Source organism: Choloepus didactylus, chromosome 3, assembly GCF_015220235.1.
Source record: "Choloepus didactylus isolate mChoDid1 chromosome 3, mChoDid1.pri, whole genome shotgun sequence".
Classification (NCBI taxonomy): Eukaryota; Metazoa; Chordata; class Mammalia; order Pilosa; family Megalonychidae; genus Choloepus; species Choloepus didactylus.
The window spans coordinates 108,019,958-108,092,046 of record NC_051309.1 but is presented as its reverse complement, the minus strand read 5'-3'; the positions used below and the strand labels follow the sequence as shown (position 1 = coordinate 108,092,046).

The window sequence follows — 72,089 nt, the reverse complement described above, 5'->3', positions numbered from 1 at the left end:
TCTGAATTCTCAGAGTTTGCACATAATAGTTAGTCCATACTGGTGAGGTGTTATAATGTTTGTCTTCTTGATTCAGGCTTATTTCATTCAACATACAGTTCTCAAGGTCCATTCACCTAGGTGCATGCCTCACAACTTCATTTCTTCTTGCCTTTGCTCAGTATTCCATTGTATCTATACACCACAGTTTACCATTGTATTTATCAGTTGAAGTATCCTTAGATCACCTCCATCCATTGAGAAGCATGAGTACTGCCACCATAAACACCAGTGTGCAATGTCCATTCATGTCTCTGCTCTCAGTTCCTCCAAGAATATACCTGATAATGGGCTTGCAGAACCATATGGCAACCCCATAGTTAGCTTCCTGTGGAACCACCACACTGCCCTCCAGATGGGCTGACCCGTTCTACTTCCCTACTAACCATGAATAGGTACATCCCTCTCTCCACATTTTCTTCAGCGTTGTATCCTTCTGTTTATTTTTTAAAGAGTTTTATTCATACACCATACAATCCATTCTAAGTAAACAATCAATGATTCATGGTATAATTATATAATTATATATTCACCACCACAATCTCTATGAGGACATTTTCATTTCTTCTGCAAAGAAAGAGGAAAAGGAGAAAAAAAAATAAAGAATAAGATTATAAAAGATAGAATAAAAATAAAAGTAAAATAAAATAAAATACAATGAAAAGGTCAGACAAAAACGACACCACCAAGAATCCTGTATCACTCTCTTATATTCCCCATCCCCCTCTTATAGACATTTAGCTTTGGTATATTGCCTTTGTTTGGGGATGCAATCTTTACTCTTAAACTGTAAAAAGAAGACATCATTGATAGGTTCAAAGAGGGATAAGTAGAAGAATTGGAGGGGGGACTTTTCAAACAGAATGTAAATCAAAGTGTATAAATCGAGTGTTATTCCACAGGCTGCTCTTACTGGGGTTGATAAGCGATAGTGTGCTTTAATATTCTTTTGTAGCAATTGGACTTGTTTGCATTTTGGTTTACACTCAGTAAACTAGGGCCCTTCATTATCAGCTCTCTTATAGAGAAATTATAGTACAGATGATAATGCCCAAAATCATGGAGCCAATTTAGGAGTTGTCTAAATTTGGGAAATCAAGTGCAGACATGAACTGTTGTTATTGATTGCAAGAACCCTATTTGTTATATCAGTGCCTTATCCAGTCACCACCATCAAAAGAGGTTTTGCTATCGGTCCAAGCTAGTTTTCACACATCAGAAGGGATGTCTTGGGTGTTTCTGTCTGCACTAGTTTCATATCTAGTAGATATGGAGCCAAAAGATACATCAGGACTTTTAATTTATCTTTGACCACATTGCTTTTCCAAACCTGGCTTTGTCAATTGTAAAAAGGGGCAAATGCTGAGGTTAATAAAAATTTGGTCCCTAAGCTTAACACCACTAAAAATTGTTTCTTTCCGGGTGCGTCTGGTCAAAAGCAACATAAGGCTCACAGAGAGGTTTTTGGAATATGGAGGAACCCCTATAATGACAGTTTGCCAAATGCCTCATGAGAGCATACCAACACCTAAAGCTGGAATGAAATTAACATTTAGCCTTGTAAAAATGTGTTCTCTGATAGTTCCCACTCACAATACACAGTAAGAGATCATGTAACGTAAGATTAGATCGTGAGTATATAGAGTGTAGAGATTTTGTCTTAGGCTTCTTTCTTCACTTTTCTGCATACATTAGTGTTGTGGCATTAGGGGATGGGCTGAAAATATTTTTGGTTTAGGAATGGATGGATGTGTTTGTGTATATATAACTTTTTTTATATAAAGTATTAAAGAGGCAAACATCATTACAAACATAGATAAAGTTGGTTCCTCAAAACAGGGTAATGTTTCATCATCACATGAAATTTATGCAATCTTATGTTGGTGAATCATTTCTCTTTTATTTAGTAAGCATGTACCTGAACCTTGTACTTAAACCAGGTATTTTGATGGTGAAAAAGATATAATCTTTTTGATGGATCACTATGTTACTGTCAATCTCTTAACTGTATATGCCATAAATGTTATTTTCATCTCCCAAAACAGGATACTGATTTTAATTTAAATCACACCTATTATTTTGGATTCTCAAAAGACAGTCCAGAAGGTCTTTTCCACCTGTCAGGTTTTTGAATGCATTCCGTACTAAGAAAATTCTTTAACAGTCTACAGGAATATATAATTATTAATCCTTTGGGCTTGTTTGGTTTGAAAGATCATACATCCATTGAAACTGTGGTTATTAGACACCAGGAATCATCAGCATAAATAACAATCTAGATCATGTGAAAAAATGAAAGAAAAACACTATAAATGAACCTAAGGAGAAAACTGACATCTTGCCAAAAGTAGGTATTTCCTTAGAACTCAGTTGTCTGTGGGATATTGTGCCAGATCAAGGAGGCAAAGGTCATTAATCTTAGGTGCTGCTTTATAGAACTAAAAAAGCTTGGGCTTACTGGGGAAACTCAACAAAGGAATTAATTTATCTGGGGAATTTTTCAGTACTGTTATAGAGGATTCTGGCTAGCTGGAATATAGCTGGAGTGACATTAGTCATCACAAATGATGATACTTATATATTTGAAAGTAATATTATGGACATTCCAAAGATGATGTAAGCACTTCAAGACTGGAACTAGTGTTTTATTATACCATTAGCTAAAATTCAATGAGTGCTTATCACTAGCCAGGTGACATTATGCTAAGTATTTTATATGCATGTAACAACATGGAATGGTATTTTATGCTTGTAATGCTATGAGATACGTATGTTTTTTGATGCTATTTTATATGCATGTACTGTTATGAGATATATTGTCTGAAACCTGTTTGTAAGTAAAATTTGTCCATCCTTTATAGGTTTTTTTTTTTTTTTTTTTTTTACAAAATATAGATACTGGGTGCCTATTAATTGTTAGGTAAGGTATGTGGTATCTGTTCTGGGGATATCTAGTGATGCATTAGAACAGTATCTTTCTTTAGGGCATATTTTAAATAATAAAATGAATTTTTGACCTAATATTGATCATTACTCATTTAGTCAAAGTATGACAGGTGAAAAGAAATCTGAATCCATTAAACATATAAAAATTATTAAACACTTTGTTTGTTAAGAATGTTGGGAAAATAAAATTTTCAGTTTGAGAATCAAATTTGTACTATTTATATCAATGTTATTTTCAATTTTTAAACTAAAATTTAATAAAATAAATTTATAGTAGCTTAATATAAAACAACATCTAGAGGGGAACTATGATTTGAGAATGTTTGCTTAAATTATGGAATGAAAGATTCCTTATAATAATGAATAAAATAATCATAGGTAAAAACAGGACATAGACTATTGCAATTCATAATATAAAATATTATAATAGTTATATTCTGTGTTTACAAGCATATTCTCAAAGAAGCACTAATCTGAGCATGTTATGGTACATACCATGGTGTCCATTCCACCAACAGCTTCAAAGGAAAAGCCAACAAAACCCCTGCTCATTTCCTTCAGCACCTTCTGGATGGGTTTCTTGAAGTCCTGAGGGCTTATGCACCAATGACAGCAAACAAGCCATCTCCAAGGCCAATCAATCATGACACAGGTGGAGCCTGGGGTGACCTGTATTTCAGAAAGGACAAGAATGGGTTAAGAAATGTTTGTTAGCAAAAGTCTAGCTGCCTGTTGACCATTATCAGGAATAACTTCAACTCTTCTGTCCAAATTGCTTAAGTTGTTCACATGTGAAAAGCTGGTGAATCTCTTTAGAATATGCTCTCAGTTCCTTCTGGTGCCATATTCTACCCATAATCACACCCCAAGTTCTACAGTGTACATCAATGCTCTTATGGTAGCAGGGGGTAAGTATCAATTAATTTAAAGGAATGATCTATGATTCCTGGGAAAAACGTTTCTGACAGTGAATTATTGCCTGTGGTCATTCCTACTTTGGCAATGTTGAGTGTAGACCGATACCAGTAGAAAATCCACAGCCAATAAGGTAGATTTTCTCCGGGGTGTGGCTGCATCAGTCTTGACCACTCAGATCTTATCCACCACTGTGTTCAGAGAATGTGCTGGTGCTGATGAAGTTGTGGATGGGCTTCCCTCCGCAGGTGAACCTTTTAGTGTCATCCAGCATGGTCCCCCAAAGGGTGGTCAGACTGGTCAGTGTAACACAGAGACAGAAACAGAAGGGCATGAGACAGGAGCTTACCTGATGTGCAGACTTATTGGCTCTACAGGCAAAGTATCAGAAACCTACTCATTTTTCATGCAGAAGTTAGCATTTGGGTTTTTATAAACAACACATTTTCCACACTAGGAAAAACACAGTGGGATGACTGTATCACCTGCAAGAGGATAAAGCAAATTATTTTTTAAATTTCTACCCAAGGATTAATAGAGCAAGGACTTAAAGCTTAAGTGTTTATATTAGAGGCATGTGTCCTGAAACGTATTCCTAGAAATAGAGTGCAATCATCAGTATGCCATTGCTGATTGTCTGTCAACAGGTTTTTTGTTTTCTTGTTGTTGTTGTTTTTTTTTTTCATGGACCAGAGGATTCCCTAAGAAGAAATGCAAATTGGAAAACCACATGAATTTGTATTATTTCCACTTAGTAAAAATTTCCTTTTATTGCATCTAAATTTTTCTGGAGCTGGTTACTTTGACTCCATTAATCCTTAATTAATTAAATCTAAAGTACTCTCACTATAAGCATTAATATAAATTTTATTTGCAAGCAGACCATCATAATGGAAATCTGATATTTGGTAATAGTTTGGATAACAATAATATTGAGTATTTTGATAATCATGATTTACAAAATCTCTTGCTTATATTTATTATGTAGTGAATGCTTATTTTGTATGCGGTTTTTCTCGAGAACTAAATAGAATGATATAAAGATGAGAAATTCGAAAAATTTCCCTGAATACTTCAATCATTCTTAAGGCAATTACTTTCTTTGAGAATAAGAAATCCCCACTTAAGTAAATGTAGGGAGCTAGCTTAATTATGAGTTATCTATTTTTCTCCTACGGTGGAGGGAGCAGAATGTAAAGTAAGGGTGTCATTTTTTTTAAATTTTAAATTCAGTTTTACTGAGACATATTCACATACCCTGCAAACATCCACAGTGTACAATCAACTGTTCACAGTACCATCATATAGTTGTGCATTAATAAAAATAAAAGTAAAAAAGAACACCCGAAGTATTTCATCTCCTTCATCCCACTCCATTTTTCTACTCATCTGTCCATACACTGGATAAAGGGAGCATGAGCCACAAGGTTTTCACAATCATACTGTCGCACCATGTAAGCTATATAGTTATGCAATTGTCTTCAAGAATCAAGGCTACCGGGTCGCATTTCTACAGTTTCAGGTATTTTCTTCTAGCTATTCCAATACTCTAAAAACTAAAATGGGATATCTATATAGCGCAGACCTCCAGAGTGACCTCTTGACTCCATTTGAAATCTTTCAGCCACTGAAACTTTATTTTGTTTCATTTCACTTCCCCTTTTTGGTCAAGAAGATTTTCTCAATCCTATGATGCCAGGTCCAGGCTCATCCCTGGGAGTCATGTCCCACACTGCCAGGGTGAAAAAGATAAAAAAAAAGCTAAAAAAAAGAAAAAAGAAAAAGAAAGGCCCAGTATAGACTATTAAAAGAAAAACACTTTAATTCAATCTTTGCAGTTCTGATGGGCTATTGAAATGCAAAACAGAAAGACAAGGGGTTGGAGAGCAACTGAGGTGCAAAACAAACAAACAAACAACAAACAGTAAAACCATCTTTTCAGAGAAGGGCCCTGGCCCCCTGGGTTTGCATATATGCCTTTGAACCCAGCCCTTCTCTGTATTATGCTCACCCCCAACTTCAAAAGTCTCTAATTTTTTTTGCTGTTTTTGCTAGCACTATCTCCTCTCTGCTGGGCCCTAGTGGTGGTGGTTTTGAATGCATGACTACATGATTCTGCAGGGAACCATTGATTGTTTACTTAGGGTGGAGTATATGATACATGAATAAAACCATCTTTAAAAGAAACGGATTGATGAATGAACCTTGAGGACAAAAAGGACAAATATTGTATGATCTCACTGATATGAACTAATTATAATATGTAAACTCATAGACATGAAATATAAGTTACCAGGGTATAGAATGAGGCTAAAGAATGGGGAGCAATTGTTTAACATGAGCAGAATGTTTAACTAGGTTGAACTTAAGCATTTGGAAATGGATGGAGGTGATGGTAGCACATTATTTTGAGAATAACTAACAGTGCTGAATGGTGTGAATGTGGTGGAAAGGGGAAATTTTAGAGTCTTTTATGTCACCAGAAGGAAAGTTGCAGGTTAAAACATGGGAATATATAACAGTGAATCTTGTGGTGTACAATGTCTGTGATTAGCTGAACAAATATTAGAAATTTCTTTCATGAACTAGAACAAATGTATGACACTATTACTAGATGTTAATAATAGAAGGCTATATGGGGAAAAATGCACCTACTGCAAACTATGTACTACAGTTTTTAATATTTTAATATTCTTTCATCAACAGTAATAAATGTTCTATGACAATACTATGAGTCGATAATGGGGGGGTAGGGTTGTGGGAGGATTTGAGTTTTCTTTCTTATTTTTATTTCTTTTCTAGAATAATGAAAATGTTCTAAAATTGAAAAAAAATTAATTGTGGTGATGAATGCACAATATATAATGATACCATGAACAATTGATTGTACACTTTGGGTGATTTTATGGTATGTGAATAATTTCAATAAAATTGAATCAAAAGAAAGAAGATAAAAAGTTTCATATTCATGGTTTAAACAACAGTTCTGATCCACTCACTAAATCCCTTGAGAAATAGAGATTTTTATTCCTAAACTGTAATAAAAAATACAGAGGAACTCTGGATTACCTTTTACTACTTTACAAATCACATAAACTGCTCTGGGATTTGAAAGAAAATCAATTTTGGAAAATCAGTAAAAATTACTCAGAAATTGAAGTAGAATGAGGGCAAATCTATGTTTGATAATCACATACCAAAACACGTGGCATTTAGTTCATTAGCAAATGATTATTGCACAAATTACCTTTGTTCAGTATCCTCTGAAAGTATAAAGTGGGTTAAGTTCCATTTGTCTGGCAAATACCTCACATTATTTAGAAGTAAGCCATAGCATATAAAAGGAACAAAATTGGTGGAACAAAAATAAAACTGAAATAAATTGGTAGCTCTATAGCTAGGTCCAAACTCTCTTTTGATAAGAATAATGGTCATATATATGGAATTCGTTTACTCAGTTTATTCACTCAGGTCTCAGGATTCTGAAAACTAGCTGCACAGTGCTATTACAAACATCAGAGGATCAGAAGTTGCTTACTAAATTACATACAAAGATTAATAGAAAAGAGAAATATCTAATGTCCTATTCATGCTGGCCCTTCAAGGTATGCAGCTGGTCAACTAATAACTTAGCAGAATTTTTAGGAATGTACTCTGGTGATCAGAATATCACCATATAATCTTTATCAAATTATGATGATTGAAGACCACCAGTCACTCATAAAGGAGTAATTTATAATATTTTGGAAATAGCCAATTGTCTTAGAGGATACAATTACAAAGCAAATAATTTCAGTTTATTTCAAGTTAAAATAATAAACATCCCCTACATGACACCATATTGAAGAGTTGGGTGGAGAGTGAGGGGAGGAAAAGCCTTCAGAACCAAGTATTTCTGAATTCAAATTTCAGAATAGTGGGTATCAAGTGAAGGCTGGAAAGAAGTAAGTTCATTTGTTAAGAGTAGGAAATATTGTCATTTGTTTTTTTAAGCTTTCCCAAGTCTTCAAACAATAATGAGTTGAAGAAAGGGTTTACAGTATCCATTGACCATTTACTTTCAATTCACTCCCTTTTATTCCCTTGGGAACATTCAACCAGGAGACATTCAAAAGTTATTCATAAGGATTGATGGCATTGTAGGAAGATCTAGGAATCAGTCAATGTGCCAAAAGAACTATGTAACTAGCAAGAACTATCTGAATCACACATTTTGAAACTCAAGAGTCTAGGGGAACATAGTGCAGCACCAGTGGAGGAGCAGGTGGAAGAGGCTGGTAAATTGTGATAAAAACCTGTGATTTTTACCTTCCCTACAATGACATCCATCCCACTCCACCTTGTCATGTGGCAGGCAGCAGTGGTGACTGGAGCTCTGGTTCCTGGAACATCTTGCTGGTGCCATGTTGGGACATAAATAACAGGCCACTAAAATACCAGGATGTATGGCCTGATCCTAGATCTCTACCAGTGATCAATTCCTTGAGATGGCTGAATGCTGACTCTGAGGAAAGCCATTGTTCCAAACCCTCTGGGGTAAATGTCACAAAGGAAACTTAAAGACAGGAACTTTCCTCAAAACTACATAAAAGATTTAAAGGGCTGAATTAACAGGGAAAGTGCTGAGTTAAAAATTTCAGCTTCAAAAGCCATAGAACAGAGGAGGATTATGGGAAAATGGTGGAGAAGGGATTTCCAGAACTGAGTCACTCCACCAAAACAAAAATTAAATGAGCAGGAACTGCCTAAAACAACTCTTTGAAATTCTGGAGCCCAGAAGAAAAATGCAAACATCTAGGGAAGACTGGGAAGTAGAGGATGATCAAATACAGTAAAGAACAGTAAATTGCTTTCTCTGTGTAGTGGCACTGGTGCCCATCCAATGCTTTCATGGCAGCCTGCCATGGAGATGAGCCATGACTTGCCTGCCAATAACAGAAATGAACATAAAAATATCCTTCTGCAAGACCAGGGGTGGGTACAACTGATCAATGATCACAGCTTTTGATTAACAAATTCAGATTTCTAGAGGCATGACTCTGAAGGTGGACTTTAACTCTACTTGCCCCATACAAAGGCTGTAACAAAGCAGACTTAAAAATGCTTGGTTTCTCATGGCTGCAGGGGAGAGTTAATTGAAGGACTACATTTGTTCGACAGGCAAAGAAAGTTCAGCTTTGAGGAGCCATGGAAGAAACCCTTGGTGCCCCTACTGATTTCCTCGGCAGGGCACTTGGAGCCGGTCTATGTCCCTTTGTGTGTCCCTCACCCTGTTTTGACCGAGAAATACTGACTTGGGAAATTCCTCCCTGGCAATCTGCCTTTCCCAAAATTTGGCCTCCAGGCAAAAGAGCATGAGACAGCAAAAGGAGTGTAGGAATGATTGACATGGAAAATCTGGGTCATAGGATTGTTGGCTTCAAACAACTGGGAGAGGGATGTCTCTTTTCTCAGAAACAGAGGGAACAAACAAAAACCTATAAACAGGAGAAGTGTAAAACAACTAACAAGCAAACACCAAGAAAAGACACAGTCCCAGAAAGACAGGTAAACCCTGCACACTGCATTCACCATGGGCAGAGCTTCCTGATACATGTACTGAAGCTCAAGAAAATCTCTGATATATCACCAAGTCATTACAAAATCAAGAAAAAGACATATCAGGGATATATCTTAGCATTTACATTTAAAAATATTAAAATGTACAGTGTGCAACAAAAGTGTACAAGACAAACAAAGAAACAGGAACTCATGGTCCATCCAAAAGAATAGGACAAAAGTTCAAAGAACACCAATGAAACACACCAGAATGTGGACATACAAATGAAAGCCTTTAAAAGAAACAATCTTAACAAGGCTCAAGGTGATGAAGGAAAATACAGAGAAAGAAAAACTAAAGTTTAGGGAGTTTATCACCACTAGACTTGCAGTATGGGCAATGCAAAAAGGGAGTTCTTCAGACTGAAAGGAGAGGATACTAGATAGAGGTTAAAGTCAGCATAAAGAAATAAAAACCTGCTGTAAAGGTAACCATTTTGGTAACTATAAATATGCATATAATTTCAGTGCTTTGTTTCATATGTAACTCCACTTCTTACTCCCTACAGGTGCTAAAATGAAGATGCATAAAAAGTAATGATAAATCTATCATTTTGGATATACAATGCACAAAGATATAAGCAGTAACATATACCAAAAAAAAAAAAAAGCTGGATTATGGGGGAGCATTACAGGAAATGAATATTTTTATTCTATTGAAGTTAAGTTGTTATCATACCAAATATGATTCTATTATATTTAGGATGTTAAATTTTAACCCCATAGGAAAATAGATGAAAATTATCTGCAGGTAGAGAAGACACTCAATATGGTACAACAGATAAATATAAATATAGACATCAGCAGAAGAATTTAGGGAAAAAATGTATAAAACATACAGAGTCTAAAGTTCAAACTTGCAGAAGAATGTCCTGCATTATCAGTAGTGACCTTAAAGATAAATGGATAAAACTCTAAAGTCAAAAGGTAGAGACTGGCAAAAGGGATAAAAAAGCATGGTTCAACTATATGATGTCTACAAGAGACTCACCTTAAATTAAAGATGAATGTAGATGGAAAGAAAAAGACTAAAAAGAATACACCATGCAATTAGTAAGGCTGGAATAGCTGTATATTAATATAAAGATAAAATCCACTTCAAGTAAAAAAGAGTTTTGTGGGACAGCGTTGGTAATTATATACTGATAAGGTGACAACTCAACAAGAAGATGTAACAATTATAATATCTATGCACTTAACAGCATAGGCCCAAATATATGAAGAAATAAGACAGATCTGAAAGGAGAAATAGATGGTTCTTCATTAGCATTAGGAAAATTTAATACACCACCTTCTGTAATGGATAGAAGATCTATTCTGAAGATCAACAAGGAAATACAAGACTTTAATGATACTTTAAATCAACTAACCTACCAAACATATATCAGATATTTCACCCAACAAATTCAGAATGCACATTCCTCTCAAGTGCACATGGATCATTCTCTAGGATAGAACATGTTAGGTCACAAGACAAGTCTCATTATGTTCAAAAATATGGAAATCATGCAATGTGTATTCTCTGACCACAAGAAAATGAAGCTAGAAATCAATAACTAAAGGAGAAATGAAGAATTCACAATTATTTAGAAATCAGGCAACATACTGGTAAACAACCAAAGGGTTAAAGAAGAAATCAAAAGAGAAATTATGAAATAACTAGAGGTGAAAGAAAATAAATATACAATATACCAAAACTTGTGGCATGCAGTGAATGCAATGCTGAGAGGGAAATTTATGCTTACATTAAAAAGGAGAAAAAATTATTTCAGAGTCATAACCTCAAAACTGGAAGAAGTACAAAAAGAAGAGCAAGCTAAACCAGGGAAAGCAGAAGTTTGGAAATAACACAGATTAGAACAGAGAAAAGAAAATATAAAATGAAAGAACTAGAGAGAATCAACAAAACCAAAAGCTGGTTCATTGAAAAGATAAAAAAATGACAAAACTTTAACTAGACTGACAAAGTAAAAAGAGAGAGGATACAAATAACAAAAACTACTGACCCTGCTGAAATAAAGAGGACTATAAAGGATACTATGAACAATTGTTCACCAATAATTCAGATAACCTAGGTGAAATGGGCAAATTCTTAGAAACACGTAAACTGTCCACATTGATTTAAGAAGAAATAAAAGTTCCCCAAAATCCAATTACTAGTAAAGAGATTGAATCAGTAATAGAAAAGCTTGCAACAAAGAAAAATCCAAAATAAAATGACTTCACAGGAGGATTCTAAGACTTAAATTAGACTTAAACTCCAAATCCGCTCAGTCTTCCAAAAAATCGGAGAAGAAGGAACATTCCCTAATTCATTTTCTGAGGTCAATATCACATTATCCTCATAGCAAAGTCAGATAAAGATTACACAAGAAGAGTCGACTACCAACTAATATCTCTATGAATACAGATGCAAAAATCCTCAACAAAAGACCAGCAAACTGACTCCACCAGCACATTAAAATAATTATATACCATGACCATGTGGGATTTATCCCTGGTAGGCAAGGTTGGTTCAACACAAGAAAATCAATTAATGTAACACTCCACATTAACACAATGAGGGAACAAAAAACAAAAGTGATTATCTCCATTAATGCAGTAAAGACATTTGACCAAATCCAGTCAACCTCTTGATAAAAACACTTAGAAAACAAAGAAATGAAGGAAATGTCCTTGACATGATAAAGGGCATATATGAAAAGCCCATAGATAACATCCTACTTAATAGTGAAAGAATGTAAATTTCCTTCTAAGATCTGGAGCAAGACAAGGATGCATATTGTCACCATCATTATTCAACACTGTACTGAAAGTTTTTTTCAGAGCAATTAGGCAAGATAAAGAAATAAAAAGGCATACAAATTGTAAAAGAAGAAAGAAAGCCTTCATATTTGTAGATGGCATCATTCTATAATCAGAAAATCCTCAAAAAGTCAAGAGCTAATAAATGAAATCAGCAAACTGGCAAGAAGACAACAACAAACAAACATCATTAGTGTTTATATATATAAACAATGAACAATCAGAAGAAGAAATCAGGAAAAAAAATCAGTTTACAATTTTAACTATAAGAACTAAATATCTAGAAATAAATCTAATCAAGTATGCTGGTTTGAATCTATTATGTTCCCCACAAAACCATGATCTTTAAATCCAAGCCTGTGAGAGCAGACTTATGGGTGGGATCTTTTGATTAGGTTGTTTCCATGGAGATGTGACCCACTAAACTGTGGGTGAGAACTTTTGATTAGATTATTTCCATGGAGGTGTGCCCTCGCCCATACAAGGTACACTTTGATTAGTTTACTGGGGTCCTTAAGAGGAAAAGAAGACTAAACCTATTGATACATGCAGAGCATCAAAAGAAAATGGTTTTAGAGAAGAAAATAAGTGGGCCATGTCTCAGAAACATGGCTTTTTAACAGGATAGAGGCATTCAAAAGATGTCCAATAAGCATCCATGGGACTTCAGGTCTAAGATATCAGAGGAGATTGGTTGTCATTCTGGGAAGTGGTAACAGGAGAAAGTTGGAAAATGAAAAGTAAATCTCAGAGCAAAGGTCCAGAATATGTCCACATATTTGGGGTGAAAAAAAGAAAAGTTTTTTCAAGAATAGCCTTGAGTGCTTTTTAACTTAAACTCTCTCTAACATTTAGACTTCCTAATTCTCATGCCAAAATTTGAACTTGAGCACCATTACCTAGCCTAGTCCTCCCTGATATGAGCTGTCCAAACATAAAGTGCCACCCAGTTCCCCACCACAGCACACTGCCTGGGTGGGAAGGGGCATTCAGATTGAGTACAGCCATGTGGTCATTGATTCTATTAATCATACCTATGTAATGAGACCAAATAAAACCTGGGACACTAGGAGCCCATGAGAGCTTCCAAATATGATAAGGTACATCTCTGTGCCAGATGGTGATGAGTTCTGAATCCATGTGGGGAATACATGGAAGCTCACATTTGAGACCCTGCTTGTCCTTTCCCTATGCATGTTTTCTTTTGGCTTCTTATTTATATCCTTTTGCTACCATAAACTATAATTGCAAGTATAGTGCTTTCTGTGAGCTCTGTGAGTTATTCTAGAGAATTTTCAAGCATGACAGGATATTAGATACCCTGATTTGTATGCAGTTGGTCCCTGTGAGCAGCCTGAGCCCCAGTACTTATGCTTGGTACCTGAAGGGCATCTTGTAGAAAATTGCCCTTAACCTGTGGTATCTTTCCCTTGTCACTACGCATTTGCTTTAAACTTAACAATTCTTGACTTCCTGAGAAATCTACTAACCTCCACCCTTGGACACAATATAGACATAAGCACATGGGTCCCTTCTGTGCTGCATTTGTGTTCCCCACCTGCTGGTTGAGCCACCTGACTGATAAGGCACACTTCTCTCTCTGTAAGTAACAAACTAGTTTTCTAGTGCATTATGGCCTTGGTTTCCCATCATGTTGTATCTAACCTGCACCTGGGCCATAATTTAAAATCCAAATTAACTAATTCAGAACCAATGGTTTGAGAAAGAGGCAGGAGACTTAGGCAACCCGGAGATGTGGAAGACCTTGATGTGTGTGTTCCCCATGTACTCCTTCTGCCTCTTTTCCCCATCTCTTGAGTCTCCCATGTCCTGTGTCTTAGCCTCCCTAGGTAGGTGCCCATATACTCTGTTCTCCACACTGATACAATTTTAAGAATGAAAAACATCATTACTAATAATTATGTTGATAAAAATTCACAAGTTGTTTGTGTTCTGGAAATATTAGAACATATAGTTACCACATTTGCTCTATCATGCTATCCATCTGTCTATCTAGATAGGTAGGTAGAGAGAGAGCCAGTTCTCTAGCTATCATCTAGCTAGCTAGTTGCCAATTTTCTAAACAGAGTAGAAAATGCTCCTTGATCACATAATATTTCCTAAGAACAAGGATATTCACTTATGTGACCACCTTAAGAATAGTTATCAAGTTCAAGAACTTGAATATTGATATAAAGTCTGCAGTCTATATTCCATTTTTTTCACAGGTCCTAAAAATGTACTCTTGGGCCTTTTATCTAACACTATTCAATCCAGTCCAGGATCATCTATTGCATGCAAGTGCATATGCTACATAAACTTTGCCATCTTAACCACATTGCCAAGCATACCATCCACTAGGATTAATCACATTCTCCATGTTGGGGCTGCCTTCCTCACCATCCATTACCAGTGCTTCCCTATCACCTCAAACAGAGACCCTATACCCATTATGCACTAACACACCATACCCCCCCCCCACTGCCCTTGGGTAGCCTGTATGTTATGCTCTGTTTCTGTGTATTTGCATATTCTAGCTATGAGTGTAATCATACAATTTCTGTCCCTTTGTGCCTGACTTATTTCATTCAACATTTTGTCTTCAAGGTTCATTTATGTATTGGCATGTATTGTAAAGTTCCTTTTTAAAGATGAATAATATTCCATTGTATGAATATGCCATATATTGTCTATACATTTATCTCTAGATGGACATTTTGATTTCTTCAACCTTTTGACTGCTATTGTGAATAATGCTGCTATGACAGTTCATGTAAAAATATATGTTCAAGTCTCTGCCGTCAAATATTTTAGGGATATGCATAGAAGTGGGATTGCTAGATCATATGATAATTCTATGTTTTACTGTATGAGGAACTACAATGTCCTTACATTAACAAAAATTTTTAATTTTGATGAAGTCTATTTCATCTATTTTTTTATTATTTGTGTTTTCATGTAATTTTTAAGAATCTGTTGCCTAATACAAAGTGCTGCAGACATTTCCCTATGTTTTCCTCTAGGAATTTGTAGGTTTAGGTCTTATATTTCAGGATTTGATCCATTTTGAGTTATCTTTTGAATGTGGTGTGAGGTAGGGATCCACTTTCATTCTTTTGCATGTGGCTATCCAATTTCCCCAGCAGTGTTTGTTGAAGAGTCTATTCTTTCCCACCTGAATGGACCTGACAGTCTTGTCAAAAGTCAATTGTTCATAAATATGAGGGTTTGTTCTTCACTGTCAATTCAATTACCTTTTCTTATGTCTATCTTTGTGCCAATACCACACAGTTTTGAATATGGTAGATTTATAATAAGTTAAAATCAGGAAATGTTAATCCTACATCTTTGTTCTTTTCTATGATGGTTTTGGCTATTCAGGCTCTAGCACATTTTGTATTAGCTAGTATCACAATTGGCAGGCAGTGTGCAGTTCTTACTTGACTATAACACAGAGGACTAGACTTCCTCATGAACAGTTTCCAAACCCTTTCTAACTTTATCCATATTTTCAACACTTTTCCTTAAGTCACTAAGCACTCCAGATGTCACTTGCTTTTTTCAGACCCTTTTCATACATACTATGTATTACATTCTAAGAAAAGCCTGGATGAGGAAAGGGAGGCAATAATGTGGCAGGATCTGGTTAGAGAGAGTAGAATAATTCTAATGGACAAAGACAGCAGTTCATAAGCAGTTTAAGAATGGCCAAATTTCTCAAGGACCTTTAGAATTGGACCCTGAAAAAGAAAGAAATAAAATATTTCCATACCTCCTTGGCCTCATTATATCTCATTCTGGTTCAAAAGCTAAAGAATGTGGTATGACTGAAAGAACATGTCACTAGTACAGATGGAAAATTATTCAACTCTGTCCTTCTGAGTTTATATTGTAGATGCCAAATTTTTTGCAGTCATTGTAGGTTTTGTTGGGTCAGAGGTCAGCAGTCATGGCTCATCTTTTATCAGGTTAACTCAGTAATTTTTTGGACACAAATGTGTAATACTCTAGAGAACTAAGAAACCTGTGATTGGACACCCATAGTAGTGAGATATACTAAAAACTGCAGAGTTTCCATTCCAGATCTTTCACTATGTGTTCCCTGAAAAAAAAAATTTATAATCTTAGAGGACTTCTGTTTTGGCATATGTAAAATGAGGAATTTAGATTAAATCATTCCATCCAACTGTAGAATATTTGTAACAAATCCTTCAAATGCAATTAGATAGTTTTTATTTTTTTTCTGAATCTTAGAGTCAGAAAGAACTTAAAGAAGAGATTCTCGAAGTTCAGAAGGCAGAGCACTTAGAATTCATGATCTTTCTTGTGGATTATCATGCAGTATTGACATTAAATATAGTGTAACTATATAATTCTGAAATTATAGAATAGGCACGTGGAAGTATGTGAAATAGTTTAAGTTAAATATGCGATAGAAAGGAAATTATATTCTTTTGATTAATGCTATTCCTTAATATTACTTTCATGTTCGGTACAATAAGCCTATACACATTCTTTTCGATTATCTATTGGCTTTTGGTAGTGTTTTACAAATGGAACTTGTGACTAACTTTTAGTGAACATTTTCCATACTTTTGAGGAAATCATTTTATATGAAGTTCAGAAAAACAACCTGATTTTAAATTTTGATAACTGGTTAATCTAACAGTGTAAAAACATGAGTATGAAGAAACAAGTAAACTCTGACTCAATGAATTGGGCACTAGGCCTTGTCCTTAGGCTGTTTTCCTTCACTGCATAGTATTCCAATTAATTTTTAATCCCATGAAAGCCAAGATTATACATTTCTTTTCTGTCAGAGGCTTTGAAACAAAGTTGAATGTGCAGTATCATTCCACTTGGAATATGGCTACATGGAATGAATAATATTTTTTCTCTTCTTTGGGCAGTGGTGGAAACACGGTGAATATATAGGGCAAGCCAAAGATGTTGTGTGTTTTAATTATTCCATATGCATGTCTATGAGGGATTGTCTCTTAAGGACCAGGAGCTTTTCATTTATCTTTCATGTGAAACCCTGGAATTATGTGATCAATGAAAATCCTTCAGTGAGAACACGATGGTGTACAGATAGCATGATGTCTTCCAAAAGTGATAATGCATGCTCAGAAGAACAATAACCCAATGTTTCCATTCAACAACCACAGCCTTCAGCTTTGCCAAAAATGGGAGTTTTGAAAGACACTGGCATTTTCCACCCAGTTGCAATGCTGGTCTTCAGGATTAGAATTTTTTTATTTCTCTATGGCGCTGCCACCTTCCAAGACCTTCTTAATATACCTGAAGCTTCTGTATAACTGGTGGCCAGAGAAATATGAATTAAGATTTTTTTATTAGAGTGTGTATTCTGCAGTTGTTAATACAGTGTTATATATTTCTCCATTAGGTCAAATTGATTCATTCTGTGGTCCAAATTTTGTGTTTCAATTATTGATAAAGCTATGTTAAAATTTTCCAGTAGGGCTGTGGATTTTTTTTATTTCTCCTTGATCTGTCAATTTTGGCTTTATATATTTTGATTCTGTATTATTAGGAAAATATAAATTTTGTTATATTTTTCAGGGAATTGAAAAATGGCTCTTTATCTCTTCAAATTATTTTGCCTGAAAGTATTATAAAATACTAATATTGTTACATTAATATAGTTTTCTTTTGGTTAGTGTGTGATAGGTCTCTTTCCCATCTTTTCACTTCCCTAGAAACTTAAAAATCTTCCAGTATTTTAAAGCTTTGGATTTGTTACTTGCAAACAGAAGATAATTAGAGGTTTCTTTTCTTTTTTTCTTTTTCTTTTTTTTTACTTTTTTTATCTTTAAATTGGTGGTTAGTCCATTACATGTAATGTAACTAGTACAGTTAGTTTATATATACTCTTATTTTGTGCTTGTTGTTTGTTCCCATGTTCTAGATTATCTTTTCTCTCCTTTCTAGTCTTTTTTTGAATTGAAGTTTTTTTGAACATGATAATTTTATTATTCAAGAACCAAAATTTTTATTACTCAGGAAAAAAAGATTGTTTTTATTCAATTGCTGATACTTAAAGTAAGATATTAAAGTAAGACAATAAATTTAAATGCCATGATTTTTAGGGGAGAGAATTTTTAAAATTCCATTAGCTTCCATTTTTTTTCTTCAGTTCATAAAATTTATGTTCAAAACATTTCTCAGGAATACATGTAATTTTACACAAATCATTCATCCTAGCACCAAGCCTAATATTCCTTAATAGAAAACAGTCAAATTATGAATATTCCACTTAATTTCCCACCAGTATAAATTAAGTAAATATCTTCATTTACAATAATCAGTAATTAAGAGTGCACATTCATACAATATTTTGTTTACAAATATCCATTTTTACAAAGCTACAGCTATGTATATACTAAATAGACAAAATAATCTTTGTGCTACAAAATAACATTTCACCTTTTTCCTCAGTAGTTCTCTTAGAGCTTTCAGTAAAAACTTTCTGATATAAGTCAATTAAGTCCTGCCATTACATGAAAAGAAGTTGTAGCATAAAATCTGTTAAGTAAACTATAGACTTGGAAAAAATAAACACCTTTCATCATCCAATATAATATGCTTTGAAAATACTATTTCCAGGTTTAGTAATTTGTCCAAACCATATACCATAGGGTACAACCATGTCTTCTATTTTTATGATTTGTCTTTGGCCAAGATCCAAACAAACTGAAGCAGGCAGCGGTCTTATGACAAAAGTTCAAGGGCAAATGGCAGGTCTCCCCTTCCCTGCTCCCCCTACCCTCTATCTCCCCCAGGTACAAGGCCCAACCCAGAGACAGTCTACCAACCTGAACTTCCATTTTTTTTTAAACTTGGACAAGACTCAGATTTCTCACTCTATGATCAATCCCATAACCCTTCTGTTCATGACACAAAGGCTTTTGCTGCAAGATAATAGAAAATGGATGTGATGCAGAGGAAGACAGGATAGGCAGACCCTCTGGTACTAGGGAATTACGAGGAGGAAAAGGAAAGGAAGAAGTAGAAGCAGAAAATGGTCAGATCTAAGTGTCCTGAGTTCTCCTCCCTGGGTGCCTGCCCATGACGAAGTGTTAAGAAAGAGAGGACATACTGTAAGATGAAGGTTGATCTAGGGTCTTTTTCGGGTCTCTGCAAAAAGTACAACCAGAGGCTGCCCAATCAGGGTGTAATCCACATAAGAGTTGAATTTGGCAACAAAGAGTAACACAGAGCAGCCTTAAAGTTTTGTTTTTAGGGCAGCCCTTAGTCACTAAAAGGCGAGGATAAAGACTAGATGTCCCTTCATTTCCTTGTTGTGGTCAGAGATGGAAGGGGCTCAACAATGAGTTGATTTGAGAGCCAGATGAAAGGAATGCCCATAAGGTTTGTGAGCAGTGAAGGGATCCCCAGCCTTGGCTAGAGATGGGTCATCAGTGTAGGACAGGAGGATATGGTGTTTGCTGAATGAGAGAGGTAAGATGAGCTAAGTAGCCAGGAAAGTGACAGTGGGCTCTAACCAACCAATATCAAGCAGACCACAAGACTTACAAGGTGAGGACCTCAGCTGCAAGTGCAGGCAGTGAGCAGCACTCAGGCAGACAGGGACAGCATCTCAAATGGAGGAATGGAAAGCATCCTGAAGGGCTGAGGAACTCATGCTTCCTCCAGAAGCCCTTGGAGAGAATTGGGGAGACAGGAAGATTCAGGGGGAAACTGAGCATTTCTTTTCACCAAAAGATAAAAATATTTTTTTGCATTGATGTAGGACATTTGTTACAATTGATGATAGCACATTTTTATAGTTGTATGTTAATTAAATCCATGTTTCAACTTAGGGTTTACTGTTGTGTAGTGTCTTTCCATGGATATTTTTAAAAATTTTATTCTGTTACCACATATAATAACATTTTCCAATTTAACCATATTCAGATATATATTTCAGTGCTACCATCACATTTGTTACCATCCAGTACCAAAACATTTTCATCATTCCAAATAGGAAACTTGTACATTTTAAACCTTGACTTCCCATTCGCTATCCCAACCCCATCCCTTGGTAACCCATATCATAGATTCTGACACTATGAGTTTGCTTGTCTAATTTTTTTTCAAATCATTCGATATTATACAATATTTGTCCTTTTATGTCTGGCTTATTTCACTCAATAGGATGTCTTCAAGTTTCATCCATGTTTTTGCTTGTATCAGGACTTCATTGCTTTTATAGCTGAATAATATTCCATTGTGTGTTTATACCACATTTTATTTACCTATCAATCAGTTGATGGACAACAGGATTGTTTCCAACTTTTGGCAATTGTGAAAATGCCACAGTGTGCAAATATCTGTTCTAGCCCCTGCTTTCAGTTCTTTTGGGTATATACTTAGTATTGGGATTGGCAGCTCATTTGGTATTCTATACTTAGTTTTCTGAGGAGCTGCCAAACTGTCTTCCACAGCAGCTGTACCATTTTACATTGCCACAAGCAATCAATGAGTGTTCCTATATCTCTGAATCCTTGCCAACACTTGTTAGTCTCTTTTTTTCTTTTTTGCTAATAGCATCCATTCTAATGGGTATGAAAAGTTATCTCATTATAGTTTTGACTTGCATTTTCCTGATGTTTAATGATACTGAGCATCTTTTCATGTGCTTTCTGGTCATTTGTTTATCTTCTTTGGAGAGACATCTGTTCAAGTCTCTTGCCCATTTTTTAATTGGGTTATTTGTCTTTTGTTGTTAAGCTGAAGGACTTCTTTATATATACTGAATATTAATCCTTTATCAGATATATGGTTTCCAAGTATTTTCTCCCATTGTGTAGGTTGTCTCTTACTTTCATGATAAATTCATTTGAGGAATAAAAGGTTTTAATTTTGATGAGGTCCCATTTATCTATTTTTTCTTTTCGTGCTTGTGATTTGCATGTAAGTTCTAAGAAACCATTGCCCAACATGAGGTCCTGAAGATGCCTCTCTATGTTTTCTTGTAGGAGTTTGATAGTTCTAGCTTAAAAAGCACAATTTAAGGGGATTATTTAAGTGATTGCAGTAGTCCAAGTTTAACTCTAAATATGACTAAGAAAGTACTTTTTACCATTTACTTGATAGATAGGCAGTTATGTGATAGACTAAAGTTTTTTAAAAGTTCAAAAAATACATTTTAACTGTACATCTGAGATGTAGTATGCATAAATTTTCAACCTTGTTACAAATGTTTGTTGAATAGAGTGAATGAATGATCAAGCAAACAAAATAAGATTGAAAAAACAATATAAACAACATGTTTAAAATGAATTCTCTTCCAACAGTAGATCCCCAGCAAAGAATTCGAATTACTAAAACCTATGCCATTGCTTTAGTACTAACTTCATAGTTCTCCCGATGTGCTAGTTTTAGTAAGGATGAGCCTGAGAAAATTGTGAAGTAGATAAAATTTGTTTTCATTTATCCTGAGACTTAATATTCTACTAAGTTACCTGATTAATTATGTTCTTTAACCATAACAAATACGTTGCCCTCAGGAAAAAGTCTGATATTAATTATGATTATCAAGGTGAATTTACTAATGCTGTATACTTCTCTAAACATGTAATGAAAGGTTTGGTACGTTTAATGGTGTTGCAGATACAGCTAAATCTAGTTGCCATGACAATGTACTATTTTTATTGCAGAAAAAGCACAGGAATTAAAGTTAATGATGTACCACTCACATGCTGAGTGAACTTGAGCAAATCACTTAACCTCTTTAAGGCTTGTTTCTTCATTTGGGAAATAATAGAGAATTAATCATTACTCAGCCAACCCCACTAGTTCTTTGAAGATCAAGTGAGAGCACATTAGTGAAACTGGTCTGACTTCCTTGAAAGTATGGTTATAATTATTATGTCAGAGATACCACAAGAGAAGTTTAGGGGTCAAGGCAAGTCTTCAGGATTCCCCTGAGATAGCATTGTGGGCAAAGCTCCATGATTCTTTAATGCTATTGATGATGTGTGATCTAGAGATAGCGAGAGGTGTTCTAAGTGCCATGTAAAAGTGCTGGGGTCATAAAATACTCAATGACTTCATCCAGCTCCAAATCCCCTCTTTACATGAAGTTAGGTGGGAATCTGGGCACATGTGGAATAGTCAGGATTTCCGGAGCAAGACCCAGTTCTCCAAAGGATTGGGAAGTAGCTACAAGCCTAGCAATGGCACTTTTTTGTTTACAGTGGTGGGGAAGGATGTGGATTAAATCAAAGCCTACAGATGGGCTTGTAATAGTGTACAAAGTCAGTCTACCCTAATAGAGTCCAGATATAAAAATTTGACTCAAATAAAGATCTTCCATTTTTACTACCCTTTCCCAGATGTCATCCTGTGAATTTACACACCTTATATTCAAAGTAATATGGTACCTGAATTTTTGCTTAGCATGTTAGTTACTCCCATAACTACTTTTGAATAATATTTATGTGATGTTAAGTCAATCATCCACATAACTCCTGTACTACAGTTTCAATGGTTACAGTTGGGTGACATATTTGTTTGCCAAGGAGAATTACTGCTGTCTTGGAGTAATTATTAATAGCTCCCCTTTCAGTCTCAGTTCAGATGATTAGTTGTATAATCTCCCTAGTTATACCCAGATGTGAACCAGAACTGGGACACATCCTTGGAGTGAAGAATATCTCAAAGTTTCCAGAGTTAGAACTACATGTTAAATGTTTAACCAAAAACTCTGAGCATGATGGCCTTTTTTCAGCTAAAGGTAATTTTTAATTACTCAATTAACCTTTGCTACTTTATGAATCACAAAAGATAGTCCAGAATTAAAGCAAAGATAAGGGTAACTTACAAGATTTGATAGATCATAAGAAAATTAGTCTTATGGTCAGAGTGAATAAAAGTCTATATTTGATAACTACATAATATATAAATATTTAATTTTGCTAGGAAATTATTATAAAACATGTATTAAGTGTACCCTGAACAATGTTAAAGTCTGATCATTTAGAAGTGCTTCCAGTTTTCTTCATATAATTTTCCTTTCAATAATTCGTAAGTGGGCTATTATATAAGAACAGATAAATCATTGAGATGAGAATGAGTAAAAAGTATAATTTCAGTGCTATAGGTTTAATCAAATTAGTATTTGAAGAGATTAATGGCCATATATGTCAACTTGTTTTTTTGGATTCAGGATCCAGAAGATATGGAAGCTGCAACACAAACATCAAATAATACCAGAACTTATTTATTTTATCCCAAAATGCATGCCAGTAGAAATTACAAGTCCTGGTTTCCAGAGCTGTGTAAAAAGTCCGGGCAATCTCTTTGAGTTAATTACTATGACAACAAATATCTAAGAAGTTTTGTTATCAATGAAAGCAAATCCAAGAAAAGGTAAGTTCATACTTATGTAACCATTATGTTTATGGTCTACCTCACCTAGGTATCAGGAACTGAGATAACCTTGGCAGTATCCAAATATCCTGAAGTGAATCACTACTGTCTCAAATAAATAAATCAATAATGTCACAAATAAATACCACCCTGGATACCTTTTTGGGACCCGAGTTGCTAGTAGGGGAATTGGAGGGTTTTAGAAAATGTAATATTCATGGTTCTCCAGAAAGAACTAATAGGATATATATGTGTACATTTGTTATATGTGTGTGTGTGTGTATATATATATGAGTGTTTACACGCATGTACTTTTTTACACATATATATATAAATATTAAGAGATTTATTATAGGAATTGAGTCACACAACCATGGGGATTGCCAGTTCCAGATCCTTTAGGGTAGGCCACTAGTTGTAAACATGATGGAGGTGAAGTTGAATTCCCCAGGAGAAGCCACAAGTTGTAAACTCCAATGAATGATGTTGAATTCCCCAGGAGAAGCAGGCTGGCTGAAGTTGGGAAAGAAATTCCTTCTAACTGCTAAAATCCTCGGTTCTTGTTTTAAAGCCTCCAACTCTTTGGACAAGGAGACTATTCTCATTGCTGAAGTCAACCTACTTTGTTGATTGTAGAAGTAATTATCCATAGATACAATCAACCAACTAAGATTTAAATCCATGCAATATCTGAACAGTAACAATCAGGTCAGTCCCTACTTGGCCAAATAACTGGGCACCAGGGTGTATAATGGAAATTTTGTGTGTTATCTTATCAAGTTGTCTACATTTCTTGTCTTCCCTAAAAGAACATTGAATTTTTTTCTAGTAGTCTGTTATTTGTAGATCCGCGTGATCCCTCAGAGAACTGTATTTGTTTTTTGAAGACAGGTTGAAGAAACAGCTTTGTGGAACTGTGTGCACAGTACAAAATTCTGCAGAAGACTTGAGCAGATTCCTGTTTGAATTTCCAGAGCTGTCTTTCAGCATTTCTCCCTCCTTTCTAATTTCTCGGCCCAGCTTCTTCACTTCACCAAAATCTGTTCTCCTGAGGCAGTTAGCAAAATTCTCTAAACATTGTTTTTCTTATATGTAAAACAGGGAAAATAAAGGAATCTGCCTCTTACACTTCTTAAACCATAATCTATTCCTGTGGGAGTGGATCCACTGTAAGTATGGCATTTTGATGATGTTGCTTTAATTACATTTCTGCATATGACAAAATAATTCCCCAGAGGGTGCCTCCAGCAACAAGCTCCTATACATTTAGAATGTGACTGACAGCAATTCCAGTTTACAACTCTTTTCAAGAGTATCAAGAATTTACATGAAGTATTTTATTTCTAGGGGGAATATAGTCTCCATGTGTTTTCATGCCCTATATGTTTTGCAAATTTAATTCATTTATATAAAATGCATATTATAGCATATGACTCATTGGCTGGGTCTGCTCAAGGGCATTTTCCTCAGTGACAGGGCAGAGGTAGAGAGATGCTTGAGTGTTGCTGGTGTGAGAAGAGTAAGAGAGACAGCAATGGAGGGAGAGGAGTAGAATGTGTGTTATATATGATAAAATACTGTCTTGATTTTCTGACTTCTTATGAGACTCTGTGAGCTGGGAGAACAAAAACATTAGTAGGGTTCGCAGAACTAATGTATCAGAGATAGGGCCCCACAATATCAAGTCTTGGATCCCTGAGGAGAGGGTACAACCCAGTGGTTTCTCAGAAGGCAAAGCTGGTACTTGCACTGCTGAGAGTGCACAGCCTATTTGCTCCTGCTACCCCTAAGAAGGTGAGGCAAGGCTGTTCCCGGGAGAGTGTAGGGCAGCTCGAAGACAGAGGCAGTTGTGTGTGACACTGGAATAACACTGATAGGAACTGGAAAGTCCCCTTTTCTTTCCTCACTAGAAGACCTAATAGGAAGCCAGAGGACAAGGAGTCTGGGAAAGTGAGTTTGAAAAGTCACAGTTCCAGCATTTTACAGCAGACTATAAAGAGTAAACATGAAAATATGAGACAATAGGCAAAAATAGCACAGCATTGATTGCAACTAGGCTCTAGAGTTAATGGTAACATTGTAAGATGCTTCAATTAATTGTAACAAATGCAATATACCAAAGCTAAATATCTATAAGAGGGGGATATAAGGGAGTGATATGGGATTCTTGGTGTTGTTGTTGTTGTCTGACCTTTTCATTGTATATTATTTTATTTTTATTTTTCTTATATTTTAATATTTTTATTCTTCAATTTGTTTTCTCCTTTTCCTCTTTCTTTGCAGAAGAATGGAAATGCCCTCATGTAGATTGTGTTGCTGAATGCATAATTATGTGATTATATTGGAAATCACTGATTGTTTACTTAGGATGGATTGTATGGTGTGTGAATAAAACTGTTTAAAAAATAAACAGAGGTATACAAGTGCTGAAGAAAATGTGGAGAGAGGGATGTACCTATTCTCTGTTGGTAGGGAAGTAGAATGGTACAGCCATCTGGAGGGCAGTGTGGTGGTTCCACAGGAAGCTAACTATGGGCTTGTCATACGGTCCTGCAACCCTGTTATTGGGTATATACTTGGAAGAACTGAGAACAGGGACACGAACAGAAATTGCACACTGGTGTTTATGGCAGACATATTCACGATTTGCAATGGATGGAGGTGGCCTAATGGTGCATCAACTGATAAACAGAATGATGAACTGTGGTATGTATATACAGTGGAATACTGAGAGGTGGAAGGAAGAAATGAAGTTGTTAGGCATGCAGCTAGATGAATGGACCTTGAGGACAGTATGTTGAGTGAAATAAGCCAGAATCGAAAAGATAAACACTAAAATGCCTCACTATAATGGACTAATTATAATGTGCAAACTCTGAGAATTGGGTCTGAGAGCATAGGTTATCAGGGGAAGGCTTATGGTAAAGGTTCCTAAGTAGTAAGATCTTACAGAATCACATCTATTCATGAGTTGTAATGGTTATCTCTAAAATCTGGGATCCTGAGCTGTTTAGATACAACCTCATCTGTCCCTAGAACTTTGGGTATCTGTGTGACACCTGAGACTCAGGGTCAGAGTTCAGCAGCTATGAATGTCAGTATTACCCCATACAGCAAATGATAAAGAAGCTGAAAAAGAGATCAGATTTCAACTAGAGATATGAATGAAATGGACTTGATTAGAACTAAGGTAAACCAGACTAAAGGGAAAAGGATGATAAAATCTCAACTTCTGTTTGAGACCAAAGGAAGAGGTGTTTATTTGTGTGCAAAATCTATGTTTTCTGTAGCACACTATATAATTTAAATTGTATGGTCAGTTTATTCAAACACCATAATTACATGCAACTTTGAATAAGGGGTGAGATCTGGTTGGTTTGTACAGGTTAGTGTGAAACCAAGATACATTCCAGAGTAATTTGGGCAGAGAATTAAAAAGTATTTGCAAAGCCCCCTTGAGGGACTGGGGAAAAATGTGGAAATATTAAACTTCCTCATCTGGGGAATTCCTGATATTTTCACAAGCATTGGGAACTACCATTGTAGTAGGCCAAGTCTTAGATCCTGGGGCTTGTACTTATGAAACTTGTTACTGCAAAGGAGAGGCTAAGCCTATTCATAATTGTGCCTAAAAGTCTCCCCCAGAGAACCTCTTTTATTCCTCAGATGTGGCCTTCCTCTGTGTAAGCCCACACATCAGGTAAACTCACTGCCATTCCCCCTACATGGGACATGACTCCCAGGGGTGTAAATCTCCCTGACAACACAGGAAATGACTTCCAGGGATGAGTCTGGTCCTGGCATCATGGGATTGAGAAAGCCTTCCTGACCAAAAGATGGAAGAGAAATTAACAAAATAAAGTTTCAGTGACTGAGAGATTTCAAATGGTGTAAAGAGGTCATTCTGGAGGTTATTCTTATGCATTATACAGATATCCGTTTTTAGTTTTTAGGTATTAGAATAGATAGAAGGAAATACCTGAAACTGTTGAATGGCAACCCAGTATCCTTGATTCATGAAGATGATCATGTAACTATAGCTTATATGGTGTGATTGTGTGATTGTGAAAGCCTTGTGGCTCATACTCCCTTTATTGAGTGTACGGATAGATGATTAGAAAAAAGAGACAAAAACTAAATGAATAATAGGGAGGGGAAGGAGTATGAGATGTTTTGGGTGTTCCTTTTTAAGCTTTATTTTTATTATCCTTATTTTTATTTTTTTGAAGCAATGAAAATGCTCAAAATATTGATTGTGTTGATGAATGTGCAACTATATGATGATACTGTGAACAACTGATCATACACTTTGGATGACTGTATGGTATGTGAATATATCTCAATAAAATTGCACTAAAAAAGAAAGCTAGGGTAACTCTAGTAATAGCAGATAAATTAGATTATAAGTTGAAAACTGTTTTAAGGGACAAAGAAAAATATTATATACTGATAAAAGGGATTTAACAATTATAAATATATATGCATCTATCAGCAGAGCTTCAAAATCTATGAAGCAGTTAGTGACAGATTTGAAGGGAGAAATTGATGGTTCTACATTAATTGTAAATAATGTATTTAATGGAAACATTTCAATAATGGATAGAAGATCTACTCAGAGGATCAAGAAGGAAATTCAAGATTTAAAAGATACTCTAAACCAACTGTAGTTAACAGACATACACAGAATACTTTATCCAACAGCAACAGAATAAACATTCTATTTGAATGCACATGGATCATTCTCCAGGAAAGACCTTATATTAGGTCACAAAACTCATCTCAATAAACTCAAAAATATTGAAATTATATGGTTCTTCTCTGACCACAGCAGAATGGAACTAGAAATAAATAACAGAGGGACAAATGAAAAATTCACAAATGTGTGGAAGTTAAACAAGATACAAATGAGTTAAAGAGGAAATCATAAGCAAAATTAGAAAATATCTGGAGGCAAATGAAAATGAAAATACAACATACCAAAACTTATGTGAGGCAGCATGGCAGTGCTGAGAGGAATATCTCTAGCACTAAGCACTTACGTTAAAACAGAAGAAATATTTCAAATCAGAAACCTAACCTTCAAACTGGAAGAACCAGAAAACAAGAGTAAACAAAATCCAAAGTAACCACAAGGAAGAAAATAGCAGAGATTAGGATAGAGATAAATGAAATAGAGAAAAAAACAATGCAGAGAATCAACAAAACACAAAGTTATTTGAAAACATCAATGAAATTGGACAACCCTTTGGAACACTACAGACCAATATCTCTTATGAATACAGATGCAAAATTCCTTAACAAAATTCTAGAATACTAAATCCAATAGCATATTGAAAGAATTATATGCCATGATTAAGTGGGTTTTATCTCTGGTATGCAAGGGTGATTCAATATAAGAAAAGCAAATAATGTAATATCCCATATTAACAGAATGAAGAGAAAAAGCCCAAGTTCATCTCAATTGATGTAAACAAAGCATATGACAAAATCCAGCACCCCTTCGTGATGAAAGCACTTAGAATACTAGGAATAGGAGGAAATTTCCTCAACATGATAAAGGGCATATAGGAATAGCCCACAGCTATAACATACTAGTAAGTGGTAAAAGACAGAAAGCTTTCCCTGCAAGATCAGGAATAAGACAAGGATGATCACTGTAACCACTGTTATTCAACATTGTATTGAAAATTCCTGCCAGAGCATCTAGGCAAAATAAAAATAAAAATAAAAAAATAACAAATAGAAAAAAAGAAAGAAAAGAAATAAAATGCATCCAAACTGGAAAAGTAAAATTTTCTCTATTTTCAGATGACAGGATCCTATATACAGAAAATCCTGAAAAATACACAATGAATCTCCTGGAGCTAAAAATGAATTCAGCAAAGTGGCAGTGTACAAGATCAACATCCAAAAATCAATAGTGTTTTTATACATAAGCAATGAGCTATTGAAGGAAGAAATCAAGAAAATAATTTCATTCACAATAGCAACTAAAAGAAACAAATATATAGAAATAAATCTAACCAAGGAGGTAAAGGACTTTACCCAGAAAACATTAAAACATTGCTGAAAGAAATCAAAGAAGACCTAAATAAATGGAAGTACATGCCATGTTCATAGATTGGAAGACTAAATATTGTTAAGATGTCAATGCTACCAAAATGGATAAATAGTTTCAACAACTTTTTAATCAAAATTATAACACATAATTGGGAAAGAATGGACTCTTTTACAAATAGTACTAGGAAAACTAGATCTCCATTGCACAAAAAAGGGGGGCACCTACCACATACCTTATTCTAAACTCAAATCAAAATTGATTAAAAACCTAAATGTAAGAGCTAAAAATATCAAACTCCTGGCAGAAAACATAGGGAAGCATCTTCAGGAACTTGTCTTGGACAACAGTTTCTTAGATTTACCCCCAAAACACAAGCAACAAAATAAATAATAGATAAATGGGATCTAGTCAAGATTAAAACTTTTATGCCTTAAAGGACTTTATAATGAAAATAAAATGACAACCTACACAATCAGAAAAAATATGTGGAATCCACATATCCAGTAAAGGTTTTATATCCATAATAAAGAAATCCTTCAATTGAACAAGAAAAAGACAAGCAACCCAATTTTAAAAAGGACAAAAGACTTGAATAGACATCTCTCCAAAGAGATGAACAAATGGCCAGAAAGCACATGAAAAGAGGCTCAACTTCATTAAACATCAGGGAAATGAAAACCAAAACCGCAAGATATCATTTCACACCTGTTACAATGGCCACTATTTTTTAAATGGAAAATAACAAGTGTCAGAGAGGATGCAGATGGGAACACTCGTTCATTGCTGGAGGCAACATAAAGTGTTGCAGGTGCTGTGGAAGAGTTTGTTCTTCCAAAAGCTATCTGTTGAATTGCCACAAGACCCAGCAATCTCACTCCTATGTATATACACCAAATAATTGAAATAGCCACTTGAACAGATATTTGTGCAGCAATGTTCAAAACAGCATTGTTCACAATTTCCGCAAGATGGAAGCAGACCAAGTGTCCACCAACTGATGAATGGTTAAACAAATGTGGTATATACATATAATGGAATACTATTCAGCTGTAAAAAGGAATGAAGTCCTGATACGTGTGACAACATGGATGAAGCTTCAAGACATTATGTTGAGTGGAATAAGCAAGACACAAAGTATAAATATGATATGATCTCACTGATTTGAAACAATTAGAATGAGCAAACTCATAGAGTCACAATCTAGAATATAGATTACCAGGGGACACAGCATGAATACGGAATGGGAAATTAAGGCCTAAAACATGTAGGGTTACTATTTGAAATGATGGAAATGCTTTGGTAATGCATGGAGTGATCAAAACATGACATTGTGAACATAATTAACAGCACTGAAATATGTATCTAAATGTAATTGAAAGCAGAATTGTTTGTTTATACATATGGTAACAGAATAAAAGTTTTTAAAAATCCATGGAATGACACTACACAAATAATGAAGCCTAAATTAAACCATGGACTAGAATTAACTGCACAATGGTACAAAATGTGCTACCACCAACTGCAACAAATGTTACACATCAATGCAAATGTTAATAATAAGGTGGTATATGGGAATCCTGTATTTGATGCTTGATGGTTTTGTAAACCCACAATGTCTCTAATAAAGAAACAAAATAAAAATATCTCTCTCCAATAAAAATTATCTCTTGAGTATTATAAATTATCACACAAGAGTGAAACCAAATAGAACCCAAAAATATCTCAAGAAATTTAACTCCCAATGAATCTTTTCTTCAGAAGCCACCTGCTGAAATGCTTCCCCCTCAATCTAATTTGTTCAGTACAAATAAAAACATGGGACAGAGAAGCTGTTGCTGTCACCCTGGAAAGAGTGAAGTGATTCCTCCAGACAAGTGTGGGAAGGAGAACACACACAGCAGATACTGGAGAAGTCGAATAATCTAGGATGCTATTTGACTGAGTATACCACGTCCAGTGATTGCACCAACTTTTAATAGAATTTGAGTTGTGTCTCAAGCAACATAGATGAAAAGAATGTTTATTTTTTCTGCAAAACTGTGCTGGAATACCCAAAAAGTAGCTTTAACAATGATCAAGAAGACACTGATGAGAAACATTTACCAGTAAAGTAGGGATATAGTAATAACTGCCTCATAAAATCATATTGAGGAGTGAGTTGATATGTGCTAAGCAATCAGAATTGTACCTGGTGATTCTAGTGAAGAAAATATTAGCTATTATGATACTGTTGCTGATGATCATTGGAAGGTGCATAGACTCTGGAGATAGGTTTCCCAGAATTCTGACTCCACCACTGGGTTTGTTATTTTGAGAATTTTAGGGAAATTCACTAGGCATTAGCATTTTCATCTACAAAATGGTTGCAGTGATGTTATCTATCTCATAAGTTAATTCTATGAAATGAATTAGAGGAGAAACTGTTGGATGCCATTTCCTATCTTCCTGCCAAACTACTGAAAGTGTGTGGTAATTGGTCACAGCAACAATAGAAAGCAGATGAAGCAAACATGGCTCACAAAGTCTCATCTGCCTCTTTAAACACAGCCTGGAATGGTTCTCCAAGTTTAAGACCCAAATAATTAGACTGGGTTCATTATGATAATTCAGGATACTCCCCATATTTTGAAATCCTTAATGTAATCACAAATACAAAATCCCTTTTGCCATGTGAGGTCATAAATGCAGTTTTCAGGGATCAGGATGCAGACACATTTGGGGATCATTTTTCTGCCTACACATGAGAATTCCTGGGCCAGACTGAACCAATCATATATTCTCTCCTGAGAACCTGCATTTAGGAGGTGATAGATGCTTGAATTCAAAAGTTATACAAAACTGGGACTGGGTTACAGACACAAAGAGGGAAAAGAATAGGGGAGTAATACCCTGTGACCCTTGAGAATTGAAGAGGATTAACTTTGGACAGTCTACCTCATGTTCCAGGCCTTTCTTCCCTCCTGATATTGGAAAGCTAATAGCCTATTCTAGGCCTGCCTCTCCCCCCACCTGCCCATCTAAGCCTCTAGAAGGGACACCCAGGAGTGAGAACAGAACAACTACAAGATGACATCAAAGAAGGGCCCTGAACTCCAGGGAGATTGTCCCACTGTGGCTGAGGAACTTCATGAAACCATATGCTCCAGGAGTGACAGAATCTCATGAATGATATCAGGGTTCCAATTTCATAATGCCTGGAAAATAAGGTGATAATGGTTATAGTTACCTCAAACCATAATTTTCCAGATATAGGAGAGGAGTAAAAAAATATGTAAATGAGAAGATTAAAAGCAAACGGTTTGTTCAATTTTCTTTGTCCATGCTATTGAATCCATCTGTATCTCCCATTACCAACTCATGATTTGAGACAATTCTTATTAAATATCCTACTTTCTTTCAAGGTTTCCTGAAAAAGTAGAAGTCACTACTTCAATTTATACAACCAGCAACTGAGCACACACAGTGTGCCAGGCATTGAGTAAGATGCTAAGAAAGCTCAAATGAACAGAAAGGCTGGTGTGTTCCTCCTCTGAACTCCAATTTAGAACCTTCTTCTGGCATTGACCACTTTGTCCATCACAGGAGAGTTCTCTGTCTTGTCTACCTGACCTCAGCTGACCCACTGCTAATCTTCAAGCACTAATAAGAAGGTCCTGGATCCTATTCATTATGAGATTCCTAGGTATTCCTGCCTGAAGGTATGTGAGAACAATTCAACACTTATTAAACACCTGTTGCATACATGCATTGTACTAAGTAGAATTGATATTATCAAATAAATAAAAAGGCCTCTGACTAGAAATTTCCAGTAAAGCTTGAGAGACTGATCTCCACCCTAACACAGGGAGCAACAGAAGGGATGGGTCCCAATGCCAGAGGAGGGATGCTAGCGCTAAAGGGATGCGGGGAGGGAAGAGTGACTGTCAGATGGAGCAACCATATCTCCACCATGGGGGCCTTGGCCTGGGTCTCAGTTTGAGTGGGAGTTGATGGAGACAAGAGGTAGGAGAGTGGAGAATGAACTTGGTGAGAGAGGGCTTGATTGAGGAAGGGGTTTAGATTGGGGGACAATGGAGATGCAAATTTTGAAAGAGCATAGACACTAGGGATGAGCAAGGAAGAGGAGAAGTTCACAGTAAGATGATGATGGGCCTTGAATGCCAGAGACATGATTTTGGACTTTCTACTTTTCTCAAATCTTTCCAATCTAGTAGCACCTTGAAATCACAGGACCTCGCTTGCATCTCTGCTGGGGAAATGCTTTCCAGACCTGGTATGATTAATGACACATCATAAAATATCAACACTGCAGCGAACCAGTTATGATTATTCTCTGGGCAATTCTAGAGAGATATGTCCTTTATGTTATAATATCCATGAGACAGATTACATCCAATCAAAACTACATGCATTATGGGTTAAAGGATTTCCAAGTGTGGATAAAAGAAAAATCAAACTCCTATTCTTTGGAATCCCTAAAATATAAGTAACAGTGAATCAAAGACAACAGAAATTCAAAAGTGAGGATTTTTCCCTATTTTCACAGATAATTTAAATTCTAGTTCAAATGCCTGATTCTCTACAAAGCCTCCTTTTTAAACTTGGGTTCTTTCATTCGGGTATAATGCTATCCCCAGCCACCCTATGTTTCCAAAGCACTATTGTATACCTAAATTACAGTAACTTCAGGCAGGCTGAAATGAAAATGACTTGGTTGTCTGTTTGTCTTATTTACCCAGAGGTTGTGACTTTTGTCTCATGAATAATAATTGTAGCCTACTTTAATTGAGGGTTTTCCTATCTCTTTGGCTCCATAAAAACTTGTGTATGGATTTTCTTATTTATTCACCAGTTCCGTGAGGTGAGTACTGTTATTCAGCCGTGTCTTAGAAATAAGGAAACTAAGACACACATAGGTAAACAAAATGTCCTCTTTCACTTAGCTACTAGGGAACCGGGTCTGCATGGACCCAAAGACCAGGAGCAGGGCCCCTGCTCCAGACTGCCTCTCGGTCTGGGTAGAGCCTTCTCATATTTGTCTTTGCCTTCCCCCCATACCTGGATTACTGCCTGGCACAGGGTAGAGCGCAGTCAGGGCTGACTGGTATTGAGTGGGGCAGAAACGCCAGGGACAGAGAGCACCTTGCTGTGACCTTTGGGTGTCTGACCTCTCTGCTCTGGATCAGGGACCTTCCTCAGCTTGGCAGCTCTTGGCCCTGCCTTAACTGTCCTGCTTCTTCACTCCCCTTATCTAACTGCGACAAATGGAGCGGAAGTGGGAGATTAATGCAGACAAAGAGAAGCCAGAAATCTGAATTGCATTTGTGGGACTGGGGGGGGGTAAAAACATGAAGTAGAATAGAGCATGTGATTAAAATTTAAGTGTGAGGAAATATTGAACCAAATGAAATCAAGATAGTGTATCTGAATTTGACATGTTGCAAACAGAGTTCACTTCTGAGTACTGGTGCAGAGTCCATGTGATTCACCTTGGTCTGATAATAAACTGGTGGGTGTCACTTAAAATCCCCAAATTACACGGGTTGAAGTAGGCGTTATTCATGCAAACACAATATTTGACACTATATATGATTTGTGTCCTCAAACAGGAAGGAAGTCCACAAGAATTCACCAGTCTCCTGGCCTGCAGAGAAGACAGAAACATGAGCACAGCAGGAAAAGTAAGCAAAAAAACAAGTTTCTTTGGAAATATTTTTGATTTATATAATAAATAACTATGAAAATTTAAGTTATTGGTATAATAAATATGTGGATACAGCTTTTAATGAATAATTTGAATTTCTAAATTAGAAATAAGAAATAAGAAATATAACATACACTATGCTATAATATACAATGAATCTTACACTGTACAGAAATAGCTATTCCCATTTATCTTTACCAGGATATATACCATCTGTATCGTTACTAATTCTCTCCTTCCTTTAAATAAATGCACACTAGTTAGAGTGATCATTTCTCCAAGCCTATCGTGACCAATCTGTAAACCCAAATTAGAAATGTTTTTAATCAAGAAATTATCTTCGTATTCAGAAACCATAATTTAAATGTGTTATGTGGTAATGAAAAGATAATGACGGATGCATCTGAATTCTTGAAACAGCCAGATTTGTGACTTTGGGAAAAATATAGAATCAGTTTAAGCCTCAATATTTGCATCTCCAAAGTAAGACCAGAATTCCATAGTTCTGCCCTGTAAGCATCCCTGTAAGGGTTAAAGATCTAGCATGAAAAGCCCCCAGGACAGGACACAGTGTGCCTGTCAATCATAGGCACCAACACTCTGGACCTACTGCCATCAGTGTACATTTTCCAAAAGCTCTCATATTTATTGGGGATTGGCCATAGAGACCAGCTTGAAAATTGGAAGGATTTGAAAAATAAGTAATGGAAATGAATTTCCAAGGATTAAAATTCAATTGAATTGATTTTATCATAATTGCAGGTATATAATTTCACTAATTAAAAAAGCACTCTACTGGACAAACTTTACCTCCTTGAAAACAGGGTTTAAGGATCTTCACACATATTGAAAATATGTGAAAATATGTGTATAAAGTTTATTTTGAAGAATGTCTGTGGTTAAGCTACTGGAGCTAGAAATTCAAACAAACACAGTTTTCCTGAATTGAAATTATATATGTATACTTATGCAAGTGTGTGTTTGTATTTTTCACTTTCTAGCATTAAATGCGTTCTGGAAGGAGTTGCTACACATTAATTAGATAATAAAATACATATGCAAAAACAATGCTCCAAATTAGTAATGAAAACAAAAGCACACAGAAATGCTGGGAAGGGTTAAAAAAAAAAAAAAAGGAAATAACCAGGGAAACAGTGAGATGAAGACTAGTTTTCCCAGGCAGGAAACAAATAGTATATGGTATCAGAAATTCCGATTGTTTTAGCTTAAGAAAAAAAACTGAGCAAGAGTGAAATAGGTTTTACATGAATGGCAAATCTTTCTGTTAATGTTGATGAAATAACAGTGACGCAGGTCTTCATGTACAAGCCAACAGTTGTTGGTTAATGACCAATTGCAGGAAAGCATTAGAATGTATCAAGAATAAATATTATTGGAGAAAAAAAGATATGTATAAATGACATGGAAAATAATACTCAAATTTACCTCAATGTCTCATTATATCTAATTCTGTTTCAATTTTCCTGTTATTGCTCTACATGAAGGTTATTTTCCAAATGAGAGCTTGTTCCTTTCAATGTAGCAGTTGTCTGTACTAGATAAAGGGCTAATTGTTTCAACACAGAGACGGAAAGAAAATACCCTGACTTAAAGATTAGGAGAACAGAGAAGGCAGTTAGGAGAGACAGGGCAAAAAAAAAACACCTCCGTGAAAAATACTAGATAAAAGCCAGAAAGTGACCTAGAACCCCAGTTCCAGTGATGCACCAGCTGGACAAGGGCTGCTAAACCTGCAGGGACTGTGCATTTGGTGAAACCAGGAGTCTGAGTTCTGAAATGAGTGAGTAAGCCTGCTGAATATGCGACAGCCACACTGTGGAGTGAGGAAACCATGGGTTGGCATTTGGAATTGGGCTAGTTCTTTTTTAAAAAACCCAAAAGAGTCTGCAGTTATGGCAGTGAGAACTGTACAGTGAAGCACAGCAGGAACAGGCTGTGGGTATGCCTCAATATCTGGATGGATTATATCCTTTCACACACCCACTGCTAATTGTCATGGAGTCAGGCAGGCAGAGGTTAGCCAAAAGAGGAAAATAACCATGCGCCTTACAGCCATCTTCCTGGTGGGCTGGGAATGCTCCTTCCTGGCACCAGTGCCACAGCCTAGAGCCAAGCCGAAAAACCCAGTGTGATGGGAAGCGTTTCCAGCATCACGTGCACATGCCACAATATTGGGTGTGGACAATAGCCTTTCATGCACCCGCAGCTAATTGCCCTGGAGCTGGGAAGGTGGAGCTGTGCAAAAAGGGGGAAATTAACATGTCCCATACAGCCATCCTTTCAGCAGGTTGGGAGCGCCCCTACACAGCGCAGTGGCCCAGCACTTCCCTTGAGGGATGGCACACACTTGTGATGTAGCACAGCCTTCCCTCAGCAGAGGCCCTGGGAGGGGATGACTTAGAAGAGGGACCCACTCTGAAATCCCAGGGACTATACACCAATACCAAGGATTTGTGGGTCGGTGGCAGAGACAATCTGTGATGAGACTGAACTGAAGGTTTAGACTCTTGCAACAACTTTAAATCTCCAGGAATACCTGGGAGGTTTGATTATTAAATCCGCCCTCCCTCCCTAACCACTCAGACACACTCCCCACATTCAGGGTGGACAGCATCACCAACACACCCCAAACTGGTGCACCAATTGGACCCCCACAAGAATCAGACACCCACACACCAAAAAGACAAAATTGCAGAGAACTGGCTTGAGGGGAATAGGTAGCTCGTGGATGCCACCTGTTGGTTAGTTAAGGAAAATATATGCCACCAAGCTGTAGATCTGACAAATTAGAGATTAGACTTTGAATTAGCCTACAAAACCTAAAAGAACCCTATCAAGGTAAGCAAATGCCAAGAGGCCAAAAACAACAGAAAATTTTAAGCATATGAAAAATCCAGATGATATGGGTAACCCAAACCCAAATACCCAAATCAAAAGATCACAGGAGATGTCATACTTGGAGCAATTAATCAAAGAACTGAAGACAAACAAGAAGAGCATGGCACAGGATACAAAGGACATGAAGAAGACCCTAGAAGAGCAAAAAGAAGAAATTGCAAGAGTAAATAAAAAATAGATGATCTTACGGAAATGAAAGAAACTGTCAACGAAATTAAAAAGATTCTGGATACTCATAGTACAAGACTAGAGTAAGCTGAACAATGAACCAGTGACCTGGAGGATGAAAAAATGGAAAATGGAGGAACAAAAGAAAGAATGGGGAAAAAAATTGAAAAAATTGAAATGGACCTCAGGGATATGATAGATAAAATAAAACATCCAAATATAAGGCTCATTGATGTCCCAAAAGAGGAAGAAAAGTGTAAAGGTCTAGAAAGAGTATTCAAGGAAATTGTTGAGGAAAACTTCCCAAACCTTCTACACAACATAAATACACAAAGCATAATTGCCCAGCTATCTCCAAGTAGAATAAATCCAAATAAACACACTCCAAGACATATTCTGATCAGACTGTCACACACTGAAGAGAAGGAGCAAGTTCTGAAAGCATCAAGAGAAGAGCAATTCACCACATACAAAGGAAACAACATAAGACTAAGCAATGACTATTCAGTGGCTACCATGGAGGCAAGAAGGCAGTGGCATGACATATTTAAAATTCTGAGAGAGAAAAATTTCCAACCAAGAATTCTTTATCCAGCAAAGCTCTCCTTCAAATTTGAGGGAGAACTTAAATTTTTCACAGACAAACAAATGCTGAGAGATTTCGCTAATAAAAGACCTGCCCTACTTCAGATACTAAAGGAAACCCTGCCAACAGAGAAACAAAGAAAGGAGAGAGAGATATGGAAAAAGGTTCAGTACTAAAGAGATTCAATATTGGTTCATTAAAGGACAATGAGAGAGAGAAAATATATATCTGATAAACTTAAGTCAAAGGATAGGATGGTTGATTCAAGTAATAATGTTGAATGTAATAATGTTCATTCACAGTAATAATGTTGAATGTAAATGGATTAAACTCCCCAATTAAAAGATACAGATTTGCAGAATGGATAAAAAAAATGTGAACCATCAATATGTTGCATACAAGAGGCTCATCTTAAACACAGGAACACAAATAAATGGAAAGTGAAAGGATGGAAAAAATATTTCATGCAAGCTACAGCCAAAAGAAAGCAGGTGTAGCAATATTAATCTCAGATAAAATAGACTTTAAATGCAAGGATGTTATGAGAGACAAAGAAGGCCACTACATACTAATAAAAGGGGAATCCAACAAGAACTAACAATCATAAATGTTTATGCACCCAATCAGGGTGCCACCAAATACATGAGACAAACATTGGCAAAACAAAAGGAAGCAATTGATGTTTCCTCAATAACTGTGGGAGACTTCAACACATCACTCTCTCCTATAGATAGATCAACCAGACAGAAGACAAATAAGGAAATTGAAAAGCTAAACAATCTGATAAATGAATTTGTTTAACAGACATATATAGAACATTACATCCCAAATCACCAGGATACACATTCTTCTCTAGTGTTCATGGATCTTTCTCCAGAAAAGACCATATGCTGAAACATAAAACAAGCCTCAATAAATTTAAAAAAATTGAAATTATTCAAAGCACATTCTCTGACCACAATGGAATACAATTAGAAGTTAATAACCATCAGAGACTTAGAAAATTCACAAATAACTGGAGGTTAAACAACACACTCCTAAACAATCAGTTGGTTAAAGGAGAAATAGCGAGAGAAATTGCTATATATATAGAAATGAATGAAAATGAGAACACAACAGATCAAAACCTATGGGATGCAGCAAAAATGGTACTGAGGAGGAAGTTTGTAGCACTAAATGCATACATCAAAAAGGAAGAAAGAGCTAAAATCACAGAACTAATGGAGCAACTGAAGAAGCTAGAAAATGAACAGCAAACTAATCCTAAACAAAATAGAAGAAAAGAAGTAACAAGAATTAAAGCAGAAATAAGTAACAGAGAACAACAACAACAACAACAACAACAATAGAGAGAATAAATAACACCAAAAGTTGATTCTTTGAGAAGATCAACAAGATTGACAAGCCCCTAGCTAGGCTGACAAAATCAAAAAGAGAGAAGACCCATATAAACAAAATAATGAATGAGAAAGGTGACATTACTGAGTATCCTGAAGAAATTAAAAAAAATTATAAGAGGATACTATGAACAACTGTATGCCAACAACCTGGATAATGTAGAGGAAATGGATAATTTTCTGGAAACATATGAACAAGGTAGACTGACCAGAGAAGAAATAGAAGACCTCAAACAACCAATCACAAGCAAAGAGTTGCAATCTGTTATCAAAAAGCTTCCCACAAATAAATGTCCAGGGCCAGATGGCTTCACTGGGGAATTCTACCAAACTTTCCAAAAAGAACTGATACCAATGTTACTTAAACTCTTTCAAAACATTGAAGAAAATGGAACACTACCTAACACACTTTATGCAGCTAACATCAATAGAATACCAAAACGAGGCAAAGATGCCACAAAAAAAGGAAAACTACAGGCCAATCTCCCTAATGAATACAGATGCAAAAATTCTCAACAAAATACTTGCAAATCAAATCCAAAGACACATTAGAAAAATCATACACCATGACCAAGTGGGGTTCATTCCAGGCATGCAAGGATGGTTCAATATAAGAAAATTAATCAATGTATTACAACACATTAACAAATCAAAAGAGAAAAATCAAATGATCATCTCAATAGATGCTGAAAAAGCATTCAACAAAATCCAGCATCATTTTTTGACAAAAACACTTCAAAAGGTAGGAATTGAAGGAAACTTCCTCAATATGATAAAGAGCATATATGAAAAACCCACAGCCAGCATAGTACTCAATGGTGAGAGACTGAAAGCCTTCCCTCTAAGATCAGGAATGAGACAAGGATGTCCACTGTCACCACTGTTAATCACATTGTGCTAGAAGTGCTAGCAAGGGCAATCTATCAAGACAAAGAAATAAAAGGCCCCCAAATTGGAAAGGAAGAAGTAAAACTGTCATTATTTGCAGACGGTATGATCTTATATCTGGAAAATCCTGAGATATTGACGATACAGCTACTGGAGCTAATACATTTAGCAAAGTAGCAGGATACAAGATAAATGCACATAAGTCAGCAATGTTTCTATATGCTATAAATGAAAGAAGTGAAGAGACACTCAAGAAAAAGAAACCATTTTCAGTAGCAACTAAAAAAATCAAGTACATAGGAATAAACTCAACCAAAGATGTAAAAGACCTATACAAAGAAAATTACATAACTCCACTAAAAGAAATAGAAAGGGGCCTTAAAAATGGAAAAATATTCCATGTTCATGGATAGGAAGGCTAAATGTCATTAAGATGTCAATTCTACCCAAACTCATCTACAGATTCAATGCAATCCCAATCAAAATTCCAACAACTTACTTTGCAGACTTGGAAAAGCTAGTTATCAAATTTATTTGGAAAGGGAAGTCTCCTCTAATTGCCAAAAACACTCTAAAACAGAAAAATGAAGTGGGAAGACTTACATTCCCTGACTTTGAAGCTTACTATAAAGCCATAATAGTCAAAACAACATGGTACTGGCACAAAGATAGATATATTGATCAATGTAATTGAATTGAGAATCCAGAGATAGACCCCCACATCTATGGCCAACTGATCTTTGATAAGGCCCCCAAAGCCACTGAACTGGGACATAACAGTCTTTTCAACAAATGAGGCCTGAAGAGTTGGATATCCATATCCAAAAGAATGAAAGAGGACCCCTACCTCACACCCTACACAAAAATTAACTCAGAGTGGATCAAAGACCTCAATATAAAAGACAGTACCATAAAACTCCTAGAAGATACTGTAGGGAGACATCTTCAAGACCTTGTATTAGGATGTCACTTCCTAGACCTTACACCCAAAACACAAGCAACAAAAGAAAAAATAGATAAATGGGAACTCCTCAAGCTTAGAAGTTTCTGTACCTCAAAGGAAATTGACAAAAAGGTGAAGAGGAAGCCAACTCAATGGGAAAAAATTTTTGGAAACCATGTATCTGACAAAAGACTGATATATTGCATACATAAAGAAATTCTACAACTCAATGACAGCCCAATTATAAAATGGGTAAAAAATATGAAGAGACAGTTCTCTGAAGGGGAAATAGAAATGGCCAAAAAACACATGAAAAAATGTTCAGCTTCACTAGCTATTAGTGAGATGCAAATTAAGACCACAATGAGATACCATCTCAAACCAATTAGAATGGCTGCCATGAAACAAACAGGAAACTGCAAATGCTGGAGAGGATGTGGAGAAATTGGAACTCTTATTTTGTTGATGGGACTGTATAATGGTTCAGCCACTCTGGAAGATAGTCTTGAAGTTCCTTAGAAAACTAGATATAGAGTTACCGTTCAATCCAGCAATTTCACTCCTCAGTATATACCCAGAAGATCTGAAAGCAGTGACGCAAACAGATATCTGCACACCAATGTTCATAGCAGCATTATTCACAATTACCAAGAGATGGAAACAACCCAAATGTCCTTCAACAGATGAGTGGATAAATAGAATGTGTTATATACACACAGTGGAATACTATGCAGCAATAAGAAGGAATGATTTTGTGAAACATATAACAACTTGGATGAACCTTGAAGACATAATGCTGAGTGAAATAAGCCAGGCACAAAAAGAGAAATATATGCTACCACTAATGTGAACATTGCTGGGGGAGAATGCATGGGGTGTTGGGCTTTCCCACCTTGATAGTTGCTGATGTGCTCACAGATACTGGGGACTGGTGGTTTGATGGGCTGAGCCCTCAATCACAGGGCTTGCCCTTGAGAAGACTGTTACTGGAAAGCAGAGGCTATGCCTGCTTATAATTGTGCCCAAGTGTCTCCTCCTGAATGCCTTTTTGTTGCTCAGATGTGGCCCTCTCTCTCTAACTAAGCCAACTTGGCAGGTGAAAGCACTGCCCTCCCCCCTACATGGGATATGACACCTAGATGTGTAAATACCCCTGGGAACGTGGAATATGATGCCTGGGGAGGAATCTGGACCTGGCATCATAGGATGGAGACTATCTTCTTGACCAAAAGGGGGATGTGAAATGAAATGAAATAAGTTTCAGTGACTGAGAGATTCCAAAAGGAGCCAAGAGGTCACTCTGGTGGGCACTCTTACGCACAATATAAATAAGCCATTTTAAGTTCTGATGACTTGGAATAGCTAGCAGTAAATACCTGAAACTATCAAACTACAACCCAGAACCCTTCAATCTTGAAGACGATTGTATAAAAATGTAGCTTATGAGGGGTGAGAATGTGACTGGGAAAGTCATGTGTCTCACACTCCCCTTTGTCCAGTGTATGGATGGATGAGTAGAAAAACGGGGGCAAAAAGAAAAAAAAAAAGCACCCAGTGATCTTTTTTACTTTAATTATTCTTTTTGACTTTAATTTTTATTCTTATTACTTTTGTGTGTGTGGTAATGAAAATGTTCAAAAATTAATTTTGGTGATGAACACACAACTGTGTGGTGGTACTGTGAACAATTGATTGTAAGCTTTGTATGACTGTATGGTATGTGAATATATCTCAAGAAAATTGAATTCTTTAAAAAAAAAAGGTATCACTAAAAAAAAAAAAGATTAGGAGAACATGTATTATCTCCTGTTTGATTTTCCAGGTAATAAGATGCAAAGCAGCTGTGCTTTGGGAGCTGAAGAAACCCTTTTCCATTGAGGAGGTGGAGGTCGCACCCCCCAAGGCCTATGAAGTTCGCATTAAGGTGAAAATTTTTTGTACCTTTATTTAATTTTGGTTTTACAAATCAAATATTAAAGAGTGGAAACAACCAAAAATCTACTAAGAGAAGCTTTTAACATAAATTACAGAAAAAAGTGCAATTTAATTACATTGCTTGTGAATAAAAGATATAAATGGCATTCATCGTTAAAATTTTTAAGTGATCAGATTAATCCAGTAAAAGTGTACAGTAAAATCCCAAGAAACATAAAAAGAATTCATGTGTTCATAAAGAAATACAATGCAAAATGAAACATACCAAGACTTCAAAAGCAATTAGCAGTTGATGTTAGAATATTTAAGACTACTGTTGCAAATACACAATTTTTACTTCTATAGAGAGCATGCATTATTGTATAATATATGAGTTATATGTTACAGAAACAATTACTTTGCCGATTATTCCAGATTGTGTAATGCTGTATAGGAAAGTACAGGATGCTTTTAGACTGTATAATCTCAGGGGTAATCAAATTATTTTATTTGTGAGGACTGGGAAATTACAAAATTCTTAAGAACCCTTTTAGAAGCCTGACTTCCAGGAATTGGATGCATTAAGTCTATCTGGGGACCATAACTTTTTGGAATGTAATTATTCTACCTTTCCCTCCTAGATGGTGGCCACAGGAATCTGTCACTCAGATGAACATGTGGTTACTGGGGATTTTGCCATAATACTTCCTGCAATTGTAGGACACGAAGGAGCTGGCATTGTGGAGAGCATTGGCGAGGGGGTGACTGCAGTCAAACCAGGTACAGGATTCTCACTCAGGGAATGTGTCTCCACATTCCTCCCAAAGTCATACAGCCTGGAGGGGGAAACTGAGGCGGTGAGAGGTGAGCGAGCTGCACAGGTCCCAGCAGCAGCCAATGACAGGTCAGGACTAGACAGGGATGTCCCTGTTGCCCTTCTCCCTGCCTGACTTCCTCCCTGTGTCCAGCCATGGCCCCAGGACAGACCTCATGATTCTCTCCTTCAGCAGTGACTCATGGGTTCCTCCTAGACGTCAGGAGCCAGGGTAGATCCTGGGGATGCTGGGAGACCAAAGGACACAGAGTAACTGCCAGTCTAGAGTTCACACTCTATTAATGCCATTTCAGTGTTCCTGAGCACTGCCTTTCTTCAGGGCCCAAAACAGAACCACACGTGGGACAAGGGAAAAAGTGTGTGAGTCGAGGAACAAAAAGATGTCTATGCCCCAAGACTCTTAGTGTATGGTAATTGTGATTTGCTGAGACCTCAGCATGTAGTTGTGAGGCTATGACTGAATCACCTGAAATCTTTTATGTCCAGCAGTGAAGTCTGTTCACTGATTCCTCCTCCTATATGGCCTCCCTTCTTGAACATGGTACATTGAATATACACATTCTTCTTGAGTTCACATGGATCATTCTCCAGGACAGATCATGTATTAGGACATAAAACAAAAATATTAAAGTCATAAAATGTATATTCTCTGAACACAATAGATAAAAGCTAGAAATCAATAACAAAGGGAGAAATGGAAAATTCAAAAATATAAGAAAATTGAAAACATTCTCTTAAACAACCAATGGGTTAAAGAGTAAATTACAAACAAATTAGGAAATATCTTTAGGTGAATGAAAATGAAAATAAAATATACCAAAATTTATGTCATGTAGCAAATATAGGGCAATGATAAAAATGTATAGCTCTAAGTTTTACATTTTAAAAAAGGAAAGACTTCAAATCAGAAACCTCCCCTTCAGAATGGAAGTACAATAAGAAGAGCAAATTAAACCGAAGCTAGCAAAAAGAGGGAAATAATGAAGATTAGAATGGAGATAAATTAAATACAAAAAGCAAACAACAGAGAGAATCAATAAAACCAAAAGTTGGTTTTTGAAATGATCAAATCATTGGACAAAACCTTTAGCTAAACTGACAAAGAAAAAAAGAGAGAGGATATAAATAATGAAAATCAGATAAGAAAAGGGGGACATACTACCAACACCATAGAAAGGAAAAGGTCTTTAAGAGGATATTATCCCAACTATAGACACAGGAGGAGAGGAGGGGTGACAGTTGTACAAGGTCTATATTGGCTTCTGGTCTGGTCATTCTTCAGGGTGGAGGCCTTTATTCCATGTCCTGGAATGCTCCCCCTTGACCCACATAGGTCATTAGCTAAGTACAGGAGCAGGAAAGATTTCTGAAGTGTGATGGAGGGTTTTTGCATAGTTTCTGCTACTGTTCCCATCCATTGAAATAGGTAATAGAGAATTGATAACAGCAATGCCAAAACAAAAATGTGTAAAATTTGACCTTCATTGAATCTCTAAGACAGTTATATGCTTCTTGCTTGTTATTTCCCACAGTGTGTTGTTCCTGCCATATTTTTGTTTCCATGATTTTCTTTTGTCTGTCTACCTCCTATAATAAAATGCCTTATTCTTTGTTCTAAAAAAATTGGGTATTATGAATAAATACATGTCATTAAATTAGATAACCTAAATAACATGGACAAACTCTGAGAAACAAACTACCTACATAGATACAAGAAAAATTAGAAGATATCAACAAACAAGTTATTAATAAAGAGATTGAATCTGTAATCTGAAACCTCCAAATTAAATAAAAAAGCCTAGGGGAAATCTACCAAAAAGACTTAACTCCAATTTTGCTCAAAATTTTCCAAAATTTTGAAGAGACAGGAACACTCCCTAATTCATTCTAAAAGGCCAATATCACCCTCACACCAAAGACCAGTAAACATACTACAAGAGAAAACACTGCAGATGAATATCTTTTATGAATATAAATACAAATTCCTCAATAAAATACCAGCAAACCATGACCAACAGCATACTAAAAGAATTATACAACATGATCACATGGAATTTATCCCCGGTATGCAAAGTTGGTTCAACATAAGAAAATCAATTAATATAATACAACACATTAACATAATGATGGAACCAAAAACTACATTATCAGCTCAGTAGATGCAGAAAAGACATTTGACAAAATCTAGCACCACTTTATGATAAAAACAACTGGAACACTAGGAATAGATGGAAACTTCATGAAAATCAGAAGCACATATATGAAAAGCCCACAGCTACCATCCTACTTAATGGCAGAAGCCTAAAAGCTTTCCCTGTAAGATCAGGTATAAGACAAGGATGCACACTGTCACCACTGTTATTCAAAATTGTTCTGAAAGGTCTTGCCAGAACAATTAGTCAAGACAAAGAAATGAAAAGTATCCAAATTGGAAAGGAAGAAGTAAACCTTTTCCTATTTGCAGATGATATGTTCTTATATACCAAAAATCCTGAGAAATCCATAGCACATAGAGATAACACATGAATTCAGAAAAGTGGTGGGATAAAAGATCAACATCCCAAAATCAGTAGTGTTACTATAATCAATGACCAATTGGAAGAAGAAATCCAGAAAAAAAATCCGTTTGCAATAGCAACTAAAAAATCAAATATATCAGAATAAATCTAAACAAGGATATAAAAGACTTGAACACAGAATACTACAAAACAGTGTTAAAAGAAATCAAAGAAGACATCAATAAATGGAAGATATTTCATGTTCATGGATTGGAAGACTAACTCTTATTAAGATATCAATCATCCCCAAAGCAATTTATAGATTCAATGCAATCCCAATCAAATGTGTAATAGTCTTCTTAACAGAGATGGAAAAGCCAACCAACAAATTTATATGGAAGGATAAGAGGCACTGAATAGCTGAAACCATCTCAAAAAAGAAGAATGAAGTTGGAGGACACACATCTCAAGATTTTAAAACTTATTACAAAGTCACAGTAAACAAAACAGAATGGTATTTTCACATGGGCAGACTTATAGACCAATGGAACTGAACTGAGAGTGCAGAAATCAACCATCATATTATAGTCTATTGATTTTTGACAAGCAAGCAAAGACCACTTAATTGGGAAAGAATAGTCTCTTCAATGAAAGGTGCTGGAAAAACTGGATCCCCATTTGCAATAAAAAACAAAAGGGAAAAAAAAGGAAATGATGGGGGATCCTTGTGCTGGTTTGGATATATTATGATCCCTAGAGGAGCCATAATCTTTTGACCCAACCTTGTTGAGTGGAACTGTTTGATTGAGTATTTCCATGGAGATGTGACTCAGTCAACTCTGGGTGATAGCTCTGATTAAATTATTTCCATACAGGTGTGGACCCTGCCCATTCAGTTTGGGTCTTGATTAGTTCACTGGAATATTTAAGAGAGAAGCTGAGCCAACACAAACCCAGATGCTGGCTGATGCTTAGAAATGCTTCAAGATGTGGACAGAAGGACATTGGGAGACACTAAGCTCAGAGATGAAGCCCAGAGATTGTCCTGGAGAAGCTAAGAAAGTAAAGCCTGCAGATGTTTAGAGAGAAATGCCCTGGGAGAAAAAAGCAAGGAGCTGACAGAGAGGAGCTAAGAGAAACCCAGAGACATTCTGAAGAACGCCATTTTGAAATGCAACCTGGAGCAAAGGACCAGCAGATGCCAGCCACGTACCTTCCCAGCAGAGTATTCCGGACACCGCTGACCAGTTTTCAGTGAAGGTATCCTCTTGTTCATGCCTCAGTTTGCACATGTTTTGGCCATAGAACTCTAAATTTGTAGCCAAGTAAGCCCCCTTTATAAAAACCAATCCATTTCTGGTATTTTGCATAACAGCAGCTCTAGCAAACCAGAACACCCCCCTATTTCACACTTTATACAAAAACCAACTCAAAGTGGATCAAAATCTAAACAGAGCTAGAACTATCAAACTCAGAAGAAAATGTAGGGAAGCATCTTCAGGCCCTTGTGTTAGGCAATGTTTTCTTACATTTTACACTCAAAGAAAAAGAACAAAAGGAAAAGCAGATAAATGGGACCTCATCAAAATTTAGAACTTTTGTGCCTGAAAGTACTTTATCATGAATCAAAATGACAACCTAAAAAATGGGAGAACATATTTGGAAACCGTATATCTGATAAAGGTTTAATAACCAGAAAATAGAAATAAATCCTTCAACTTAAAAACAAAAAAAAACAACCCAATTAAAATATGGGCAAAAGACTTGAATAGACATCTCTCCAAAGAAGACATACAAATGGCCAGAAAGCTTATGGAAAAATGCTCAACATCTTTAACCATCAGGAAATTACAAATCAAAACCACAATGAGATACCCTTTCACACAATTATAATGGCTGATTTTTTTTTTTTTTTTTTTTTTTTTAGAAAAGGCAATATGTGTTGGAGAGGTTGCAGAGAAATAAGATCACTCATTCTTGCTGGTGGCAACGTAAAATGCTGCAGCTGCTGTGGAGAACAGTTTGGCAGTTCCTCAGAAAGTGAAGTATAGAAATGCCGTATGACCCAGCAATCCCACTACTAGGTATATACCCAAAAGAATAGAAAGCAGGGGCTCAAACAGATATTTGCACACTGATGTTCATAGCGGCATTATTCACAATCGCCAAAAGATGGAAGCAACCCAAGTGTCCATCAACTGATGAATGAATAAATAAAATGTGGTATACACATAAAATGAAATACTATTCAGCTGTAAAGAGGAACGAATTCATGATACATGCAACAATATGGATGAACCCTGAAGACATTCTGATTACCGAAATAAGCCAGACACAAAAGGAAAAATATTGTTTTATCAAACTGTTTCGAAATACTTAGAGGAAGCAAATTTATAGGCAGAATCTATAACATAGGTTTCCAGTGGACAGAGTAGGAATAGAGAATGGAAATTTAAGACTTAAAATGGACAGGGCTTACTGTTTGGAATGATGGAATGCTTTGGTGAATCATGGTGATGGTAGCAAAACATTGTATATTTAGTAACAATAATTTTTTTTTTTATATCTGTGGAACTACACTACACAAACAGGGAACTCTAAGTTAAACAGAGTTCTTTAGTCAATAGTACAATTATCAAAATGTGCTATGATCAATTGGAGCATATGTTTCATACAAATGCAAGTGGTGTGGGATTCCTGTATTTTATGCATGATTATTCTGTAAACCCATAACATCTCTAATAAAGAAAATAATTAAAAATTGAAATTGTGTTTAATTCTAAAAACTCTCCTTAGACAGTGCATGCAATCTTTCCCTTTACCAAATGTTTAACAGACCCGTGAACAGAATAAAATGTATTTAGTTATGAATTGAACTTTTAGTATTTCTTTTTATAAAAATATTACTGATAAAACGACACAATGACACTCTTACTTTGCACCATTGCTCATAGGGGAAAAACAGATAACTCACAAGTTAACTGCCTAAATTCACTTAAGTGAGAATTTCATATTCTACAACAAAGTGGCTGTCTTCAGAATGATTGAGGTATTCAGAGAAATTTTTCGAATTTCTCTTCTTTGTCTCATTCTTTTTAGTTTTTCTTGAAAAGAGCTAAATAAATATAAACATAAAGATAAGCAAGAAATTTTGTAAATCATGATGATCAAACTCTCAATATTATTGTAATCCAAACTATCATAAAATATTAGATATCTATTATGATGGCTTGCTTGCAACTAAAATTTATATTAATGCTTAAAGTGAAAATAGTAAGGATTAAATTAGACAAAGAGCCTATAGGTTCAGTAAAAATATAAACATGATAAAAGGTAATCATTAATAGATTAGAAATAATACAAATTCATATTGTTTTCCATATTTGCATTACTTCTTTGGGAATCTTCAAGCCCATAGAAAATGAAACTGATAAACAATGTGGAGGTGCGGTCACCAATGACAGAGTGGTGATTGCATTCTATTTCTTGGGAGACCTTTCCACTACCTATGCCTCTAATACATACACTTAAGCTTTAAGTTCTTGCTCTACTGATTCTTGGGTAGAAATTTAAAAAGAATTTACTTTATCCTCTTCCAGGTGATAAAGTCATCCCACTGTGTCTTCCCCAGTGTGGAACATGTGTCGTTTGTAAACACCCAGAAGCCAACAACTGCGTGAGAATGCGGTAGGTTTCTAATACTTTGCATGTAGAGCCAATGAGTTTGCACATCAGGGAAGCTCCTGTCTCATGTCTTTCTGTTCTATCTCTGTGTTACACCGACCAGTGTGACCAACCCTCGGGGGACCATGCAGGACGGCACCACCAGGTTCACCTGCAGAGGGAAGCCCGTCTACCACTTCTTCCACACCAGCACCTTCTCTGAGTACACAGTGGTGGATGAGATCTCAATAGTCAAGATCGATGCAGCTGCACCGCTGGAGAAAGTCTGCCTCATTGGCTGTGGATTTACTACTGGTTACGGGTCTGCAGTCAAAGTTGCCAAAGTAGGAATGACCATAGGCGATAACTCCAGATACACTCATACTGTTAGAACTTTTTTTTTCCCCAGGGATCATGGATCAGTCCTCTAAATTAAGTGATAGCATTCCCCCCTGCTACCATAACAGCACTGCTGTTCACTATAGAACATGGAGTGAGTATGGGTAGAATATGGCCCCAGAAAGTATTGAAAGCATGTCCTATAGAAATTCACCTGCTTATCAGAGAAGAACGAGCCTATGCTACTTCAGCAGTTTGGAGAGATGAGTCCAAATAATTCTTCGTTAACGATCAACAGTTAGCACTCTAAGCATAGACTATTGCTTACAATCATTACTTAATCCATTCCTGTCCTTTCTGAAAATGCAGGTCACCCCGGGCTCCACCTGTGCTGTGTTTGGTCTTGGAGGAGTCGGCTTGTCTACTGTCCTGGGCTGTAAGGCAGCTGGAGCAGCCAGGATCATTGGGGTGGATATCAACAAGGACAAGTTTGCAAAGGCCAAAGCACTGGGTGCCACTGACTGCATCAGCCCCCAGGACTTCCAGAAACCCGTCCATGAGGTGCTGACGGAAATGAGTGGGGGTGGTGTGGACTTTTCCTTTGAAGTCATTGGTCGGATCGATACCATGGTATGTATCACAAAATGCCTTGATTCATGCTTCTTTAATCGAAGGTATGTTTTAAACAGCAGAATATAAAGATTATGTGTAAGTACTGTTTTTAACATGTTGCAACATTCTATCTCTTGCTTCTTATTTATGATTATTTTATTCATTATTATAAAGAAACTTTCATTCCATCAGTTTAGCAAACATTTCTGAAGATACAGTTCCCAGAGTTTGCTTAATATTAAGCAATTATACATTTATTTCATTAAATTTTAGTAAAAAATTCAAACTGAAGAAAATATAAATGATGCAATTTCTTTTCTCAAACTAAGAAAATTTTATTTTTCCCACATTCTTAACAAAAATTTTTTAATAATTTTTATACGTTTAATGAATTGAGACTTCTTTTCATATCATGCTTTGATCAGAAGACATAATGATCAATATTAGGCCAAAAATCATTTTATCATCAAAAAGATGCCCTAAAGAAGGTTCGTGCTTTAATGTTTCACTAAATTTCCTCACATTGTACAGCATGGTGCCTCATACTTAATAGGTACCCAATATCCATGTGATGGAATAAAACCTATAAAGAACTGGCAGATTTTACTACCACACAAATTCAAGGCAATGTAATTTAAAGCATTACATGCATATAAAAGCATGCATATCGCATAACATTTCAAGCATAAAGTAGCATTGCACACTATTACATGCATGTACAATATTTAGCATAGTGACACTGGATCACTGAGCTAGTGATAAGTACTCAATGAATTTTAACTGGTGGTATAATAAAACACTATTTTCAATCTTGAAGTGCTTACATTATCTTTGGAATGTCCGTGATATTACTTTCAAATAAATACAAACATCATCAATTGGTATGACTAACAAATCTCCAGCTATATTCCACCTAACCAGAATTCTATGAAACAGTACTGAAAAAGTCCCCAGATCAATAAACCCCAGAACAATTAATCCCTGTTGTTGGGATACACATCCATTGAAGTCCAAGCTTCGTAAGTCCTGTGGATCAGCACCTGAGAGTAATGACATTTGCAGCCTTGTTCTGGAAGAAAATCCCACAGATTATTTGACATTCCAAGAGATTTCTAACTTTTTGCAAGACAGCAGTTTTTGCCTTAGGTTCTTTTTGTATTTTTTTTCTCCCATTTTCTCACATGGAATGCAATGTTACTCTACCTGATGGTATCAAATGTCTGATAACCACAAGTTCTATGGATATCAGGTTCTCCAAATCATACTGTAAACACAAAGGATTTATAATTATATATTCCTGCAGAATCCTACACCATTTTCTTATTACAGAATGTGTTCAAACTCTGACTGGAGGACAAAGACTTCTGGATTCTTTTGAGATTCCAGGACAAGAGGTGTAGTTAAAGTAAAACCAATATCCTTTTTTTTGGGAGATAAAAGTAGCATAATGACATGTACAATTTAGACATGGAAAATAAAGTAGCAATCTGTTAAAAGGAAGAGCCATAACTGGACAAGATACAAATTTTGATGATGTAATCACCATTATATTTTTTATGTTTTTACCATCAAACATACTTTCATCTTTTTGACCATTTCACAAAAATACCTGTTCTATGTCTGATGTTCAGATACTTGCTATATAAGTAAAAGAGAAAGGATTCACTAACATAAATTGCTTAAGATTCATGTGATGATGAAACATTTCCATCTTTTTAATGATGTTTTCTCTTTAATATTTTATCGGAAAAACTATGTACACACAAATACATCCATCCATTCTGTCATCCTAAAATATTTTCTGCACTTTCCTTAATGCCACAACACTTATGGACACACAAAGGAGAACAAAGAAGCAAAACACAAAATTTCTACCCTATACATTCTACAATCTAAGCTGATGTTACGTGATCTCTTACTGGGTATCATGTGTGGGAACTAACAGAACCTATTTTTACAATGCTAAATATTAATGTCATTCCAGCTTGAGGCGCTGTTAAGCTGTCATGAGGCATTTGGTGTAAGTGTCATAATAGGGGTGCCTCCAGGTTCCCAAAACCTCTCGGTGGACCCTAGGTTGCTGTTGAACGGACGCACCTGGAAAGGGGCAGTTTTTGGTGGTATGTAATTAAACTTAAAGACCAAATTTTTATTAACCTCTGGATTTGTTCCATTTTACAATTGACAAGGCCAGGTGTTGCAAAGCAATGTGGCCAAAGAGAAATTTAAAGTCCTGATGTATCTTTAGTCTCAAATTATACTAGATGTGGAACTAATGCAGACTGAAGTTACCCAGACACACTTCCTGATGTCCCAGTAAACTAGCTAGGACCTACAGCAAAATCTCTTTTGATACTGGTGACTGGATGAAGCACTGAATACCCAGTAGGTCCCAGGCAATCCATAGCACATCTGCACCCATTGCCTCAATTCAGACCATTGTAAATTGGCTACATGACTTTGGGCAGAGTCATCTGTACCACAATTTCTCTATAAAAGTGCTGATAATGAATAGCTCTAGTTTATTGGGGGATGAACAAAAACACCAAAAGGTCAAATTGGTGCAAAAGGATATTAAAACACACTACCTCTTATTAACCACAGTAATGGCAGTCTGTGCAATGCAGCTCATTTTATGCATTTTGATTTTAATTCTCGTAGAAAAGTCTCCTGTCCAATTCTACTACTTACCTTTGTCTGAATCTACCACTGATGTCTTCTTTTTTCTAGGCTTTAAGGGTAAAGATTCCATCCCTGAACTTGTGACTGATTTTATGGCCAACAAGTTTCCACTGGATCCGTTAATAACCACTGTTTTGCCTTTTGGAAAACTCAATGAAGGATTTGATCTGCTTCGTTCTGGAAAGAGGTGGATTATTTTCTCTCTCTTAATGGTAGGGCTTAGACATACAAAGAAAAAACTTTTTTACTCAGATATTTGATATATGTATGGGAAGGTAGAAGAATGAGAAATATATTGGAGTGCTTTGTTATCCCTTACCAGTCCAATTGCATGTGGAATATTTTCATCTTATTGTGAAAAGCCAAGAACAATTGCTTTGCATTTCCTATTCTGCTAATGCCAATTTTGTGCTTTGTCACAAATCTGAATCATCAGAGCAGTTCAGCCTCTTGACAGGAGGACACTCACCCCTGAAAGGAAAGAGGGTCAGAGCCACACAGTCATCATCAGACCATGGGGCCCCTACAGCCTCTGCCTGGCCCCTAACACAGGCTGCCCACTGATGGACAGGAATTTAGATTTTAATCAGCATGTCCCAAAACTTTCATCATATGAGTAAGTCAACTCCACTGGGATTGCTGTTTCTAGAAATCTAAGTGTTTTTCATAAAAAAACACTGATGATTTCACTATTGAAGAGTAGAGATCAAGAAACTGAGACAAGACATGTACTTAGTAAGCAGAGGAGCCAGAATTCTAATTTAAACATCTTTGTTAGCAAAGCTGTTTTATTTTCTGTTACACTGCACTGACTTGCAAGAAATCAAACATACATACATACATATGAATATTCATAAATGTACGAATACATAAACCTATATATATATATGTATATATAATATGGAACACAGTAGTCAACAAATCTTAGTCATTGTCTCATGGCATTTTGTTTAGGTTGAGGTTTAAAAGAGATAATGCATGAAAAGCATCTAAAAAGTGCATGGCAGATAGCAAGAATTTATTGCTTGTTATTACCCATTATTATTTTCCAGTCATTAATATGAACAGCACTAGGAATTTCAAAATGTTTTTATGAAGATGCTAAGATAGGATGAATTCTAAAGGGAAGTCACATTACTATACAGTGAGTGAGCCTATGTTTGAAGAGAACCTGAGTGAGAACCAGTAAAAACAAACTTCCTTTTTACTTGTTTGTGCTTATAGGAATGGGAATGGATTGACTAGAAACATGACCAGGTTTCCACTGAGGCACATCAAATCCTCCTTGGACTCTACAAAGCAGAGTATCAAATATCTAGTGATGAAATTATTAATATGCTTCATTTTCTCTTTCAGTATCCGTACCATCCTCAAATTTTGAGACCTGTTAGATGCCTTCAGCCATACACAACTTCTGACTGTCTCATGCCCTCCTCATCTAGAACACTAGACCAAAACAGCATGAATCTTTCCTTACAAGATGTAAATAATATATCAGTAAACATATATCAATAAATATACATGGGAACATTCCATAAGAAACAGAAATTGTTGTGAATACTGTTTTTTGACTAATTACATATAATTTATTTTGTAGAGCAATCATAGTTTTACTGAAAATCGCACGGAAAGTTCTTTTCACATAGTGATATACCCCATCCCTATGGGCAATTTCTCCTATTAAAAAAAAAACTTGCAGTGGTGAGATACATTTGTAAAAATTCATTACCCAATATTGATATCTTATTATTATTATAGTTATTATTATTATTAACCATAGTTCTTGGGTTACTTCAGCTTCACTCTTTGTGTTGCACAGTTCTATGGGCTTTTAAAAATTTCTTGTATCCACCATACAGTATCATACAGATTGTTTCACTGTCCTAAAATGCCCTGTGCTCCCTGAAATATCTTCATAAACAGTTGTTTAAATGCCAAGTGAGAAAAAGATGAAATGGTGAATATCAGCTGAGTTATGGAGGCCAGCAAATTTTCCTTTTAGATCATTCCATATATATTGTCTTTTCCCTTTGAGCAAAGGTATTTCTTGTGACTTTATACCCTTTTTGTGCCTTTGCTTTCTTAGTTATTAAAACCCAGTGAAGTGTTCTTTCATTATTTGTGCCTCCAACAAACATAGGATAGGCTAAATTGCTTCCAGTCATTGACTTCTACTTGCATTTCTGCTGCCTCTAGTCCCATTTTTATAAAATGTTCAAAGTTCTAGGGTAAATACCATACCATGAGACTGCATACACTCAGGTTTACGTGGAGAAGATCCAGATCTTCTAAATGCAGGGAAATTCTTAGGAAATCAAGGGGAAATGCCACCCATTTTCATCAAGTAAAAGGAATTGATTTTTATTGTTTATACCATTTACTTGTAGTGAATATAGAATTTTCCCTTGAAATACAAGTGGGTTTCCTGCTACATGTGATAAAGTTTTCACAGGCTGGCAAAGGCCTCCATGGGGTGTGGAAGGTGGCAGGCATAAGTGCCTTCTGCTCCCACACCTGGGTTTCTGGTGTCATTAACTTAACTTTGTTGGGGAAGGAGGCAGGTGAAAGTAAAGGGGGAACCCCAGAGTGACTCATATCCAGATGGGCCAATAACAATACATACAGGCAGGGTGTCTGAGTGACTCCCAAAAGTTTTATTTTATATTTCATTCTAGAATCAAGAAATTTCATATTTACCAGTTGTATTAGTTAGGGTTCTCTAGGAAAAACAGAGTCAACAAGAGATATTTATAAATACAAGATTTTATAAAGGTATCTCACACAGCTGTGCATATGCATGAGTCCAAATTCCACAGGGCAGGCAGCAAATTGGCAACTCCGATGCTGATGTTCAGTGAACTCCTCAGGCAGCAAACTGGTGACTTCAATGAACTCCTCAGGATACTCGCTGGCTAGTCAAAGAAGAGAAGGTCCTCTACGTCTCGCTTAAAAGTCTTCAACTGATTGGATTAAATCCAGCTGATTACATTCTCTCATAGAGGAAGACATGCCTTTTGTTGAATGTAATCAGTCATATCTGCAACCAACTGACTGATGATTTAATAAACCAGCCTTCTGGTTTATTAACCAGCCACAAATGTCCTTCCAGTAACCGTTAGGCCAGGGCATGCTTGACCAGACACCTGGGTACCATCACTTGGCCAAGTTGACACATGAACCTAACCATCACACAAGTATACCCAAAAATATGTAACTCTGTGTATGTACATAAAACTTGTGTTCTTAGTAGCCATTGGAACACTTAGCCAGAGGGAAAGTTTAAAGTTTAAAGATAAGGAATTTCATGTTGATGATTTAACTAACAGCGCTAATACTCTGACTAAATCCCATGAGTGATGGGACATAAACAACGAATAAAAACACAAGGGAACTCTGGGTTAACCTTGGCAACTTTACAAATCATAAAAACTGCTCTAGGATTAGAAACAAAGTCTATTTGGGAGAATCAGTAAAAAATTATTCAGAAATTATAGTAGAGGGTGGGTAAATCTATTTTTCATAATCACATAGCAAAACACCTGAATTTAGGTCATTAGCAAATGATTATTGCACAAATTTATCTCTGTTCAGTATCTCTGGAAGTATTAAAGCAAAAATTGTATTGAAGTGGGTTTAATTCTATGTATTTATTAAATGCTGCACACTATTTGGGAGTGGACCAATGCATTAAAAGGGATACCAAAATTAGTGGGACAAAAATAAAATAGTAACAGAATGGGGATTCTATAACTTGCACCAAACACATTTTTGATAAGATTAAAGGTCATATAAATGGAATTGGTTTGCTCAATTCATTCATTCAGGACTAGGGGGTAGACAACCATCAGCACAGAGGTATCACACACATCAAGAACACCCAATTGTTGCTTACTAACTTACAAACAAAGATTACTGGAAGGATTACTGGTGTCCTTATCCAGACTTGTCCTTTTGTTATGTAGCTGTTAACAAATAACTCAGTAGATTTCTGATGATTGAAAGCAGGTCAGAAGATCTCCAGATAATTCTTATCCAATTATGATATTTGACAACCACCACTTACCCAGAAAGGAGCAATTTATGATGTTTGGAAAGTATCCAATTGTCTTAGGGGATATAATCACAGTTTCAAAGCAAAACAATTTATTTTTTCTAAATTAGCATAATAGATATCGCCTATTTGTCACAATATTGCAGGGTGGGTGGGAGATAGAGGGGAAGAGCCTTCAGGACTGAGTATTTCTGAATTCAAGTTTCAGAGAACTGGTTATCAAGGGAAAGTTAGAATGAAGGAATTCCTTTATTAATGGAAGGAAATATAAAAGCATTTGGTTTTGTCTTTCCAAAATCTTCAAAAATAATGAGCTGCCAAAAGGGTTTAGAGTAGTCATTGACCATTTATTTTCAATTCACTTCTTTTTCCTCCTTGGGAACATTCCAAAACAGGACACTTTATATATTGGTTGCCAGCATTGTGGGAAGATGGCAGATTGGGAAGCCTCTGGTATCAGTCCCTCCACCAAAACAACAATTGTATTGGCAGGAACTACCTGAGGCATCCACTTTGAAATTCAGGAGTCTAGGGAAACATAGAACAGTATCCAGGGATGAACTGAAAGAAGAAGCTGGCAAATTGCCCTAAAAACCTGTGATTTTTACCTTCCCGGCAGCAGTGAACATCTCCATCCCCCCAGCCTTGTGGCAGGCAGCAGTGCTGACTGGAGCTCTGGTTCCTGGCTCATCTAGCTGGTGCCAGGTTGGAACATAAAGAACTAGTCATACAAAACACTGGGGATGTGTGTCTTATCCCAGATCTGAACTTTGATCAGCTACTTCAGATTGCTGGGTGCTGGCTCTGAGGATGGCCATTGTTCAAACCCAACTTGGGCAAGGGCTGCAGAGGAATCTTAAAGACAGTAACCTTCCTCAAAACTAAAGAAAATAATTAAAGGGCTGCATTAACTGGGCAAGTGCTGAATTAAGAAAATTCAGCTTGCAAAGTTACAGAAGTTCCTAGGACCCTTGCTGGCCTGTTCCCTTCACCACCTCCACGACACAGGATGGTGCAACTTGCAGTCCAATTGTGGGACTCTGGCCCTGTTCCAGAAGGAGCAGAATGGCCCTGTGTGCATACTGGGGATATCTGAGAGACTGAGTGATGGAACAAGTCTCACTTAGCCCTCCTAGAGTTTGACCCGAGGGCAGAGAAGCTGCTTGCCAAGAGCTGCAACAGTGTGAGAGACAATTAGCTATGAAAGACCTGGATCAAAGGACTTACCACCTAAAGTCATTGGAAAGAGCACCCAGGAAGGGCAGGAGCTCTTTTCCAAAGGGGATAAACAGAGTGTTCCCTCAAACTCCTGTGGACTATAAATGAGAAATTCCTGGACTTCTATCAAGCACAGGCCCAGGAGAAGGGACAGGCTCTCCAGCTCCAGCTCCAGCAGGTTCAGATAAGACAGAGAGACTCCTGCATATCCCAGTTGCTTTGGGCTGATCTGCTTGACAGGAGGACTAGGCTCTGAAGGAGACCACCAGTCAAAGCAGAGCCAATTTGCTGAAAGAGTGAAAGGTTCTTTTTACCTTGGATTGTTTGTTCTGATTAGCTCCTGGCATTCAAGAATATCTCGGCCATGTCACTAGTTGGATACAAACTCAAGGGACAGCCCAGGGGCTAAATGCCATAGTTAACGCTTTAAAATATTAAAATGTGTAGTGTGCAATAAAAAATTACAAGACAAACAAATGAAAACGGATGACACATCCAAACAAAAAGATGGGAATCCAGAATCCATTAAAGAAGACCAGACTGGAGAGGATGTGGAGAAATAGGAACATTCATTTACTGCTGTTGAAATGATGAACCTGCTGTGGAACACAGTATGGCACTTCCTCAAGAAGCTAAGTATAGAACTACCATATAACCTGGCAATCTCACTTCCAATTATATACCCAAAAGACTTGAAAGTAGGTACTCCAACAGATATTTGCATACCAATGTCCATAGTAGCAGTATTCAAAATTGCCAAAAGGTAGAAGCAACCCAAGTGCCCATCAGCCAATGAATGGATAAATAAAACATTGCATGTAAGTACAATGAAATATCATTCAGTAGTAAAAAGGAATGAGGTTTTGTTAAATGCAACAAAATGGATGAAACTTGAAGACATCATGTTTAGTGTAATAAGCCAGACACAAAAGGACAACTATTGCATGATCTCACTGATACGAAATAAATAGAATAAGTGAACTCAGAGAGTCAGAATCTAGAATATAGCTTACCAGAGGAGAGTGCAGGAAATGTGATGCTAATGCTTAATGTACAGGGTTTCTCTTTGGTTTGATTGTAAATTTTGGTAATAAATGGTGGAAATAGTAACACAACATTGTGAATGTAATTAACAGCACTAGATTCTACATGTTAATGTGATTAATAGGTGAAATTTCAGGTTGTATGTATGTTACTAGAAAAAAATGTAAAAAAACATAGAACTGTGCAACACAAACAGGGAACCCTATTGTAAATGATGAATTATAGTTAATAGTACAATTATAAAATGTTCTTTCATAAACTTTAGCAAATATAGTACACTAATGCAAGTTGTTACTAATAAGGTACTATACGGGAAGACTGTATTTTATGCATGCCTTTTCTATATGCTTACAACATCTCCAATAATAAGATTCTTCATTCTTAAATATTTTAAGGAAAAAGAAGGGAATGAGGAAGTAGGGGGAAGATTAACAATGACATCCAATCTAACAACTAATGGAGAAATCAGAAATGTTTTGCTTGGAATTCTGTGATTATGTTCATTGCTACTTAGAGACAGAGATTGATGCCTAAATTAATAGGTTGAGAATGTGTCTGACAGAAAGAAAATTGGGGGAGAACATCCCAGGCAGACGGCTCTTCACAAAGGGGCACTGTGTTTAGAAAATTATAAGTGTTTTGTATTGCTGCCCCATAAATTTTGTGATGGGAAATGTCTGGGCTCAGGTACTGTGATTCCTGAATTTCATGCACATGTTTTAGATTTCACCCTCTGGGCAATGGGAGCTCTCTTAAAATTTTTTGAGCAAACAGGTGATGATAAAATTAGATTGGCACATTTAATATACAATTTTTCGGCACTGGGGATTGTGTTCTTGAGGTGAGGAAAAGAAAACTGAGAGTGAAGAGGCTTTAATTCTGTAAATTAGGATAGAATTCAGTCAGAATTAGAGCAATTTTGATGGGGAGGAAGACCATTAGATCTATGAAACATTCCTGGATGTGCACAAAATACAATTTAGCAACAATATGGCAAGTGAGGTACATAAGGAGGAGTTGGGGAATCAGGCTGATTCCTTATGTTTCTCCTGACTACAAGGTGAGGATAATACGTTCATTCGCCAACTTGGGCACTAAATGAGAATGAATATGTTAATTTTGGCATTGAAAATGACAAGTTTGAAATAAATCTAGATTGTTCAAATGACTTACATATACAAAGTAAAGGGCCAATCAATATATTTTGGGCAAATATATAGATTTGCATTAATTCTGATATCGGTAATTCTGCACATTGTAAATCTTCTTTTCCTAATATTGAAATACAAAAAAAAAAAAATTAAAATTCTCCCAGGTACGTAAGTGTGATTTAAATTTGGCCAATCAAATACACGCATGAGAGACCATGATCCAGAGCTCCTTTTGCCAGGAAGAGGCTGGATATGGAGCATCCATTCTGCTGGGGCAGATAACAGCTGGGGCAGCCCACCCAACACTGCAGAGGCACAGCTCACTTGGCAAAGCAGGTGCAAACTTTTAGTCCTGAAAGTTCAGCTGAGTATTTCTCAACCCTCTCCAAGATTCTGAAAGCTACATATATTACTCAGTAAATACCTTTTTGGTAAACTAGCTAGAGGAATCTGTTGTCTATAATGATGAATTTTGACCACTACCAAGTGTACACTGTATCCCTATGCACTTATCAAATTGCCCAAGGAGATAGTGTAAGATGTCAGGGGAAGGATTTAGAAGATAGATCCCTGAGATACAGTAATAGTTAAAGGACACCCTATAAATAAAGGAGCTTGCAGAGACCAGGAACTACAACGATCTGAAAAGTAAGAGGAAAACCAAGAGAAATTACTGTCAAGGAAAAATATCTTTCAAGATGGAACTAAACTCACCAGGGATAAACATTGCAAAGAAGTAAGATGAGGACAAAAATAGCACTTGCTGAGTTTGGCAACAGGATATTATTATTGACTTTAGCAAGAACAATATTCATGGAGGTTTCATGAATTCTGGATGAAAGCATATTGGAAGAATTATTTTTCGCTATATGGATTGTATGTTCCCATTTAATAGTCTAAAATGATGCTAAGATTGCCACACTAACCTAGAAATTATTGGCTACCCACACTATGTCACACATACATGATTTTATTTCCTAACTTTCTTCCTCACAGCCTTATAACTTAAGGGCCAGTGATAAGTATTTATTCAATGTCTGTATATGCAAAGCACATTTCACATTTCTGAAGAATAAGCTAGTTGGTTGCAAAATAGGGGATATGATTGACAGGGAGAATCACCAGACTTGGGAGAACTTCAACTCAGGATTTTGCTCTGTCCTGCACTCAAGAGCCATTGAAGGTGTAGCTATGTGCCAATCCAGAAAATTAATATAAAAGGATTGGTAGACCAATTGGGTGGATAAGGAGACAAACTAGGAGAAAATTACTATGAGACATCAGTAGAGAGATGACAGATAAGACCACAAGATATGGTTGAAAAACTCATTCCAGTAAGAATCATCATGATTGATGTCTGTCACATGAGAAGACTCGAAGATGACCATAGCTCTGCGGCCATCTTGATCACCAAGGCAGAGGTGAAGAAGGATAAACCTACTGACACATGCAGAGTATCATAAGAAAATGGTTTTAGGAAAGAAAATAAGTGGGCCATGTCTCAGAAACATGGCTTTTTAAAATGACAGGAACATTAGAAGGATGTCCAACAAGCAGCCATGGGAGTTCAGGTCTGAGATATCAGAGGAGATTGGTGGTCATTCCAGGCAGTGTTAACATTAGAAAGTATGAAAATGTAAAGTGTATCTCAGAGCAAATGTCCATAGTATGTCCACATATTTGGAATGAAAGAAAGGTTTAGTTCAAGAATGTCCTTGAATGCTTTTTAACTTAAACTCTCTGTATTGTTTCATCTTCCTAATTCTAATTTCAAAATTTGAACTTGAGCACCATTAGCTAGCCTAGTCCTCCCTGATATGAGCTGAATCAACATAAAGTGCCACCCAGTTCCACCACCACAGCACACTGCCTGCACATCGGAAGTTAATGATAAATGTTAGCTGTTAGTACAGTCCATATCCTTTTATGTACAAAGAAAACAAAATTACAAAACCAAATAAGCTACTAAAATATTTTTGTAAGAGACAACAAAACTGCTTTACTGTGACAGCAGCTGTACAATGAGAACATGACATCACACGAATCAGGAGCATGACCCAGTGATACAAAGAAAAACAGCTAAAAAGGAGTTGTTGTCAACACAGCCGAGGAATGAATGTGAATTATTAGCCATGAGAGCCACAGTGCAGGGACAAGTAATTCAGGTCTTGAATAAATCTTATTGCCCACCCAGGGTCTTTATTTCCATTCAATTCTGTTGCTGTCTACACATCATTAAAGATACTATCATTCCTATGAAATATCCATAATTTTTTATTCCCCATGAATTAGTTTGCAAAGGGACAATTATATTTGTTTTTCATTTGGCAAATGATAAAAAGAATAAAGAGGTCCAATTACCTAGTTCACAATAATAATTTGTTTTATACATAGAAAGGAATAATAACAATAACAGTGATTTTATTGTGTGATATTAACTAGTCCAATTTCTGGGCAATTGGAAAACAGGAAAACAAATGATTCATGAAACACAGTGTCTTAGCCAATGTTAAAATTAGGCATTAAATGAGGAGTGAATCATGAAGAGTCTGAAAGAACTCAGTTAATATTTTCAGTTATTCCCCTGCCGTTTGGGGAATTTATGTAATAGACCTACCATACTTGCAGATACATAACACCTTGAAGATGCAATGGACATTGCTTGCAGAAGCGTGAGTATGTGCGACTCAGTTGTAGTGGCAGGGAGTTGGAGCTTCGCACACTCTCTCAGGAAAGCAGAGAGGAGTAAAGAGTCACAACTCTCCCCACTGGGTCAAAAACTCGTGATTCCAACAATTCCCCTTGACCCTACCCAATTTTCTAGATATACTGAGGGAAAAGGAGGGTCAGCTGGCTTAGAACATTCTGGGGGGACCATTATGGTTTCTATCCATAATGGAGCCCTTAGAGTTTCTTTCTTACATTTTCGTAAGTGTAAAAACAGTAGGTTGAATCTTCTCCTTAGAATTCCTGTATACAAATATCTGAAGGAGAAATAAATAAGTCATTTTATCATTTACCCAGTATATAAGACTTTCTAAATTGTGGTACAACTTGTTTCTGCTCTTTTCCTTTTAGTATAATATCTTCTTCTTCAAACTACATTTCCCATTTTTAATTTTTTTAGAAGGTATTATTCCATTGTCCATTTCTTCTACCCCCTCCTTGAGGTCAAAATCTTATACAAAGTGACTTTCTCATCTCTATTCAGTAGTCTCCCTCACATTACAAGGAAAGTTCAAAACTTTCCTTTCTTCCTTGAAGCATTACCATATTAACAGAAACTGATCACTTCCTAATTACAGCACCCTTGATTGTACATAAAAATTTATTTTAAATTTGTGCAAATATATTGAAAAAACACACTGCAGGTGATTATAATATTATGAAACATTAAATCACTTATGTATTAGTTTTCTGTTACTGCATAAAGATTTGTACAAAATTAGCAGCTTAGAACATTAACCATTTATTGTCTCAGTTTCTGTGGGTCAAAATTCCAAGCATGGCTGAACTTTGTTCAGTGCCTCCCAGGGCTGAAAACAAAGTGACAACTACTCTGCATTCCTCTCTAGATCCTGGGATTCTCTTTCAAGCACAAGTTGGTGGGTGGCAGAATTAAGTCCCCTGAATTTTAAAACTGAAGCCTCATCTTTTGGCTGACTGCCATATACATCTAACTGTAGGGGCTATAAAGCATGTGCACCAGGGTACTGAAAACTTGGGAGTCCTCTTGGAATTCTGCCTAGCACATCATTACAATAGAGTTCATACCTGGTAATCTGTGAGGCCAAGCTCTTAAAATTACTTAAAGCATAAGATTGACAGGCATTCAATTGCCTTACCTTTCAAGACTTTCAGGAGTATCTGGCGTGATGGTTTAAGTGTCAGCTTGGCTAGTCTATGTACCCAGTTATGCAATCAAACATGAATCTATATGTTGCTGTGAAGGTGTTTTGTAAATGTGGTTAACATATGCAATCAGATGACTGTAAGAAAAGAAGCTTACTTCTATTTTGGGTGTAGCCCTTATTCAGTCAGTTGCAAGGCCCTACAGACAAAACTGGGCTTTTCCTGAGGAGGAACGAATTCTGCCTCAACACTGCAATATTGTTCCAACCCAAAATTTCAGGCTGTTGCCTACCTTATGAATTTTTAACTGGCTAACCCCCACAATTGCATAAGACAACTACTTGAAATAAATCTGTATATTACCTTACCCAAAGACTGGTATATTTGGCAAAACAATTTTTACTATAGGGCAAATCATTTAAATATTTAAGTATATATGTTAATATATAAAACTGTTCCTGCACAAAAATTATTGGCTATGTCTTTAATCAGTTATTCGCATGGATAAAGAGCAGAACTGGGCAGATCTCTTAAATGTTGAAAATAGAATTATGGGAGAACAGAGAACAGGGTACAGAGATGGGAGAAAATGTTCATAGCATGTGAAAATATATTGCTTTACTTCTTTAATTCTCATGAGACATGTAAACTGAATGTCTTACACAGGGAGATTGACTTTAATAGCTTCATGAAAGTACTTTTTAAAATATTGGCAACACATTACTGATGAAGAACTTTTATCTTGATATGAAAACCACACACATTAAGAAAATGGCCAAAAATGAGAATTCATAGCAGAGGAAATAAAAATTGCCAACATCATATGAAAAGCTGCTGAGCCTCTTTGGTAGTAGTTAGTGAAATGAAAAATAAAATAAAATGAGATGTCACTACTCACCTAATAGCTTTCACTCTTGTGGAAATGTGAATTCTCATAAGTTACTGGAAAGTGTTATCAATATTTATTAAAATTTACCACCATAAGATAAAGAAACATGGGCAATTGGGACGAGTAAGACATTCCACCTCTGAGTCAGTGGAAGGATGGGCTCTGGAGGTCTTGTCTAAGTAAACCATGCTGTGGAGAGACTTACGAATTCCCAGACCTGACCCAGGTCTTGGATATCTCTGGGACACCTAGAGTGTCTCCTGATTAAATATGTTTCTCACCCTTTGAAGCAACACACTTTTCCTCCCCTAAGAATCAAAGAATCTCAGAATAGTGGGAACCACAGAAAGGTGTAGTCCCTCTAGAAAACCCAAGAGGTGATGGGGCAGCAGGTGGACATTGGCAGGGCAGATACAGCTTTTTAATAAAAGTTTTACTTCAGGAATAACTAAGTGCACAAGACAGAGTAGGCTGAACTGAAATGCTCATATTTTCAAATTTCTCTGTGCCATATTCTTAGGAAGACACCAAAGCACATAGAAATCTGGGCAAGGGAATGGAAGGATTTTCCTCATTATCTGAGGAATTCTTACTTTAAAAAATATGTTTGTTTATTAAAATTATCTGTTTATTAAAATAATATGATTTGTTTATTAAAATTAATAAATAAAAATTAACAAATAGAAATGAATGTATTTGTTTATTTAAAACCTACATGTCCTTTTCCCCAGTAATAAATATTTCACTTCATAATAAATTCCATACAAATAAAAATATTTCTGTGTAAGATACAAAGACTAGCCTTTCTGCTCCTTTCTTGTTTAGAGAGGCAAAAGAACAAAACAAAACAAAAAAAACTTTAAATAATTTTGCTGATCAACAGACAACTGATTGAATAAGGAATCAACTCTTCCTATTTTGGAATGTTAAGTGGATATTTAAAAGAGCAGATTATATCTCTAAAGAGGAATTTCTATGATGTATCACTGAGTATAAAAAGCAAGACAGAATAATGAATAATGTATGATCTAATTTTTGTAAAAGACAAAATATGTAAATTAGAATCCCTATTTATTAGTATATAAGTTTGTATAAGAGTACAGAAAGGTAGAGAAATGTATAAAACAAGCTGTTTACCTCAAGCACCTGGAACTGAAGGGAGTTCCAGATAAGGTTAACATTTAAACTAATACTGCTTTGTTTCACTTGTATGAACGAGCTTTATCTTTAGCTTTATTATTTTATTACCTTGTTAACTTATAAGCAGCAAAGAATTGAAAAAAAGATTTAAGTTGCCAATATTCATACGTAATTGAATTTAATTAAAATTACTGTCATTTTTGTCTGAATTTTTCAACAACAAAAACGATATACCCTCTGACTAAATAATTATCAAAATAAGAAAAACAAGTATCAGCTGCCTATAAAACATTGATAAGATTTTCAAAAACACTTCGTCAATGTTGCATATTACTTATCGAGTCATGGGTATGTTTATTTTCTTACTGGATCATTTAAGAACCTGAGCTTACCTAAGGCAGATATATGATGCAGATATCAAAATTTTCACAGATCTTAGAAGAAAATATTTAGAGCTATTAAACATGAGATTATTAAAATGTCTTCTATATTTGGCTAATAATGTTTAGCAATTAGGAGAACAGACTTTCTGGATCTGCCTGCATAGTTCTCAATTATGCCTTTTTCTCCCAGATGCCTTATATTTGGATCTTCAAGCAATCCTGTGACACAATGAAAAACTTGGCTGCTGTTTGTCTCCAGTTCCTGGGGAAGAAACCACTAAATCTTGGGATTTTCCAATGAGAGGAGGGTCTTTTGTTCTTCATGGGTGGCAAAGGAGAACACCAAAGAGTTACTGGGTGGGGCCAGCAAAACCTGCAGCCTTGGAGTGGGGACTGGCCACACCAAAAATACCAACCACCACGTATTAGAGTTTTGAGACTTTGATCCAGGTCCTATCAACCCATCCCCCCCCCAGCTCTTGGAAGACAGGGGGCTGAAGATTGAGTGCCACCAAGTGGTCATTGATTCTATCAGTCATGCCTACATAATGAGACCCCGTACAACCTGGGCCACTAGGAGCCCGCAAGAGCTTCCGTGAATGATAAGGTACCTGTCGGCGCCAGGCATCTGATGTGTTCTGACTCCATGTGTGGAGGACACAGAAGCTTGCATCTGAGCCCCTCTTGTCCTTTCCATTTGTGTTTCTTCTTTTGGTTTCTTCTTATTTGTATCCATTTATTGTAATAAAACTATAATTGTCAGTATAGTGCTTTCAGTGACAACCAAGAGTCATTGTAGGTAATTTTCAAACCTGAAAGGACGTAGATAACCCCTGAAATTGTAGCCAGTTCGTCAGAAGTATGGGTTCCTCAGCCCAAGGATTGTGATGGCTACCTAAAGGGTATCTTATGGAGAATTGCCCTTAACCTGTGGAGTCTGGCTTACTAGTGATTAGAGTCAGAATTTTATTGTGATTCTCCGTTATTTACAGTTGTTGTCAGAAGCTGTCCTTGCCAAAGTCATTAAAGCTGCAGAAGTTTCTGTAACCTCCACAGACGCCATACTCCAGTTGGATTCCAAAGTGTTGTCAGCTAAGCATGTATCTTATACATTGAACAGCTTCTGAAAGTCTGCCCAGCCCACGAGAAAAGATCTAAACATCTTGACATTGCAGCTTCTCCAACAATAAAACCCAGCAGACGACTCTATGATGAAACCCAGAGTCAAAAATTCCACTCGTGTTTTTTGATTACAGACAGGTTGTTAGGGTTGCATTCCTCAACAGAAGCAGAAAAGAATTCATGAAACAACTAAGGTGATTCAAGCTTTTTAATACAAAAATTAGAGAACATAAAACAAAACAAAACAAAAAATTAGAAGAAATAATCCCTAAACTGAAAAACCTAAAATTTTCTGAAAAGTTATATTCTCAAAGAGACAAAAAGAAAGTTTTTTTCATGACAGAAGAAGTTACACTAAAAAAAAGTGCAATTAAAAACCCTTGGGTATTAAAAATAACCACAGAAGAACTGAAGATCCTATAGAGACTTAAAAGACTACAAAAAGTTTATCTCCCAGTGTACCATTCCTCATAAAACTTCCTGAGGTATTAGGCACCAATGGATCAATTAATTCTGTGCAGGATCTGGGAAGATACTGCTCATGGTGGAGAAAATGTAGGGATTCCCCAAGAAGAGGGTGGGGAACTTCCCAGGATGACATGTGTGCCCAGAAGCAGCACACACCCAGGCAATACTGTAGCAAGTCATAGATTCCTGGAAGGTAAGTAGTAGGGTATAAAATTTCCAGTGATTGTATCAACTCTTCGTTGAAAACAAATTGTGTCTTAAGCACCATAGGAGGAAGGAAAGCTGAAATACTCTGGAAAACTATGCTAGAAGACACAAAACTGGCTTTAATGATGACAAAGACATTATTGATAAACATTCATCTGTGCAAAGGGATAATAGTAGTACTTACCTCATATACTGAAGGGTAAATGAGTTGATAGATGTAAAGCAATTAGATTAGTACCTAATAATAATGAGTGAAAATGATATTGGCTTTGATGATGATGCTGATGATGACAATTGGTAATAGGTGCACAGACTCTGGAGTTAGGCCTCTGGGAAAATTTAGGGAAACTCTGTAAGCCTCAATGTTTTCATCTGTAATCTATGCCTGGTGTTGGTATTTCATAAATTAATTCTAAGACATGATTTGAGGAGACAATATTGGATGCCATTCTTGCCTTCTTGATAACCTACTGAGAGCGGATGGTAATTTGTCACAGCAACAAAAGAAAATGGGTAATGCAAACATGGCCATCTAAGTCACATTGGTTTTTCTAAATACAGGCTGGAATCATTCTCCAATTTTGAGATCACTATGATTAGATTCGCAGCACCTAGATATTTCAGGACGATCTGCATATTTTAAGGTCCTTAACTTAATCACATCTAAAAAATCCCTTTTGCATCTAAAGTAACAAATTCGCAGCTTCCAGGGATGAGGATGCCAATGCATTTGGGGACCATTATCTGCCTACCTTTGGGGATTCCCGAATACGCTTAAACAATTATAACCTCTTTCCTGAGAATCTGAATTTTTGAGGTGATAGATGCCTGAATTGAAATGCTACCTAAAACTGGGACTGGGTTCCTGAGAGTGGTAGAAGGGAAAATAGAAATTGAATCCTTAAAAAGACCATTCCACTGTTCTATCAATCCAGCTGCTTCATTATGATAGTGAACATGGAAAAACCAGTGAATTCCATGAGCTTGTGCCCATTCCTGTACTTCATTTGCTGTGAAGTGTGTTCCTTCAGCTAAAAATATGCTGTTGGGAATATCATGATGGTGGATAAGGCATTCTGTTAAGTTCAGGGATGTTCATATTTCCAGAAGAATTGTATGCAGGGAGGGCAAACCCATATCTGGTGTATGTGTCTATTCTAGTTGGGGAAAAACACTGCCCCTCCATGAAGGAAGTGGTCCTGTGTAAACAACCTGACACCAGATAGCAGGCTGATCACCTCAGGGAATGGTGCCATATCAGGGATTGAGTGTCAGTCTCTGCTGCTGGCAGACTGAGCACTCAGCAATGGCTTTAGCCATGTTGGCTTTGGTGAATGTAAGTCCATGTTGCTGAGCCCATGCATAACCTCCATCCCTACCACCATGGCCACTTTGTTCATGATCCCTTTGGGCAATGATAGGAGTAGCTAGGGAAAGAGACTGAGTGGGATCTACAGAATGGGTCATAATCCACTTGATTAATAATATCCTACTCTGCTGAGTCACCCACTGGTGGACATTCACACAGGACACAACTATTTTCAAGTGTTTTGCCAAGTCAGGTCTATCCACTTACAATTCCCCTGGCTATTTTGCTAGATAGCCACATTTCTGAAGGCTTCCACTTGGCCTTTACTACTGTACTGGTTTGGATG

At 36.4% G+C, this 72,089-nt stretch overlaps 1 protein-coding gene and 1 pseudogene across 3 annotated transcripts; one reads left to right on the top strand and one right to left on the bottom strand.

The window, feature by feature from the left end:
- Positions 1–766: 766 nt before the first annotated feature.
- Positions 767–8,305, bottom strand: LOC119530379 (annotated as a pseudogene).
- Positions 8,306–35,251: 26,946 nt separating this feature from the next.
- On the top strand, positions 35,252–56,457 carry LOC119529687 (alcohol dehydrogenase S chain-like). Of its 3 annotated transcripts, XM_037830313.1 has the most exons (10): positions 35,252–35,270; positions 35,371–35,442; positions 44,189–44,290; positions 44,922–45,060; positions 51,213–51,300; positions 51,401–51,620; positions 51,985–52,245; positions 54,212–54,347; positions 54,958–55,121; positions 56,266–56,457. In XM_037830313.1, the coding sequence occupies exons 2-10, from the start codon at positions 35,425–35,427 to the stop codon at positions 56,422–56,424; spliced, it is 1,287 nt and encodes a 428-aa protein (XP_037686241.1). In that variant the 5' UTR covers positions 35,252–35,270; positions 35,371–35,424; the 3' UTR covers positions 56,425–56,457. The 3 variants fall into 3 exon arrangements, with proteins under 3 accessions (XP_037686241.1, XP_037686238.1, XP_037686242.1); XM_037830310.1 differs by lacking the exon at positions 35,252–35,270 and having other exon boundaries at positions 35,299–35,442; XM_037830314.1 differs by lacking the exon at positions 35,252–35,270 and having other exon boundaries at positions 35,300–35,442; positions 54,958–55,096; positions 56,266–56,456.
- The last annotated feature ends 15,632 nt before the right edge of the window (positions 56,458–72,089 follow it).

What these genes read in the sequence shown, in the direction of transcription:
- LOC119529687 (XM_037830310.1), top strand. Translation starts at nt 35,323, where the DNA reads ATGCAAACACAATATTTGACACTATATATGATTTGTGTCCTCAAACAG. An exon ending in CTGCAGTCAAAGTTGCCAAA is followed by an intron (nt 51,621 to 51,984) that starts GTAGGAATGACC and finishes CTGAAAATGCAG; the next exon opens with GTCACCCCGGGCTCCACCTG. An exon ending in TTGGTCGGATCGATACCATG is followed by an intron (nt 52,246 to 54,211) that starts GTATGTATCACA and finishes ATGTCATTCCAG; the next exon opens with CTTGAGGCGCTGTTAAGCTG.